Below are 72,089 nucleotides of genomic sequence, written 5' to 3'. Positions count from 1 at the left end.
GATTACTTCAGATCAGGGAGAATGAAGGTAATTGCTACTGTCCACAGGGATATGCCCAGCTCTTGTGTAGCTCAGGGGAGTTACGGCATGGCCCCATTAGCTGCAGATTTGCTCCGGTTTCCCTTCAAATGGCAAGCACCCTTTTCCTTGTGGTGTTTGTCGCAGTGTTGTTGTTAAAGTGCATTATTTGATTCTAAGTTGTAAATGGAAAGGAAGCCGATGGCATCGGTATCCTTAAAGTCCATAGACACTCTGCATGTGTGCATGTGTGTGAATTTTAAGCAAGCTTCTGGCTCAAAAATGGAGCAAAAACTGTTCGTTGGCTAAAAAATAAACCGTGAATTGTTATTAACAGGAGGTGATGATGTCAGTCATTACTTCCTGGGGACTAAAACACAGGGACATTATTACCAGTTTTGAATAATGCGGCAAGGTTATGTGTAGTACTTCGATGGATATTTCTTATTTTGCCCAAGATACGCCACCTTCCAGTTGGGCAGAAGTTGTTTTAGCAACGTTTTCTATCGTCGTTTTTATTCTCATTCCACCTCCATCCCCCAACGAGCCCCCACCCTCATCTAGTATCAAAATGTCTCTGGAAATCTGATTCTCTTCCTTTTTTTTTTTTTTTTTTTTTCTTCAACGTTTTTATTTGTTTTTGGGACAGAGAGAGACAGAGCATGAACGGGGGAGGGGCAGAGAGAGAGGGAGACACAGAATCGGAAACAGGCTCCAGGCTCCGAGCCATCAGCCCAGAGCCTGACGCGGGGCTCGAACTCACGGACCGCGAGATCGTGACCTGGCTGAAGTCGGACGCTTAACCGACTGCGCCACCCAGGCGCCCCTCTCTTCCTTTTTTGAATCACACTCATACAGAACTGCAAATGATTATGGTGTTTTGACTTCTGGATGCCATGAAAAGTCTACATGTAAATTTGAAGAGAGAGCACTTATCCATAAAGTGTCTAGGGATCCATTGGCGTGGCAGACCATCTTGTTTTGATGGCTCAAAGGAGGAACTCTGAACGGTGTTTCGATCCCAGCTTCCTGCCCAAGCAGAGGCTGTACTCTGTGCAATTCAAACCCTGAAAGTAGTACCGGGCCCCTAATTTAGGAAAACCCACAATCCCCATATGGTATCTCTCCCTTCCCTCCCCACCGCTCAGCACACACCACGGGTGGGAATCATTCATTGTCAGTAAGAGCCGACTTCGGCACTCGCCTGTTCCTAGAGGTGTTTCCAGCTTGCCAAACTTCAGATCCTTTTAATGACTCCGGGTGGCTGCGGGGCATTGATCGTGATCCCTCCAGGTTTGGTAGGAGTCATTAGGACCCCAGGCTTGACTTGGCAGTTGTTTTGCTGTGGGCAAAAATTTTGTGTGGGGAACGTTGTTGTTGCTAATGGTGGTCTCCCTGCTCCATTCTGTGAGCTGGACCTCTGGCCTTGTTTAGAATTCGACTTTTCATATTCTTGGCCTTGGATGAGAAAAGTTGACAATCCTTCAGGACACTGGATGAACTCCATTCACATCTGTTCTTAGCTTCAAACCTTGTTCGGTGAATCTCCCTCACCCTAGATTCCACTACTGATTTTTTTTTCATGGTTATTTAGATCCTGAAGTCTCTGGTAAGATAAACTATCTGGTAAGATAAATTCAATCTCATTTCTCTAATTTTCTGGTTGCGGATTTGTGCAAGTTACTTAATTTTTCTAAATCTCTGTTTCCTCAACTAAAAAATAGGTATGATAATGGCAGTTGTATCATAATATCACTGTGAGTGTTGAGTAACTTGATCTATGTGAAGATCTTTATCAAGCTAGTACTCCATAACTGCCAACTATCATTATTAGTTACTTAATAATAACCTAACCTGCATTACAGTTTGCCTTTTGCTTAAGATCTGGTCAGTAGTTTCTGATCCTGGATCATCCCCACTCAGTTCTGATCGTTTTCATGGTAACACAAGACGATGTACCTGAATACCATTTATCCACAAAAAGACAATAGCTAACATTTACCATGCAGCTCCCGTTGCCAAATACAGAGCCAAGTGCACTATAGGCAAATCACATTTAATCCTTACAAAAATGTTAAAGTATGAATTATTATTGCTACCATTTTACAAAAGAGGAAACTGAAGCTGTAAAAGTTAAGTAATATGCCCAAGTATATGGGAAGCAGATGGCAAGGTTGAGACTTAAACCTACCTTTGTCTGTGTCATAGATTGACATAGATGTACCAACACCCATGTCCTCATGTCCTGGCCCCACAGACTGTATTTCCCAGCCGCTTACGGTAAAGCATCTCCCCGTAACTGGGTTTTAGCCAATGGAATGCGATTGAAAGTGATGTGCACAGCTTCAGAGCCTGACTCCTTAAAACCTCCATTTAAAATCTTCTATCGGCTGGATGTCAGTACCACATGGTAAAGCTGGCTGAGTCTGCATCAACCTAGATCCTTGAATAACTGCGTGGAGCACAGTCCTTCCTGCTATCCCCTTGTTTTGCCAACTGAGCTGGAGCAAACTTGGTTTGAGCTGGAGACATATGCTTTGTAGCCTTTTGTTGTGTTTTAATCGCATCTGATGTTACTGTAACTAATACTGTATCCAACGCCAAAGTATTCTATCTCTGCTGTTATATTACGCGGGCCTAACAACTAGCCAGAAAAGTGTCACAACTTGCTGAGTCCCATAGAAACTGTTGAAATGCCTCATAAGTATGTTGCCTCAACTTTGGAATAAAGGTGTCCAAGCTTTTAACTCATTATTTCAAAGTATTATAAAATGCAGACCTTGACTTAGGGGCTGGTACATTTCAAAATTTTGTTATTTTGAATATTCCCCAATTACCCAAAAGTGGTATGAAAAGGAAATAGGCCATTTTAAATCATGGGAATCGATCCTTTAAAATTAATCTTTTAAAAGGTTCTTGGGACGCCTGGGTGGCTCAGTCCGTTGAGCGTCCGACTTCAGCTCAGGTCATGATCTCATGGTTCGTGGGTTTGAGCCCCGTGTTGGGCTCTGTGCTGACAACTCAAAGCCTGGAGCCTGCTTCAGATTCTGTGTCTCCCTCTCTCTCTGTACCTCCCCTGCTCACGCTCTGTCGCTCTCAAAAATTTTTTAAAAAAAGTTAAAGAAAATTTAAAAGCTCTTAAAAATTAGCCATAGTAACCACGATTTTGTACCTCTATACGTAATTGACACACCTTTGAACTGAAATAAATCTTGGTTTCCCACACAAAGAGTCATTACATGTTTAAAGAGTAGTGTTCTGCCCAAATCCTCTGCATGTTGGGACCCATTAAGCATGAAAATGTCTTACATACTGCTTTTTCATAACACATTGATTAGCAACAGCAATCGTGACAAGGAACTACTGCTTTTCTTCCACAATTTATTCAGAACTTCTCGAAATATATTTTTTACTTTCCACTCGTGTGCCATCGAAGGAAGGTAATATACTGTGTAGTGAAGATAGAAAAGTTCTGAAATCAGGCAGTTCTGTCTTTATATCTTGTATCCTCCATTTACAAGCTCTGTGACTTTGAGAGATTTACTTAAAATCTTTTGGTTTCATTTGTCTCCTTTCTTAAAAGAGGGACAATGATTATACCTCCTTTAAACATTGGATCTGAGGAGAAAAAGGTCACTTAAGCATATCAACTCACACATAACAAGTGCTCAATAAATGCTAGCTTTTGCAAGACTACTATTAGGTCCAAAATTTTTCAGAAATGTTGTATTTCAAATAATCTGTACATTTTAAGCGCTATGCTGTCGGACATTTCAGATGGAAAAAGTCTGGACTGTATTGTATCCACTACATTTTCATAAGAAGACACACTGTGAATGAAAATGGTGTGTTTCATAGATATTTCCAAGAGATTTGGAGTTTTTATTTCAGATTCCAGGAAGCAGAGATTTAATGGCTAATATTTAAATGACAGGAAAGAAATTTTTCATTTGGGGTCAAAAGCTTTCTCCTTTTGTTAATGTAATGATGTCAAAGGATGGCAGAACCCCATTCCCCAAGTTTAGTCTGATCCCAAATGATGATGAAATAGAATATTCATCAGTTCTCTCTTCTCCTGAGAATAGGAAATAATGAGTCTCTACCTTTTATTTGGTGATTTGTGGAGGGGTGAGGGAGGGTAGGGGGAGGTTGGTCCTTTTCTTTCTTTTCTTTTAAGAGCTAGAACATTTCAGCACTCAGTCTTCTACCCAATACCTACTTGTCTTGCTTTCAGATGCATTATCTACGGAATTACTCCTTCTTCAGCATGACTGGAGGCACGTCTTGAATTCTGCACACACACACACACACACACACACACACATATATATATATATATATATATATATATATATATATCTCCAAGTTACAGACATCGAGAGTTGAGTCAGGAAGATATCAACAGGACTTGTGTACCAACTGCGGGCATTTTCTGACCACAACGACCTATCTTCCTGGGTCACTCCACTGCCACATGAAGAAAGTTCTGTAAAGAAAGTAGTTCCATATGATTCAGCAGTACTTTTCATTGGGTAATTCTGAACCTCCACTTTAACCTCTGCCCATTCAATTGTTTCCTTACAGGCAACTAAACTCTGCTTTTCCCCCACAAACCTCATTCTCTTGCCCTCAAAATGGCCCTATTTTCTCTGTCTCTATTTCTGTGGATGGCATCATCATCTTTTCATTAGCTCCAAATAGAATCTTTAGTCATCTTTGACTCCTTCCTCCCCTTCAAGTTCTAAAATCAGACGCATGTTGCTGAAATTTCACTCATATTCAGCTTCCTACTCTATCTTCATAGTTTCTATAGTCCAGGTTACCCACCTGTCACAGAGGCTGGCTTATTACCCTATATCTGACCCCTCTGTCTTTATTCACTTTCAACTAACCCCCTCCCCACCAGGTCCCAATTTATTCTCTATCCCATTGGTATAATTCTCTGTCTAAAGCATGAATGTGGTACTGATATTCCCTTTCTTAAAACCCTATGTCACTAATATGTATCACTATATAAATATGTCACTGTATTTTCCTTTCTGCTGCACTAAATCTTTCCAAGTTGTTAGACCTGGGTTTTCTTGAACAGGAGAAATTGCAAGAGAGAAAATAAGAATTTCTTGCAGAAAACTGCTTTTGCCAACTTTTGTTTCCCACAGTGTGAGCACATTGAAAGGATTATCCTCTTGGGCATGTGGGAGGAGAGCTCCTTTGAGGACTCAAGGTGTCATGAACAACACCAAACACTAGAGGATTCTTCTCTTGCAAAAAGCTTTATTTCTTGGGTGAATTGAAAAAGATCTGTCATAGACGATGCTGGCAATGGAATCAGTGGTGGGCCTGGTGTCAGAAGGAGCAGGCAGTAGCCACTTTAGGGCAGAACCGCCATCAAAGGTACGGTTCTCTGGAAACAGATTTGAGACAGAATTTGGTGTGCAAAATGTTTATTAGGGATCAACACTGTTAAAGAAAGGAAGGAAGAGTAAGCAGGATTGGGTAGTGGGAGCAACTTATTTGTGGTGCAGGCTAGACAAAACCTTGGTCAACCCGACAGTGAGCTCTGTGGTAAAAACTGCCCATCAGAGATGTCTTGCAAGACAAGCTGCCCTGGGAAGAGTATGACCTGGGTGTGAGAGGTTCTCTGTGGCTGAAGCAGAGCCTGTAGGAACTGAGCTCGGGAGGCTCCCTGCTGACCATACCCTTCACTGTTGCACAGCAGGCCCCTCCATGAAGACAGACTGGGGCGAGCAACCCGCTGTCCACCATGATCACGCCAGGGCCATTGGGATCTGGCCTGAGGGAGAGCCTTATCACTGTAAACTGTAAACTTGTGGGAGGAGAGCGACTTTGCTGTAAGACTGTTTCTCACTCTCAAATAAGTGTCAAGTATAATTAAGAGTAAAGTTCTATTGCTGGTAAAAGCAATGCCTCTCCAGTCTCATTGACTTTGAGCATTACAGATGGAGACGGTCAAGGCAAAACCCACAGGAGCTAAAGTCCACCCTCAGAGTACCTGGCAGCTTGGCAAAACGTGTAGACTCATCACCAGCCAAGGTGAGTGCCAACAGCAACAATTCATGTTCACAGATAAGTGCTTCTAAAATTTTTCAAAATTGTTAAAAATAGATAAACCTGAAGGTTGATGGGGGTGGGGGAAAGGGGAAAGCGGGTGATGGGCATTGAGGAGGGCACTTGTTGGGATGAGCACTGGGTGTTATATGGAACCAATCTGACAGTAAATTATATTGAAAATTAAAAAATAAAAATTTTCAAAATTATCAGCAATACCAGGAAAACAAACAAACAAACAAAAAAAAACAAACCAGGCATTCTGAAGCCAAGAGGTTGGAAGTTAGGTCCAAAGATTTAAATATTATTTATGGACAATTCTGTGCTATTTGGGTTATAGGAGTTATATATTTGGAAGTTTGCTTTCCTTTCCAGATTATGTTTCACAAGATAGAAATTATCTCTTATTTATTCACAAGACATTAAGTACCCAAGTCAGTGAGATGAAAAAATTTAATTTGTACTTTTATATGTAGGGTCCCAAATTCTCATAATGTACTAATATATTTATTAATTTATTAATTTTAATTTACTTTTTTTATTCTCTATAGAAATAGTTTTCTTTTCTTTTTTATTAAAGATTTTTTTTTAATGTTTATTTCTGAGACAGAGAGAGAGCATGAGTCAGGGAGGGGTGGAGAGAGAGGGAGACACAGAATCAGAAGCAGGCTCCAGGCTCTGAGCTGTCAGCACAGAGCCCGACGCGGGGCTCCAACTCACAGATTGCAAGATCATGACCTGAGCTGAAGTCGGATGCTCAACCGACTAAGCCACCCAGGCGCCCCTTATTAAAGATTTTTAAATGTTCCTTTATTTTTGAGAAAGAGCACACACATGCAAACAGGGGAGGGGCAGAGAGAGAGAGAGAGAGAGGGAGAGAGAATCCCAAACAGACTCTGAGCTGTCAGCACAGAGCCCAAAGAGAGGTTGGAACCCACAAACCATGAGATCATGACCTGAGCTTAAATCAAGAGTTTGGTGCTTAACTGGCTGAGCCACTCAGGCACCCCCCAGAGTTGGTTATTTTAAAGGAATCATATTTTTAAATAAACATATGTATACATTTAAAATATATGTTATCTAAAATGTGAAGAAATGTTAATGGAATTGCAAATTACCTCAAACAGTCTTCATCTCCCGAATGTGTATAAGAGGAGGAGAAGGGGGGATTCCATGGGCTTGTGTAATGCATGTGTGAAAAAGAAGGGAAAAGATAGAGTAACAGTTATATAGGGACCTCTGGGTGGCTCAGTTGGTTATGCATCTGACTCTTGATTTCAGCTGAGGTCACGATCTCATGATACTTGGGTTCGAGCCCCTCATCGGGCTCTTTGCTGAGAGTGCAGGACCCGCTTGGGATTCTCTTTCTCCCTCTCTCTCTGCCCTTCCCCTGCTTATGCTATCTCTTTCTCTCTCTCAAAAAAAATGAATAAATATTAAAAAAAGAATAACAGTTATATAAATAGGAAACCTGCCTGAGAAACCCACTCTTGAAATAAAAATGCTTAGAAAACCTTTGATCAGATTCTACAAAATAAAGAGATTAAAAAGTTGGAAGTTGAAAATGAATTGTTACTGTATGTCAGGCATTGAGCATACAAAATGATTAAGACAAGGGAGAATTAAATGAACTCCTTGTCATATATAATAACTTATTTTTGTATAGTGTTTTCATTTATCTTTTCCCATTTGAACAGCCAAATGATGAACATAATAATCCTCACTTTACATATGAGGAAACGGATGTCAGATGCTTAGTTTAGAACATAAAGATGACTTTGAATCTATGAGAATTGATGGGACATCCTTCCTCCTATGTCAGGGTAACTAGCTACTGATTTTGAGTTTAAAATATTCTTAAATCGGTATATATGAAATGGTATTCACGCATCTTTTAATTTATTCCGTCCACAAGAATTTAGTGAGCTCAAGGATCAAGGGCACCCAGTGATGCGAATATACAGACAAAATAGATCAGATTCCTGTCCTGAGATTGACTACAGTGTGAAGCATAGGACTGTGAAGATGGAGCTGTGGAACGTTGTAGAATGTGGTCTTTAGTTAAACCTAGGAAGAAGGTAAGTAAGAAAGGTCCATGAAGATGACCCCAGGAGAGAAGCATCTAGAGTAAAGCGACAAATTGATTTCTCCTCATGGAGTATCTGATATCAAATCTTTATGTGGATGAACTTGGAGTAAAAGGTTGGAAAGGTAAGAAGCCATACCTCAAAGGATGCTGTCTGAACTATGGGAAAATTAATTCTGTGCACAAGGAGGGCCAGTAAATCGGGATTTTAAAGCCAACACCCTCACTGTGCAGAATCAGTTTAAAGCCAACACCCTCACTGTGCAGGAATGAAGAAAGTGCTTCCATTTGGGACCGCGGGTGGCACTGAGGAAAATTAAGCCCTAGCAAGAATCAATGGGGAGATGCTGTAGTCCAAACCAGCAGTGCATGAGTGTAGAGGGAGTCTGGGGGTACAAGTTAGGAGCTATTTAGGAGACAGACTCCACTGGTATGATAGAGGTAGAAAGGGTATTAGAGGCCATTTATTCGACTGGATTCCGTGATAGATTTCAAATAAGAAGGCTTAGTGAGGGGCACCTGGGTGGGTCAGTTGGGTAAGCACCCAGTCTCGATTTCAGCTCAGATCACGATCTCATGGTGGCGAGAGTAAGCCCCCCTTCAGGCTCCATGCTGGCTGTGGAGCCTGCTTGAGATTCTCTCCCTTCCTCCTCCTCTGCCTCTCCCCTGCATGCACGCATGCTCTTGTTCTCTCTTTCTCTCTCTCAATAATTTTGTAAAAGAAATTGAAAAAGTTAAGAAGACCTAGTGAACAGGAGGTGAGATGCCTTTTCTCTGCAACGAAAGGAACACAAGGATGGGTTTATTGGTGGGAAACTGTGTTGGACTGATCTGTGAATGAGGAGGCCAGATCACCTGCTACAAGGAACACAATGGCCCGGGGTGACGGAGGTTTGGCATAACCTCTGTGTGAGGTGAAGAGCAGGGTGTAAAAAGATCTCTATTTGGTATCGTGGGCCCATCTTAGGGTCCTTGTCACACCCTTGCAGCATTACACAAATCAAGGTAACTCGTCTCTCAGGGCCCTCAGCACCTCAGTGCCTGAGCCAAATGTGCAAGGCTGTGCAGATCCAAGTCTCAGCTGTCAAGGGACAGATTCACAGAAGGATGGGAGTGGAAATGTAATTCTAAAACCTCTGAGCTGGGTACAACAAGAATCACGGAGGATTAGAGCTGAGACCGGAGGACTTGATGAGACAGAAGATTGGATGCCGAGGGGGTACAGATGAAAAGAACCAGAAAAAGGAATGTCACGTCAAAGAGAGCATACTATAAGTTACATTGTCAGAATGGGTACGGTATTGTTGCGCGTGGTGCAGTAGTCTTGGACGGCATTTTATTATGCAGAATGCATTATAGAGGTAGAAAGGACGTTAGAGGCCATTTATTCTTGTCCCCTCTTTTTACAGATGACGTAAGTGAGCTTTAGAAACCAGGCAGCGAGCTAGTGAGGAGCTGAGGAGTGAAACACTGACTTCGCCAGGTCGTCTGCCTGCCCCAAATATAGCTAAAGTTCTAACAAAGAATTGTTAAACACTTACTAAATGCAAGGCACAGCAATTGGCACTGAGTGATACATAGTCCCTATTCTTAAGGAATTTACTATCCAGTGTCTTATTGAGAATTCACATGATGTATTGATTAAATCAAACAATTATTAAAGTGATATTCAAAAAATTAGGAATCCAAAATCCCTCCAATAATTAAGTGAGGTTTGCCGTCAGTGTGTTGAATAGTTGCCTTTTTTTTATGAAATCACAATTTTGTATCACTAAATGAATAGATAGTGGCACAATTTTTATGTTCTCGGTCCTTGAACCATAGTTTCCATGAATAATGCCTGCTGAAATCAACATAAATCAACTAGAAAGTGATTTCACGTTTTTACTTTCCTGTCTACAATACTAAACTGTGTTCATTGTTTCCTTAGATTTCCCTTCTAACTTTCTGGTCATGCTGCAATTGAAACTGTGTGCAAAATGCTTCATTTTTTTCTTCTCGACAATTATTTTTTATGTTCTTCACTGCTGGTGAAATGACCTCTACCAATTGTATCATTTTACAAGAGGCAATCAGGAGCTTTACCGGAAAAAAACCAAATATTTTATTAAATTAATTTAAAAAGAAATATTTGAACATGAAAATCTGCATAGTATAAATATTTTATATGGGAAATAGCAATAAAAATTAATATTCAGTTATATTATTCATATGTAAGGGGGGGGTGGAATCTACTAATTTGGAAGCCATGGTTCTCCTCCTAGAATATTCCAAATAGTGTACGTAGAATGATTTTGCTGCACCATATTTTAAAACTTGCTTATATTAACTCTGGTTTACTGTTTTTAAACTATACTAATGATTATATTTCTCACATATTTTCTTGAATGCTCGTATACCACAGAGATATAACAGGTAAATAAATTAATGTAAAATTCTCATAACCGCAAACAACCAAACTGGACAGAATGCAATATAATACATATTAAATCTTCTCTGTAAAATGTGAGACAAAGATATTTATCAGCACTTCTTTTTCATGTGCGTGCTGCAGCATCTAAATGGGCCTGGGCAGCTCCTGGCTACATTGGCTACTCCATGGGAATGACTTCAGTCCTCAGGAGTAGAAGTGCCCTTTGGGTTTGACTCTCAGAGCACTATTTAGAACTGTCCAAGCTGCCTTAATGGCTTGACCAATTTAGTTCAGATTCTCCGAGTTCTTTACTTCCACAAAATAGTCTCCTCTGGGAGGATCATCAGATTGAAATGATTCCTGAGCCCATCTTTCTTTCAACTTTTATTTTTTGCTACCAACTTTTTGTGCAGAACACAGAATGATTAAAAGTAAGATTCTACAACAGAGTTTCAAAGATCTTACCACCCTTACCTATGTGTTTTAATGGTGCAATCAATCAGCACTGAGCAAGCCCTGCAAAATGTTTAACCCATGAAATAACTGTTAAATAAGCTTGACTCTCTCTTTCTCAGAGAACATACAAAATATTGTCGACACTGGTGTTAGGCCATCCTTGCTGTTCGCTCAAGAATGAATTCATGCAATCGATTAAAATAACATGTGACACATAGAGACTTGTGTCCTTTCTAATCATAGCATATTTCCAGCTAAAGGAGTAATTATTTAAGCTACAAGTAGTCAGTGGCTTAGAGCAGTGGTCTCAAGATGTTGTCACTAAACTAGCAACATCAGCATCACTGGGAATTTGTTTAAAAGGCAAATTCTTGGGCCATACCCTTTTGGAATAAAAAAAAAATCTCAGGGGTGGGGCCCAACAATGATCTATTTTTAACAAGTCTTCTAGATTATTTTAATGCAAATTAAAGTTACATAACTACTTTAGAATTCACCTTGCCAAAATAGGCCCATTTCTTAGGTCAGTAAGCGTTGCTGTATGCAATAAAACATTGCTAAAGGAGTCACAGGCTGGAGAGTCTTTTTTTTTTTTTTTAACGTTTATTTATTTTTGAAACAGAGAGAGACAGAGCATGAATGAGGGAGGGCCAGAGAGAGAGGGAGACACAGAATCTGAAACAGGCTCCAGGCTCTGAGCCATCAGCACAGAGCCTGACGCGGGGCTTGAACTCACAAATCGCGAGACCATGACCTGAGCCGAAGTCGGACGCTTAACCGACTGAGCCACCCAAGCACCCCGAGAGAGTCTTTGATAAGTCTTAGATTCCTACCTAGCAATGAGTAGGAACACCCAAACTGAGTATCACTAGAAAAAGTTCAGGCAAAATATTCTTTTATTACTAGTCACACTATCTTTCTATTACTCTTAATCCTCAACTTGCAGATGAATTTCACACCCCAATTTCAGGATTAGTGTATAGAGCTCTAGGTCTCAGTTCCTGATCACTTCAAGGGGCCCAAGATGTTGCTCAGAGATAGACCTAGCAAAACAGAACCCACAGCATTCTAACCTGCTCGTTATGGGAAGGCAGAAAATGTTATCTGACATTTAGGTCCCTGTTCTGTGAAAAGAAAAACAAGTATGGGAAATACCATATCTACAGATCATGAAATTAACTCAAACTACAAAACAAAACCTAGTGTAACTATTGAAAATCCTTCACAGTGGATAAGTAAGGGTAGTTTAAAAAAAAAGTGAAGACAATTTATCTTTAGTTTCTGTGACATTCAAAATGTGTAAAAATTTGTAGGTAATTGCTTGAACGTGCTTCTACTCACGTGTGCCATTTCTCCTGGACGAAAAATTCAGGGACGTGGGGAAGAAAGTAATTCTCCTAGTGAATCACTCCTTTATTGCCCCTTTTTGGGGGGACTAGATTGCCAAATTCAAAGTCAGGCAGAGAAGTCAAATTTATTGATCTTTCACTTGAAATTTATTGTTAGTAACATGGCTACAAAAATTATAGCAAATAATGAGCTAGGCTGATGATCTTACTGCTTTTATAAATCCCTTCCATCTCTAAAATAATTCCTAGGGCTCTCAAAAGGTGGTGAGGACAGTGTCGTAATTGTTTTTATTTGGCTTCATTTTCCTGATTCTTGTTCATATCTGAGGTAATTGAGAAAATTATAATGTAAAAATTACACACACACACACACACACACACACACACACACACACACTGTAATATATACCAGAAAAAGAATCTCACTAAAAGTACTGCTTGCAAAATATACTGGAAAACCAGTGGGATTTTTATTTTGTCAAAACCTTGTTAGTCATGTTTTGGTTTTGGATTTGCAGTCTGTGGAGTATTTTATACTTCTCAAATTTCTTCCTTTCACTTGTGACTCTCAAACCTAATAGAAATCTCCTTTTCCCCTTCAAGTAATACTTGTCTGCTTCGAGGGCTATCAGGGGAATACTTTCTAAAAAATTGTTCAAACCAGCTAGAGCAGTGCACAAATACATACCGAATAAGAACATACTGAAAAGCAGCCGTCAAAATAGGCAAAATAATCTAAAGGCTCATTGTAAAAAATACAGAGAACAAAGTAGAAAGAGTGCCTTAAGGGCTTAGTTTCAATTTCTGCAATAATCCACCATTTCAGATAGAGTTAATTCCCTAGACTGTGTACACATGGCTAATTTAATTCCATGGATAATCTCTAATATTTGTTTGGGGATAAAATGTCAAACTTCTCCCACTAAACCTTTTCACCTCACCTTTGGACAAGTGGTCAAATGGGGAGATTTGTGGTTGCCTCTCGTTTGCCTGACTCCACACGCCAAGAGTAGTGCAAACAAAGTGTGAAATGGATCTCCCCACTTCACTCCCATCATAACCTCAGCCTCATTTTGCCTGGTTTGGGGGAGGGAAGTGAACAGTGGGGTAGTGAAATATAGAAGTCAGAGCATTTTTTTAAAACCTTGAATTAATTTCAGGAAGTACAGGGATTGTTATAATATCTAAAAGTGATAGATAAAAGTGATAGATGAAATCCTCTACATAGAAAATGGATATCTAGTTGTTTTGTTTGGGAAGGCAATATTGGAAAAAGCTTAAGATTTTGACCCAAAAGACATGGGTCTAGTTGGTGGCTCTGGCATGTGCTAGCTGAGTGACCTTCAGAAAGTTATAAAACACAATGAGTCTTAGTTTTGCCATCTATAAGCTGGGAATAACAATAACTTTCTCAGACTGTTACAGGGATGAAATAAGGCCATGCATATGAAAAGCACCTTTAAACCACAACAGCTGCATAGTTGTTGCTTCTTAAGAGGTAAAGTATAGAATATGGAGAACTGCAATATTGGTCACATACAAGACCCGGATGTTTCAGAGCGGCTGAACTTCAAAACATCATTGGCGGCAACATTCAGTGGAGTTCTCCCTGGGCTTTTATTTTTATATCCCCCATTATCATCCATGTGTTCTGCATAGACTAGCTGCTTACTGTGTATTTGCTAACAACTCACAAAGTCTTTTCTAACAGACAGATTGAAAGCCAGGGCAGTAACCAAGAGTTTTCAACATATCCTTTTCTCTGGCTGGCTAGAGATGGATGGCTGGACAGGTAACAGCAACTTAAGTCTCTGAATCTGGAACACATCTGTTTTCTTAGGCAGTCTACAGAATTGCTTTATGTGATACGGAAAAATATGAGGAATGTTTATTTTAAGAAATTACAAGTAGTTTGGTTTTCATTTGATTTTTTGCATATTCAAGTCAAGGACTTATGTTTCAGCTGCAGTCAGCATCACCGGAGTGAATCTCCTCCAAAGAGAGTTGTTAGACAAAAAATTCAACACCTGGCCCAAATATCAAAGAATCAAGTCATTCTTAGTCCTTAGTGTGGTCCTCAGATTGTTTTCAGCCAAAGGTGTTAGAATCTCAACTTCAATGAGCTTAAGGAACAAAAGCAAAACACATTGATTTTCTCTGCCTCTGTCTCTCTTCTCCTTGCACACTATCCTTATTCTCTCCTGCTGTCATAGTTCTCTTGTCTTGTGGAGGAACCTTAGCCAGCAGCAGCCATATACCGATAACTGCACTACCAGAAAAAAATAGAATGCTCTCTTTTCCAAGCTCCAATTATATTTTCTATCCTGGAAAAGTCTCTTGAGTGGCTTGACTTCAGGTATTCCTTGGGCCAATCTTGAGTCACGTATGTGTGGCAGTAAGGGGGAGGTCTAAGACCAGAAGAGTGGAAAGGAAAAGAATTCTAGGTAGGCAGAATTAATGGCCTCAATATTTGGTTTAAGGACAAATGATTTTCACTGGTAAAGAATGTTTTAGAAGTGCCATTAACTTCTGTAATAATTTGAATGAGTAGATTTTGCTAAGCAATGTATGTAGAAGATATGCTTTGAGTAATTATTGAAACATTTATAACTCCCTTGTAGAGGACTTCACAGCCTTAGATGTTACTTTAGATGAAGGAAAAATCTTAAATAATTGCCAAAATTGAACAAATTCTCCACATAACAGCGAAATCAATGTGTGATGTTGAGGGCTTTATAGCACTGTGACATTTTAGAAGACAAAACTTTCCATTCCTCATTCTGAGAAAATTAACTCGCTAAAGACTTTTGGCATCCTATTCCTCAAATATAAAATTTCACACCAGCAGAGCTGGGAAGGTCACATGATGAACTCCAAAGAACACTTCACAGTAAATCGCCAGTCCTCCAATCTAAATCGTCAAAATATTAAGGGGATGAATATATATTAAATAAAGGATCAAAGAGAGTAGAGTCCTAACAGTCTTCTCTATTTTGACTGTGGCCAGTCACGGATCTCTTCCACATATTAAGCAAATTGAATTAGCCTCATCTCTGCAGCACTTCTCAGAGCCTTCAATGGGTGACCGTGTAACACCTGCAGAATACTCTTAAAAATTGCCCTCAACCCCAGAATAGTTATTACCTTCTTCCATAAGAGTAATACTATTTGGTAACAACTTTTCTTATATTTATGACCTAGAGCTTGCCAGTCCTTATATATAATACAGTTCTCTTTTTAGTGAGGCCAAATTTTCAATAAAATATTATAATTAAGAAAGTCCTTTTAAATCTTCTAAAAAGAAAAAAAAAACTTCCCGTGACATGTAATTTTTTACAGTTTAATTTTAATTTCACAGTAGCATAGTAGAATATTTAAAATTAGGACTTGAGGGGCGCCTGGGTGGCGCAGTCGGTTAAGCGTCCGACTTCAGCCAGGTCACGATCTCGCGGTCCCTGAGTTCGAGCCCCGCGTCAGGCTCTGGGCTGATGGCTCAGAGCCTGGAGCCTGTTTCCGATTCTGTGTCTCCCTCTCTCTCTGCCCCTCCCCCGTTCATGCTCTGTCTCTCTCTGTCCCAAAAATAAATAAAAAACGTTGAAAAAAAAATTAAAAAAAAATAAAATTAGGACTTGAATAATCTCTACTACCTAAACGTCATAGCCTCTGAGAGGACCTTTGTACCTCTAGCCTCTCCATTCTTCAGTCATCCTACACTCTGGGGAAGAAACACTTTGTAAATTGGATGACTTCTCTACTGAGAAGGCCTTTTGGATTTATTCTATTTCCCCTCCAGATTTCCTATCCCCCCTTTTCTGCTCTGCCCTGTCCCAGAGTCTGACCTGTATTAACCACATCAACTATGTCCCTTATCCCCTGGCTTCTGTCTGGGCTTGGCAGTGAAGAATACCAATAGGAGATGAGAGATGGAGAAAAGGCTAAGTTCCAGATATTAATCCTCTTATCCTATCTGTCACAGCCTGGCTTCCCACCTTCCAGTTCCTTATAGGAACCGGTGTCAAAAGTACCCTCTCTGTCTGCTGGTTGCATTATCTGCTCATTCCTCATGCCTTGTCAACCTACAGGTGGTAAGAGTCAACTAAAGTGCCATTCTTAGATGGAGGCATAAGGGCTTCTGCCTTGAGCTTAATGCTTTCAAGAGCCCCACTCTGATTCTCCACATCGAGAAGAGTCTTCAGTGTCAGAAAGATGTGCTCACCCAGAGCCTGCTGTCTTCCCATTTAGACCATAATCAGGACCTCCGAATTTCCTGTCCAGGCTGGTCTGCAACTGCTCCCAGGGCTCAGCTGTCCTGTTCTCCAAATCAGCCCTCCAAACCTTAGACTATGCTGTAGGCAAGTGAACCCTAGGGCCAGAGAAATGGCCAAAGGTTTATAATAGAAGGAGTGTGGGTAGAGGTGACATAAAAGGTAGAGGATCCACCCAGAAATATATCTTTTTCTAATTCATTAAGGTGTTACCCTCTTGCCAAGCCATCCACCTAATAAGAATGCCTTCTTCACATTTGCAGAAAGGTATCATACAAACTAGTGGTATCCCTGGAACTATTAAAATCCAAGTTTTTAGGGGTGCCTGGGTGGCTCATTCAGTTAAGTGTCTGACTTCAGCTCGGGTCATGATCTCATGGTCTGTGCATTCGGGCCCTGAGTCAGGCTCTGTGCTGACAGCTCAGAGCCTGGAGCCTGCTTTGGATTCTGTGTCTCCCTCTCTCTCTGACTCTCCCCCAACTTGTGTTCTCTTTCTCTCAGTAATAAGTAAATAAACTTAAAAATTATAAAAAAAAAAACCCACAAAGTTTTTAAAACGTGCTACCCTGTTTTCTAGGGTTTTCTTGAAGTTGCTTTGTTGGCTACCATCAAGGCATGATGGGGGGGCTACCATCAAGGCATTAATCAGAGCTGTGAGGCTCTGATCTGTTTCATATGTTACTTGTAAAGTTTTATTTGAATAGATGGTTCTATAGAAAAATAACGTTGAATATCACTGGAATATATGATCTAAAAATTTCCATTAAGCTCAACCATTAGGAGGCCCTATGATTCTCTATCTTGAACCTAATGCAAACTTCTAGACTTTTGGTTTTAGAGCCTTCATCTAAAGTATGAAATTTCTCACTGTCCTACATACTTCGTTTACTGATCTCTGTTCACATATGCTTCTCTAACTTAGTTGGAGTGGTTTTTTCCCCTTTTCTTCATTCTGTCTTTTGAAGAACTGCACCTTAACCATCCTCTTTGTGGGGTCTTCCACGTTAATTTGCATACTGATGAAATTTTTAGGCTCTCCATCAGGTGCTCCGAAGCAGAAGGAACGCAAGCTTGTTATTTGAATTTTGTTGTTGTTACTGCTGTTTCTTGTTTTTCTTTTGCCTGAGCTCTAGATATTACCCACCTTCTCTAGACTCTATGTAATAGGAAAAAAGGTAGCTCCAAGTGACATAGGTGTCCTCGAATATGTTGAAATTATAATAGATTTCAGTCTAAAAGGGGAACATAAAGACAAGCAGAAGGATTCAAATGAATGCTAAGATTTCATACGAAGCAATGGAGAGAAGGAGCATTGGCTGAATATCAAGCGTTTTGATAAGAATATTTGTAATAATAAGAGCATCTAACGTTTATTAAACACTTACTATGTACCAGAAACATAATTTCACTCAAGCCGCCCAACCTGTAAGGTAGGAAATATTACCAGCCCTATTTATAGCTTTGCATATTTTAAGTGTGCTTCTTTTAAAGATATTATCCTTTACAATAAATTTCATCTGAAGATCATTCATAACCTGATTGTTCAATCTTTTGTCTGTCTTTCTTGGTTTTTAATTTAGTCATTTGTTTGGAATTTTATTTTATTTTATTTTATTTTATTTTATTTTATAGTTGACTTATTTTGAGAGAGAGAGCACAAGCAAGAGAGAAGCAGAGAGAGAATCCTAAGCAGGCTCCATGCTGTAGGCACAGACCCTGACACAGGGTTCAATCCCATGAACTGTGAGATCACTACCTGAGCTTAGATCAAGAGTCAGACACTGAATGGACTGAGCCCCCAGGAACCCCTGTTTAGAATTTTAATGTTTAGACTCAATTTTAATACTTTTGGTTTGTTTGTATTCTTCATTTTCCATTTTACTCTCCCGTGGTTCTCTGTCTCCATCTCTGTCTCTATGTGCCTTCATTCTTTTTAAAAAAAGATTGATGTTTATTTATTATTGAGAGATAGAGACAGAGCACGAGCATGGGAGGGGTAGAGAGAGTTGGAGACACAGATTCTGGAGCAGGCTCTAGGCTCTGAGCTGTCAGCACAGAGCCTGACATGGGGCTCGAACTCACAAACCGTGAGATCGTTACCTGAGCCGAAACAGATGCTTAACCGACTGAGCCACCCATGTGCTCCTAGGTGGCCTCATTCTATCAATGTGTTCAGAAATTTTATTTGTGAGCTTATTTTAAGAGATTTTTTTTCCATTGTTGTTGTTGTTCTCTTTGTTCTCCTTCTCTCCTACTGTGCACAACCTTGGTGATCTGTCTCCATTTGGTTCCCTGACCTGAGCCAAGTCTTACAATTGTATTTGGCTACTTTTGTTCTGTGGTGGTTTGGGAATATTGGGGACACAGTTACAGAAGAAATGGGGAGCTAGTTACAGATCCCAGTTGTGTGGCTGTATCTGTGTTCTCTTGCCTTGTTGAACCTGCAGTTCGCAAAAAACAGAAACCTTGACCATATAGTTATTATAAATATACATCCTCCTTTATTTCAAATCCTTTTTGCAAATGAGAGCATCTGATCTAATCTCTGGTTTTAAATACGAAACTTGACTCGATTGCTCCATCTTGTGTGGACACTTTTCGTCATTTTTACCCAGAGAAATCCTAACTACGTCAAGAGCCTTTGCCTACTTCCAGAGTCAATGCTCAGCTGGCCTGTGGTATCTACAAACAGAATATTTGCATGGAAACTTTGAAAACAGAAGACAGTTAAGGCAATTTGGTAAATTCAGAAAAGCCCCAAATCACTAACAATTGTGACAATTGTTTCTTAATGACTCCAAATGAACTTACCATTGAGTAAGGTACGTCAGTAGCCTAATCACAAGGGATGTAAATAGTAGCAGCCCGTCTAAACACTGTCACTATACTAATATGCATATTCAAAATATAGGGCTTAGATTTAACGTGCCCATAAACCTCGATGTGTCTCGTTTCATAAACTCTTGCATAATAATCACAGAACATAGTTATATTTCCAAAAACACGACAGATCTTTTGGCAAGGTTTTAAAATTACCAGACTTTTTTCAGTCAAAAGTAAAAGAGTCCTGACTAGGCACCAGACAATAAAAAGCACAGTCGAACAAGTAAATAAATAACCAAAAAAAATATGTTATCTTTCCACTAAGGTTAGCTCCAGAGTAAACTTTTGAGGCAATAAAATCTGTTGATCTTAGGCATTCTAGATATGTTCAAATTTGTTTTGTGTCAAAAAAAAAAAAAAGGACCCTAATCAGACTAAATACTCAAAGGAAAGGTAATATCTGTATGTTTAGAAGCTATGCTTAACAATTGTTTGAAAATTACCATTAACCCCTTCTTTACTTCATCTTTGAAAGCTCGGATATTAATACATTGGTGTTTTGCTTAGTCTACTGTATTTATTACGATGACATTTAACAAAATACGTTAATTCACAAGATGATTGATAAGATATTTGGTAGTGGAATATATTCATTTTACAGATAAGGATATTAGGTCTCAAAGGTTTTCAGAATATTTCCTGAGGCCATACAATTCAGTATAAATAACAACGCCAATTTCAGAACTCATGTTTTCTGGCCATGAATCCATTAGATTCAGATCTCAGCTTCAATGTCCAAAAAACAAGACAAATCTAGCTATTTTTCTTATCTTAGAATCAGTCATGATATTTTACAGGTGGCAATTTATATTTTAATATTTTCAGGGCTATCTTATTTTTTGCCACAATGCCATAATAAATATGCCACATATTCTTTAAGCAACTTTATAGAACTATAATACCAATGAATGACTTTACAGAAAGAATTATTGAATAGAATTTCCACTTAGTGTAGATGAAATGCCTTGGATCGGCAACATCCAGTAAGTGAGCACATAAATAATTGCTTATTAAAGACTTTATATATAGAATACTACAACCTCTGAGTATTAGCAATTCGATAATGAAAACATTATGATTTACTTGCCCCTACCATTAGTAACTGACACCATGGATTATATAATATTACTTCCTGCCAGTAATTTTGATTGAAGCAAAGGAGAAGTGGCCATGAAATATACATTTATAACTCTATATGAATACAGTACAATTACTATGAATGGTTGATGAACTCTTTAACTTTCTTTTACTCATTGACAAGCTGTATTAAATTTCATTCTATGGCATCTGTCAAGGAAAATACAAAAGTCTATTTACTGGGCCAATTAGAAGGAGAAGGAATGTTCAATCAAATTTATGTAAGGTCTGAATAAGTGATATCACATTTATCCTTGGATAGGGTAACAAAATGTTCTTAGACTTTTGCACTTTTGATACAGGAAAGAAATTGACAAGTTGATTAGGAATTCATGGCAAAAGGAATTTTTGCAAGGTCATAGCATAGGAGGGTCCCTGTGGTGTAGACAACTGAAGATCTGAGCTTCAGCAAAAGAAGGATGGCAAAGACCTCCATAAGGACCATGGGCGCATACAACAGTGTCACAAAGACTACATTATAAAAGCCCATTCCTTTCATGTTCACATGAAGACGTAGCTATCTAGAGAAACATACCCATTTAGGGATTCTTGTTTATGAATAATTTCTGAAAGCAGCAAATCTGTCTCCAATCTAGAATTTGTCTAGGTTACAGGGGTGAGTCTCTACCCTTGAGTTAAGAGGGGAAAAACTCACGACAAAACCAATAATCCATATGCAATTGCTGAAACTTCTGCTAACTCTAATGGAAACGCAAGTGCCTGGCCTATGTATGATCTCTTCTTTTTGTCTCAGCACACACAAAAAACCATGGCCTCTAAGTGTCAACAGAGGTAGAATTCGAGGTGTCTCTGAAGATGACCTAAGAAACAAATATGGGTGCCAAAGAATTAAAGAAAATCTGGCCCATGGCCCCTTTAAATTTTTCCTCCAGCTAAATAGACATCTAGTCATTTAGAAAAGAACCCACCCCCTTGTTAGACTAGCTGAGGGACAATCCCCTGTTGTCATTTTTATTGTCTGCCCTGGAGAAGGAGGCAGCTTGGGATGCCTAATGGAATCTTGATTCTATTTCACAGCTACAGAGCACAGCCAGAGGCCCGTGGTGCTTTTGTGAGCCAGAATCCACGGAGGCTAATTTTGGCTGAATAGAGGCTAAAGAGAATTCATTTTTCCTTGTTACATTTATTTCACTAAAATTGTTCAAACTCGCAAGATATTGCTGGAAGGACACCAGCAAGCACTTCTTAATTGGGGCCCCATTCAGTAGCAAAACTGACTTTGCAGGTACCAGCGCAGAGGTGATGAGGATTTCAGGAGCCCTAAATGCATGGAAATTAACCTTAACACAGGAGACATAAACGTTATCTCTACTTAGATGTGGAATGTAATCTCGAGGCTTCTGTTTCACATACTTGCTGGAAACTGTAACCGTGGCTCTCATCTTTCAGTTGCTACATATGAAAGGTTTCATGTCTGGACATCACCAGTAGATTCTGAGCATGCTCAGGGAGATAATTGCTATTCCCCCCCAAACACTAAGAGTCTCTAGAGATAACTAGTAGCAATTGAGTTTTAACCAGTATTCAGGAAGCCAAATGGACAACAGAGATACAGGAAGAAACATTTGGCCTTTCCCTCCTCCTGAAAATTTTAATGAGTAAGAAAAATTTTATACTTTTGTTTTTAAACGTGTGCAACGTTCCAGTGCTGCAAATTATCTCAATGTTAATCGTACAGAATCTTACTCTGAATTTTAATCTTGCACATATTCTGATTACTACTCATAGTTCTGACTTCTTACATATTTTTAACTCAATAATTAATTAGGACAGCCATCAAATTGCTAAAATCTTGCAGAAAAAAAAACTATGAAAACTTGCCAAGTGTTGATGTCGCTTTTATAATTTTCTATTGGCTCTTCAATCTTTGTTTAAAGGAAGCATCATCTTCAGACAATTGCAGGGGGAGGTATAATCATCCCCATTTTACAGATGGAAAAATTAAAGCTTGTGAGACAGTGATAGGAGTGCCTGAGGGAAGAATTTCTGTCTTCCGTTCCAAAACTCACTCTTTTGCAATCAGTGATATAAAACAAACCTAGTGAATTTAAAACATGGTTCTGATATGGAAAATGGTGTTTCACAAAGGAAACTTGGGGAGAAAATGAATTTCCCTGTAACAGGTACTCCACATTGTTTGTTGTCCAGAGGGTTCTGAGGGTAGTTAACCTAAGCTCACCTGCATTAAATATTGACCCTGAGGGGCAATTTGAGGCCTTGCTAATGGGGCAATTTGGGGCCTTAATGATGCAGACAAAAAGGTCCACAATCCTACTTGATGAAGTGAAGAGGCTCATTAGCATGATTTTCAAGGGTGGTGCTCAAAGAATTAGCTTGCCAACCAAAACCATGTCTAAACTGGTCAAATAATGAGCTCTTCATTTAGCTAGAGTGCCGTATTTGACCAGTGTCTCCATGCTCTTATGCATTTGATTTTCTTATCTTCTAGAACATTAAGGTGTTTTTTGTTTTTGTTTTTGTTTTTGTTTTTTACCACAACCTAAATGGACAGCTGACTTTTTTGTAACACTTTGAGAACACACCAACTATGTTGTATTTTTTTAAAGCAATATGAAATAAAAGGGGGGTTAATGTAAGCTTACACCAAATCACCAATTTTCCCTACTAGAGGAAAGTTCTGTGGTGAAAACAATGGTATATTGTTTAAGCTACTGGATTTGTGGAACACATGCCAATTTCTAACATACAGTGAAGGCAAATTTAGGAAATAAGGCATGCCATATCACCTTCAAATATAAAACCACTGAGGAACAAATACTATCACATGCATAATTTCAGTGACATGCATGGAGCTTTTGCAAGTGCTCAGTGAATTTAACTCCATAATGCCTTCAGCAGACAAATGTACACTCAAATACATGTCACACACACACACACACACACACACACACACACTATGCAAACCCACATGTCACTGTTAACTCAGTCAAGTAGAAAAGGCAGCTGTACATATATTTAGTGCTTCATTACTAGAAATTCACATTCATTGAACAAAAACACAGTAAGAATTATCCACAAGGGTGGAGTATTTTCCTTGTGTTTTTTGTAGAAATGTGTTTAAGAACTCTAAGAATTATAATATCTCATCAATAATTGAAACTATCTTACTTTATCAAATAAACACGTAAGCTTTTTTGTTAATTTTATGCAATATACTAGCCCACCGTCTAATTCGATTATGAAATACAACGATACTCTGTTCTTTCACTTATTCCTAAGCGCTACACTAGATAGACTGAAGTGCCCTCAGCTTTGCCCTAGGCTCTTAATGCCTCAAGCTACTGCTTTAGTGACTGATTCAAGGGAGAAAATAAAGAATGAGAATTCAAAATGTGACATGTTTAACTAATCAACTGCAAGATCATTCCCTTTCAGCACTGGTCCAGGGATCTTCTTCCTCCATATACACTCCAGAGTTGACCACAGTCTTTGGAATGACCATGTTTTAAAAACGGAATAATGTCATTATTATCAAAGCTAATTTGTATCGCAAATGGCCCAAATTTAAATTCAATAAGCACAGTAGAAATTACAGTGCTTTAACTTCTGATGTTTCACCCTACTAAATTTTTAATTGTGGCAGATACGTTCTGCTTCTGGGATGTAGGATAAGAAGGGAGGCAGAGAGGCCCGACATTCCTCCATATAAAAATGTTTTTGTAATCACTCTATTTAAATAGTAACATTTTATTTTTTTAAGCACTTAGTTTCTTGATCAGGATCCATATTCATGGGGTCTCGCTGTAATCCACTTTACCACTTAATGTTGCAATTCAAATGTTCAGTCAGAAGCAAAGCCCTCCAGAATAAAGCATGAATATTACCGTGTGGGGCTGTAAAGAGAAGACTATTAGAATATATCACCAACACACTAGGGGACCATTTAGTCCACTGCTCTAAATACATCATTTAATTACAATGGAGACATTACTTCATGTTTCTACTGATGTAAGTATTATTAGAATTCATGATATTCGCAGGCTACTGTGGGCCATTACATTGGCCATAAGCTATTCCATAAGATTTACTACTAAAGGCCCGCAAGGGTATTTGAGCATTCATGGATTCTGTGGCAGTAGGCTTTTATCTAAGACACATAAGTGAGGGACAACCGAGTTATTATCTCTAAGAAACATAGCTTAATATTTTGGATTCTAAAGGTTAAGGTACCATAAATCCTGAATTACTCTGAGATATCACATAAAGAGACATTTTTATTTTATTTTACTCTATTCTGCCTCTTAAAATATTTTATGATGGCAGTTTCTAGAGTTGTACCATGTTGTTTACATTCAATCCCTGGATGCATCAAAACACTGACACAGCATTTCTTTTAAACCATAGTAATGAAAGCAAAAGACATACTATTATATATATATATATATATATATATATATATATATATAGTGTGTGTGTGTGTGTGTGTGTGTGTGTAGTAATGAAAGCAAAAGACATATATGTATATATATATATATATATATATATATATATATAGTTGTGTGTGTGTGTGTGTGTGTGGTGTTGTCTGTGGTATAGAAGGAAGGGAGAGGGAGGGGTTAACCAAATGCCTTATATTTTTAAGTGCATACCCAATTTCCATTTTAGGAGTCTTGCTCAGTGCTTTGATTGGCCTTTTTCATGATGGGTGTCCTTGTGTTGGTATAAGCTGAGCTGATTTGCCCTTAGATGCAAAGCCAGGATCCCCTTGGGAAGGAGATTCTAAGGGACGGCACAGCCAAGAACAGAGTCAGCTACAAGAAGCAGCTTCCAAAGACTGCCTGCTTTTCTAGACAGTGAGAATTACAACCAGAAGTCGAAGCAAAGGCTAATGAAGAAGATTCATAAATTGGTCACAAAAGGAGGCAGACAAGAAAAACTTTTCTTTATGATGAAATGAAAACTAGATAACATCTCAACAAAGGAAAAGCTTGGGAAAGCAAACCTTAGAAAAAGCAGCTAGAACATGAAATCCGGCCAAATGATCCAACTCCCCCATGCCATGGCAATGCCAGTTGTACATTTCTCTCCGCGTCTCTTTCTTGGTGTTGGCACCCCTTAGGCTGCTGAGTTTGACACATGAAGTAGAGAACGCTTTTGCCTTCTCCAGGAAAACTATCAGATTCGCCAGCATTGGCTGTCTCATCTAGAGAGGGACGTAAAACGGCAGATAGCAGCAAACAGCTAGAAAGGGATAAGAGGGTACAGAAGTAGCGTTTACTGGGAGACAGGAAGAGCTGTTGGTTTGAACACGGAAAATCAACTGAAAAGTGCGGCAGACGAGTTAGATATTTGGTCTCTGAATTTGAAATATGGATGCCTCACTTCTGTGGCAAGATTTTTCTGTCATCTACCTTCTTCCCTTCTCTCCTCTTTACCCCAAACCAGTCGACTCCCAGAAGGTACTATTCTGGGCCCTTAAAACTTCTCCTAGCAGAAAAAGTTCCCAGCACTGCTACATAAACGGTCATCAGAAGGGTTATAGCTTTGTACGAGGTACACGTACACTGAGATGTTATCTTTTAAGACAGAGAAGTAAAGTAAGCATTAACTGCCGTGGACAAATTTAGCGAGTCTTCATTAAAATCTAAAACACTGAATTACTTCAAAGATATTTAAAAATCATCCAATATATGCCCTAATAATAGTTATGATAAAGTCACATCATCTTCTATCTTTTTCATCCAATTAGAATGTGCTAAAACTTGCCCTTTGGGGCCAAACTTCAAGATTTAGCCACTTTGCGTTTTACATAAAAAGTATAGCGCCTATGTTTTGACCTCAAACACACTAAATCTGACTAATATTTTAAAAGTTGAGTATTTTGAATTAGTATTTCAGGTTGACAACAATAAATAAACTTAAAAAAATAATGCTATTGGTTTATGAAATCACCATGCTGTGAAAACCATGTAAAATTTCTAAATCTAATTTCTGATTCCTAAATATTAGCCTTTACCACACACAAACGCAGAGACATTTTTTTACAAAGGCAGGAAGCACACAATACTGGGGTACTAGAAACTTTTCTACACATGCTGCACTTTTTTCAGTCAGATCATTACCATGCCTGAAACTGTTAATGCTCCCTAGTGTTGAAGCCATGTTTTTCTCAATCATAGATTCTTCCAACCACACATATCCACCAACTGTGTGTTATTTTTTGATTACCCACAAATAAATTTGTTCCATTCCCCCACCTTTAAAAGCCAGTGAAATTCACCATAATTATTACTTTATCCAGATACGCTTCTTGTAAAAACATTATTGTCTTGAGAGGTGCTGCCCTCCTTCCTAATTCTAAACCAAGTACCTCTTCCTCTTCAGAACTGAGCAGTACCTGTTGAGCGGGAGCTTGAGCTCAGGGGATTCTAGAATTCTAATTGAGACAGCCAGCACAGGATTTGGGCCAAACTACTCTAGCCAAACTACTCTAGGCAAAAAGACCAGGGCTGAGGGTCAGGGCTCCATGATTTCTGCCTGGAAGAAACTTCACCCTGGAGACCCAGAGACATCCAACATGAGCAGGCTGGGAAGATTTGGGGTTGACCTGGTTCCCAAAGAATGGGCTGAATAGGTAGACTGATGCTTAGAATGGGTTAGAATTCCATTAATTTATTCATCGTGTTTATTGAGCAACTGCTATGTACAAACGCTTATTGCAAATGCCAAGGATATAAGAATGAAAGAAAAGAAAAGACAGAAATCCCTTGCCTTTTGGATCTACCATTATGGTGGGAGTAGTAGTTAAAACCAAGGTCCGCATCAACTACCCAGAAAACATGTGCCACTGTCCTTGAGAATGTCCACACCCAACTCAGCCTTCCTACCTGGTTCTTCCACCAAGTAGAGCAGCTCCAGGTTTAGCCTTACACTCTTAGGGATAATCCCAGTGGGTTCAGACATTATATCTTGAGTCCCCATGTTCATCTCACCGGCTTGTCCCTCCGAAGCCAGTCTCACTTTGCTTGAGGTGAGGAGAAAACCTCTCCCATCCTCACCCTCGGGTGGGGACCAAACTTCCACATATGGACAACTGTCTCCCGAGAAACTTTCCTTCTCGCTTCTAAAGTATCCATGCTTCCTTGGTGGAGGTAGATGATCCCTGCTACTGGGAGGATTGGTTTTACAATGTCTTTGCATAGCAAGATGTGTTTATGTGGCCTAAAACGATGCCTTTTTTCTTTGATGTATCCCTAAAATTTTAAATCAGGTAACCTCATGCATATTTTTAGGTTGATAACTACAAGTTTTATCCTATATTTAAGTAGTTGCAAGGGATTAATTACTGACATTAGAACAAAATCTGTTTTTGTTATTCTTTTAACCTACCCAGTGAAATCTATCACAGCAATTTGGTACCCATAACTATCCTTTTAAAACACATGAACAAGTTATTCTCTCATGGTCACAAATTTTACATCACCCTCTTACTCCTTGAATTTAAAGTCTCATCCTAATTTCCTTCTCAAGAGTTTTGCCTAACATATTATACTGTTATGCTTAAAATTACTTTCCTGACCCCCTGTCATAGTTCTCTGGGACTAAAATATGGATATAAGTCAAAATAGAATTAAAAACTTTTTGTAACCACAGATTTCTAGGTGTTTTAAAAAGTATTTTGCATTGAGCCCTTATTACAATTATTATTACTATGTGATTGATTAAAATAACTTGGATGTGTTAAACTTTTGATAAATAATTTTCAAAGATAAAATTATAATTCTATTGGAAAGAAATACTTTAATGAGAAGGATGGGTTTTTAGTTTTAGGTGGTTCATGTTTCCCTGGATGAATTTTATTTTTTCTGGAATAACACAGAATTCAGCATCAAATCTATTGCTATATTTTGTAGATATAAGCGTAATAAAAGCTGTTCACATAAATAAGACAGTAGTGATCCAGAACTTTCATTACGGCCCTGTTTTTCAGTTCTTGCAGCTCTTCAATTATAAGCCAAAAAGTCTCATAGTGATTATAAGAAATCTATTTTTAATTACAATTTGGTTAGTTCCTATTTCAATTTTATTAAAAAATAAATAAAAGGTAATCATCAGTTTTCAAAAGTATGCATTATTCCTTCATTTGAGTAATTCATTTCCTTACTTCTGGCAAGGAGACCAAATGGTCAAACGATAGCCATGCCATTATTCCTTCACTTAGAGGGATCTGGCTTGATTTCAGATGCTCAGAAATGGTTAGGAAAAATTTAAAAAAATATGGATAATTTCAGTACTCTTTCCAAAAAATAATTGTTTCTGGTGACAAAAGTTTTTATATTTTTGTATTTATATATAGTTTTATATTTTTATCAAAACAATGAGCCTATTGATTTGGCTTATTCTACTTTTGGAAAATATTTGTTATAAACCTAATGGCAGAGCAAGTTCTTACTTTTAAATTACATAAAACTGACTTTCTATAAAAAATCTGACTTCATTTTTTATGTCAAATAAATGTGATAATTTGTGACCCCATGAAATCTTTCTTTTGAATTCTAATTCTAAAATGATAGACAGAAAGATAGATAGATAGATAGATAGATAGATGCACAGATACAAACAGTACATAGGTCAAGGAATTTGCAGCATGGATGAAAAAAAGCATTTCCACCTTTCTTTGTTTTGTCATTATTGGGCTCTTCAGAGTCTTTCTATTCCTCATCAATAATCAGTGGATGCAAGAGGCCACGAATCCAAATGAAAATAATTATCTCAATTTGGAGTCTTTCAACATGTCCCAAATATTCCACTTCTGATGTCTTTAACAGACACTAAGTCAGATAATGACTTTTAAAAATGGCTGAATTAGAAGAGTCTTCTTCAAACACAATATTTTATAGAATCTTTTTGTTTGGAACCTGAATATTTTTAAACCCAGAGGGGAAAAGAAGTCACCATATTAAGATTCAGGACAAATGCAAGTTATGAGCTTCTTTTGTAAAGTAGGAGAAAGAGGATTATAAAGGGGAAAATGGGGAAGAAAAACCAGCATGACACTTGGATCACAGGCATATTTTTAGATAAATCAATTCAGTGAAAAATACACACAGAAGTTGAAGATGTAAAAGACTGATACTCTTAGATATATCTATGCTGCACACTCCTTGGTAAGCATTGGCCGCCTGGAAGTACACTTATCCCAATGTCGAAGCCCCTAGTCAGCATTAGAAGATTCAGTTTTTGCTGTGCCTAAAGCTTAAACAATTCTAGGATCCTTCCTGAAGAAAAAGAATGCAAAAATTTAGCGCCTGTTTGAATACAGGGCCTTGGGATGGGCTCATGCACTTGAGGGACCCCGAAGCTGAGATTTCATTCATTTCATGGTAATTCTGCCTCTGGGCTTCTTAGTACTAATTATATAGTTGGCCTTCGAGACCTCAGCTCAGACGCAAAGCATCTTATTTTAACGTCCGTTAAAATGATGTTTCTTTGTCATTTATGGTATTTCTTTACACAGACTTGCCTCTCTCCTCTTTTAGACTCTACGCCATTGGGAATCATTTTTCTGTTCCTGAACACTCTCCACAGTCCTGAATAGTGGACAGGCTGAAATACTGGCGACCAACTAACTGACTCAAGTCTTCAACCCTGTAGCCAGGAACAGCACATCTGGAAAAAGTCCCCTCACTGTATTTTACAGAGACCGCTTGGTATTATGAGAGTTCAAACATGTTGGAGCACACTGCTTCCTCTTATCACATGTGTTCTAGAGATGCATCGTTTCTGAAAGAAACCTCAAAGGGAGCATGAGTGGCTGGGTGAAACGGAGTCTGGACCAGAGTCACTGACAGTCCAGAAGCAGGATGAAGCTTTGAACTCAGGTAGTGACCAGCATCTCCTGGGGGGGCCCTTAGAGAAAGTTGCTGGAAGTCTGGTGGATTCTGAATTAGAAGTTGGGTTCAGAACATGGTAGCAGGCAGCATTCTCTATTTTAGACAGTCACTTCTGTCCCCTGGGGCTTCCAGTCTGGATCCAGAATCCTTCTGTGAGTGCAGGCTGGGCTGCTTCTCCCTTTAGAACCACACCAAACAGTTCTGATTATATTCTCCTTGCTTGACAATAGAGGATCCATACTAACGAGGAATAAACTGTCCTTATTCACAGGGGTCCTGATGATGGCACTCTTTGGAGAGATGTTATCTTCACGTCCTCGAAGTTGATCTGCTTTCCTGAAAGACAATTTCTCCGCGATTCTGAAATGCTCAAACCTGTACTTCTAGGGGGCTACCTTCAGGTGTCCTATGAGGCTTTCTTATGTGAATGCATGCCATAAAACACGATATTATTCTGCAAGAAGGCATAACGCTTTATTGGCATTTTATCATCTATCTACTCTTTCACATGTATATTTATGTCCAAATTGTCTCTTTTTCCTTTTAACTTCCTTAAGGGCATAAATTGTACCGTGGTGTTTCTCTGTGTACATATCGTGCTTAAACAATTACAAACAGGCAGAAGTCTAATGGTCTCCAGGGTAGAACTTAGTTACAAGTAACAATTCCCCAGCTAATCGTACCTTACTTCTTATAGCTTAGAAAACACGTTTCTCTATGGGGTACATACTAAGAAAGGCAGAATGAACGTTAGTTCTCTAAGACGTTGGCAGCCTTTCCCCTGGCTTATGTCATATTCCTTCCCGTACTTGCTAATATAAACTCTTAAGTACCACAGGGTAGGTACCTCAGCGTTAGCGCTCTTATGAATTATGTGTTTTTGAAGTAGATATGGAATTAACAGTTATCCCCACTTCATCATTTTTGGTGGCCCCAAAAGAATTACTGCGTCTTTCACCTTGTGGTTCAAATGAGTTCAAAAGAGGAAGACAGCGTTACATGATGGAAAGGGCCTCACGATCTCAATTAGATTAATAGACACTCGCCCTAATCCCGTTCCATAGTCTCTAACAAGGACTAAGTCTTGCTGTCTAAGTAATGAAATGGTAAACATAGACCGTGTGATAGTCAGAATACATTTGTGTTTGACATGTAAATTATCAACTAAACCTGGGTAAAGAAAGTAATAGCCATTGATATTTCTTGAATATTGAATGTATATCAGATTATTTAAATGGATTATTTCATGCTGACATCAATCCGATGAGATAGGTGCTGTTAGCTTCATTCTACAAAATAAAGAATTGGAATGTAGAGAAAATAAATTGTATTGACTCAACTTATACAGATAGATAGTAAGGGAAGGGAAACAGGATTTATGCCCAAAACTTGCCTTATTTGTCGCTAGTACCGATACAGCGAGGTTTGATAAGTATTCCCAGTACTATTTACTCAAAGTTGATTTCTATGACAGATGATGAAGTGACATATAAGAGGAAAATCCAGAGGTTCTCATTATCTTCTTGTGTAAGGCACTAACTTCTACGAAATTCTTAACAATACATTCCATAAACTTCATTGAGGATTAACGGCGAATTTTGCATAGGAAACAACATCATGCAGTGATCCTTTTGTGGAAGTGCCACGTCTGGGCTGTACCTGTAGCTGCAGATGAAGCAGAGTGCTTTATGAAAGGGATTCCACCAAAATGCAGACATTTCTCCTTCTGTGGGCCTGCAAACATCAATATCCATGATATATGCAGGCTTTTCGACCATTTCCACGGAAAAGTGGGTGCCTTTGGCAGATGATGCATAGTAAACTTACGGTCTTTTCAATATCCAAATCAATTCAAGGTCACTAGACACAACTCTTAGCAACCATCTCCATGAAAACGATTCCAAAATCCATTGCACAAAGCTTAGCCAAGATAACAGGATGGCTGTCTTTTGAAAGAGCAATATAATTTCCACAGAAAAAAATATCATTTGTGTCAGATAACTTATGTTCCTATTTTGTAAAATGGTCAAATTCCTCAGGAAGCTCCCTTACTTCCATTTACACTTTAAAACAAGGTAGGCTAAACTTACCTAAGAAGTCAACTAACATGTTCCTTCAGCATCAACATTTTTCATAGTGGTGGCACATCCGTTCTGAGATCTGTGATGGACTACCATTCAGGACATTATATAATATTTAAGCCAAAATGAAGACAAATAGTCATAAACACTTGACAAAAATATTCAGATGACATACAGCTTGCATTATTAACAGAAATGGAGTGGCAGCCAAATTATCTAAGAATAGTAGAAGTAGTTTCTGTTTTCTCTTGAAAAATTTGTAATGTTTTACTGTGGCAGGACAAGCACAATTATATGTTCGTTGGATTTCAAATTTTACGGTTATTTTTATGTTTCTTTAAAAATTTGATATTTCTGAGACTTACAAATATTAAACTGTGCTTACGTGATATATTCATTTCCTATTGCTGTTGTAAAAAATTACCACAAACTTGATGGCTTGAAATAACACAAATTTATTATCTTCCCATTCTGGAGGTCAGGAATGTGAGATGGGTCATAAACGTGGCTAAAATCAAGTGTCAGCAGAGCTGAGTTCATTCTAGAGCCTCTAGGGGAGAATCTGTGTCTGGCAGAAACTTCCACAACTACTCCCAGAGGACAACTGCGTGCCTTGGTCATTGCTGCATCATTTTGATCGGCTTCCATCATCTTACTCTGACCTGATTCCTGCCTCTTATCAAGAGTTCTGTTGAGCCCACTTGGATAATCCAGGATAATCTCCCATCTCAAGATCTTTCACTCAGTCACATTTGCAAATACATTAATACATATCTTGGTCCTATTAGGTAACGTATTTACAGGTTCTGGGGATTAGGATGTATACATCTTTGGGGGAGAAGAACAGAATACTGACTAGTAATCTACTACTACGTGTGGTGACAAAAATAAGGATGCAGTTGAGGGTTGTCGTGAAAGGAGACTGGGCTTTGTAGCAGCTAGACAGCTTTGGGACCCAATCCCAACTCCTCACAACCAGGCTGTGTCATCTGTGAAGTGATTACTCCTTGGAGCCCTCCTGGAAGAGTTAGGTGGTACTTGTAAAGAATTCACCATAAACCTTCTCTTTATTCTCATTGGCTGCAATTGTGTATCATGTCAAACCCAGAACCAATCAGAAATCTAAGCAAGGGGATAGAATTAGTCTGCATAAAATGAATCAGAGCTCACTTCTGGAGCTGGAGAAAATTGATCGATGAGCCTAGCGAGAGGGATGGATAGCTAAAAATAAGAAATAAAAATGGGAAAAAAACAGGGTTTTTTTTAAGGAGGAAGGGAGAACGAATGCTGAATAGGCAACCAACAATAGCCATTGCTGAGCTTTCAAAATTTAACCTAAGCAATAATTACAACAAAGAATAACTCTAAACACACAATTGCCTTCATTTTGTAACATGATGTAATGTGTTTAAAATCCCTAGAATATTGCCTAGCACACAATAATATTCAATACATATCAGCTATAGTGCTATTTTATGAGTATTACTTGATGCTTTATTAGAAAGTTTCTTTTTTTTATTAATGCTTTGGACAAGCATAAAATAGTAAACCTTAAGAAACAGGGATTTAAATGATGCCAAAAAACGGACTGAAACCTGGGTTTTCTGTCTGGCAGACAGAACTGGCCACTGGTCACATTTACCACCTGTTGCTTCTCACTCCCAAACGCCACATGCAGTCTTAGACGTTGGTTCCTATTTGAGTCACCATCCATCCAGTCATTTACATTAGCGTCCAAACTCTGTCTGGCATTTCTTTTACGTGACTACAGACTCTTATTCACAATTCCTTCTCCTTTCGAGCTGTTTCCGCCCTCCATCCTCTCTGCTTGATGCATGTGATTCTCCTAGTTCTCTGCTGTTATTTCGCACCGCTTGGGGATAACCATCTCAGCCAGAAATCTTTGTGGTCCACCTGCTAGCGGGATGTTGCTCTTTGCTACCTTCACTGGCTACTACCCATCACCGCCGGCTACTGCAAGGTCCATGCAGCTTCCCACGGGACAGCACACCCAAGGGGAGCCAAGCTCCTAGGTGCTGGCTACTTCGCTCGTGAAACTGGAATTCCCAAACATGAACTGGCGGTGCAGGGAAGAAGAGCCCTCTTCACAACGTGATAATGTCACCAAACGGCAGGTCTTGGTAAAGCAAGGATGGTGAGAGACCCTAATGTGACCTGTTTGCAACCAGCAGTCAGGATCAAAATACTCTCCTGTGCAGGGATTTTTGTATTGTTTGCTTTCAATCAGAACTATTGAATACTATTTATTCTGAGTATTCTTATTATACTCAGAATAAAATCTCAAAATCAAAATTATTAACATCGATTCTTTAATATGGGAGCATTTGGGGTATTTTAACAAAAGCAGAATATTCTCAAAGTGTAGAGACTGAATTTGATTTCACGCAAACCTTTGTGAATGTTCTCCACTAATGTCAAACTGTTTTTTTGTTTTGTTTTGTTTTTTTGTTTTTTAAATATACTGAATTGCCACATATGCTGAGTTTAGGGTAGAAGCAAGTAGTCAGAGTTTAAGCATTAACTTTATTGTCTCTGCAAATCTCATAAAAACTCCCTTCCATTTCCTATAGCATATGAAGAGCTGGGCCCATACACAAAACTGAAATCAGTTTCCCAGTCCATGGATGTCACCCATTAGCTCTGCAGACAAATGAGCACTTGCTAAATATGCTTGGGGGATGATGATTGGGCACTTTGTGTTACATAACTTTGAAAGAATTCAAAGTCTTTGCAAATTTGTGCAACTTGAAAGAGTCCATGCGTCTTCTGATTATGCTTAACCTGTAAGGGGATCTCTGTATTGTATCCTCTGTGTTGTTTCACCATGTAATAGCCCTGTCTGTTTTCCACCTGGAATTTGTATAATTTTTTTTGTAAGTAGATAAAGTTTCCTCTCATGATCCTCCTGTCTCGCCTTAGGGACAGGCGTCTTAGGGACGTCTTAGGTCGTCCCACTCTGGTAATTCAAAACTCCTCAGGGAGTTGGTGCCTTGACTTTCCACCATCCAGTCTAAGTTCACTTTCTCAATATGTCTCCTGACTTCCCCACTGTTTCCACCCTCCAACCCTCACCACAATCAAAAAGCCTGTTCCTTTAAGGCATTAATTTCAGATTTTCAAAAAATAAATCGAATGATATCTTACGTTTATAACATTTCCACCTAAAAACATTCATGCATACACTTTTCTTATCCGATGCTCGTTACAAGTTTTTAATATTGGTAAGCTGGACATTCTATCTCCTTATATAGATGAGAAAATAGGTTTGTAGGAAAGAAATGAATTAAGCTAGGCCACCTAAGGAGTAAAGGAGGAAGTGTGACCCCCCCCCCCACACACACACGTAAGTTTCATGCTTCTTACTTTATGACTCCTTTACTGATCATTCTAAATCTTACTAAAACACTTAATTTGCTTGGGCATTAATCAAAACAATAGTGCCTGTAATCAACGGCGAAAAATTGGATTTTCCCCCCAAACATGCACATCAGTTTTCCTTATGTGGACCGGTACAGCAGCCAGTCCTTCTACTGACGTGATTCCAACCGCTGGGATGCATTGTCAAAACAGACGTTTTTGGCTCTGAATGTTCCGATCGTCCTCCGTATTTGTACCTGTCTCTCCCCGCTCCTCCTACCTCTATAGGTAAAAAGGAGCAGAAAGAGAAAATGCAGTATACGCTTTCAACCAAAGGGCCAAAATTTGAGGTGTGGTAATTTTGGGAAATCTCCTCTCAAGTCTCAAGGGTCTCAGAGAAGTGATGGGGTTTGGTGACCTCCGGGTGCCGTGTATATCATCCTTGGAGGATTGAAATTGATTTTCTCCGCGTTCCCGTAGGAGAACCCAGAGCCTGCGCCCCCTGAGCGGCCCATCGCCTGGGAGTGCGCGTGGCGTTAAAGCAGACGGATGTGAGCGCCGGGCTTTGAGGGAATCATAAATGGTAGCAGCGGGGCTCTCATCCTGCTGCATTGTTTTGAAGTTATTCTTCCAGATTGTGCTTTCATTTCAGTTCATTCTTCTTCTCCGTGTGCTGCCGCCTGGGCTGGCTCGATTCTAAACTTGGCTTTTTTTAGCTCCTGAAAAACAAAAATTGGTGATCTACTCACTGATTTTAGTTTTACTATAAAAGCCCCAGGACTGAATTTTGCAAACAAAGCTGGAATAGGTCTGGTCTACACTGTATTCACTATCCTGTATAAAGCTATCCAAGCCATCAAACGTTAAGGTTGCCCTTCCACCCCTCCTCCCCCTCCCCACCCCAGTTGTTGGCCCAGCTTTCAGAGCCATCAATAGTGACAGCAAAGCGACGTTATACAGGAAGCAGGGAGGAATCGCTGTAAGGAACCGGGCTCTTCGTTTGCACAGGTGCTTTTCAAGACCCCCAGGGAAGGGTTTAGGGTGTGTTTCTGCGGTCACGTGTTTCTATAAAATTTGCAGAGCAGAGGCACTGAACTGCAGTTCTTTAAAGTTTCTCTCCCTTCCCTGGGCCCCTTGGGTGTCTGTCTGGTGGCATTGAAGGCCTGGGCTTTTGGGGGATCTGGATGAAGAGAGGCTGACTTGGAGGGACATTTAGTTTGGGCTTACTGCAATAAATATATTCATGTCATTCTCAGGCACGTGTGTGTGGAGTTCAGCATCACCAGCCATTCATTGCAGGATCGGCTCCCAGATGAGCTCCTGTGGCCCACCGGGCCACACACCTAGCATCGCGACAGCAAAAGCCACACCGAGGTCGGCTCATGACAGGCAAGTGTCTGTGGAAAACTTGTTATTATTATAAGACTTGGACATTTGTCAGCAGAGAATTAGAATCTCATCAACACCCAGTAAATATAAAAGTTATCTCCTGTCAGGAATATACTTAAAAAATGCAGCATATTGGGTTTTAAACACACCATCGATGTAGCTCTCCCAATTTCTTTTTTTTTTTTTTTTTAATTTTTTTTTCAACGTTTATTTTATTTTTGGGACAGAGAGAGACAGAGCATGAACGGGGGAGGGGCAGAGAGAGAGGGAGACACAGAATCAGAAACAGGCTCCAGGCTCTGAGCCATCAGCCCAGAGCCCGACGCGGGGCTCGAACTCACGGACCGCAAGATCGTGACCTGGCTGAAGTCGGACGCTTAACCGACTGCGCCACCCAGGCGCCCCTCTCCCAATTTCTTTTTAATGGGAATTGCACAGACTAGAATTTATCAGAATTCCCATGTTTATCGGGAACAAACTATAGCAGTGACAACAGGAAGATTACTTGTTGTTGGTGTTGTTTTTGTTTTAAGTTTATTTATTTATTGAGAAAGAGAAGAGCAGGGGAGGGGCAGACGTAGAGATAAAGGTACAGAATCCCAAGCAGGTTCTGCCCGATTCAGGGCTTGAACTTACCAACCTCGAGATCATGACCTGAGCCGAAATCGAGAGATGGCCATTTAACCGACTGAGCCACCCAGGCGCTTTCAGGAAGGTTATTTGTAACAGTGCACATATGAAGGAAACTTGATAAAGTTTTTCTCAAATTTAATAACAATCTTCATGTTTTCAACACATTACCAATAATGATTTTGAAGATGAGAAACTCCTCTGAACTATTACTATTATGGAAATATTTTGAATTATCATGCATAAGAAACACAGAATTATATTAATAGTCTCTTTATTAAAATACAAAAGTTTTGGGGCGCCTGGGTGGCTCAGTGGGTCATGACTTCAGCTCAGGTCATGACCTCACAGTTAGTGAGTTCAGGCCCTGCGACGGGCTCTGTGCTGACAGCTCAGAGCCTGGAGCCTGCTTCGGATTCTGTGTCTCCCTCTCTCTGCCCCCTGCCCCCGTTCATGCTCTGTCTCTCTCTCTCTCTCTCTCAAAAATAAACAAACATTAAAAAAATTTTTTTTAAGTGCAAAAGTTTTTGTCACATGAAAAGCTGAAGAGTATTCATCCAAACAATAAAGACAAAAATATATAATTGTCAGGCAATTAGTTAAAAAAAGAAAATTGCGACTTTTTCTTGAAATTGTGTATGTAGTACATTTGACCACTCTTTTGAATTTGTAAATTGTCCTGGGTTCTTTTTTCTCATCTTAAGCAAATTTTTACATATGAACAGGTCAATCGCCCCTGACAGTTTGGGGGCCTAGGAAAGAGTACAAAAATATGCACCCACACCACATATCTAAATATCTGTCTTAAATATGCTAATAAGTAAATAAAGTATGTTCCATAATCTTCACAACTATATGTCCATAATTAGGGGAAAATTTTTTTATTTTGTTTTTAGGTAACTGGAAGTTAGGCAAAATTCAAAGACGACAGAAATTAATTATTCTACGTAGGTGAGTATTCTATTAATGGAATGATGATTGCGGGTGATAATGTATGGATTTATGTTCATGGATTAAAGATATTTATTCCCATATTTTTCCTTTTATAAAAAGAATTATGTATATTATAAAAATCAAGGCCTTTAGTTAATTTTTATTTTATTGGTAATGACACCACATTATCAACTCTTTTTGAGAATTTCATAATTTTTTATCTATTTCAAGTTGGAGAAAATTGGCTTTGTTGGGTCAGTAAAACCGAAATTGTCAGTAAACTCCTTAAAAAACTACCTAGAACCTTGAGTTTGAATATCATGTTCAAACATTACAAGGGGTCATATATGATAGATTATTATTATTGCAGAAAACATTACAAACATTCTAGTTTTATCCTATAAATAGTCCCTACTTATACTGTAACTTCATCATATTTTTACTTTTTTTTTTTAATGTTTATTTAGTTTTTGAGAGAGAGAGACAGAACACAAGTGAGGGAAGGCAGAGAGAAAGAAAGACACAGAATCCGAAGCAGGTTCTAGGCTCTGAGCTGCCAGCACAGAGCCCGACGCGGGGCTCAAACTCATGGACCGCGAGACCATGACCTGAGCTGAAGTTGGACACTTAACCCACTGAGCTACACAGGTGCCCCAACAATTTAATCATATCTCAAGGCAATATCTAGACCCATACAATAGGTAAAGAATCTGTATTTACTTCAAGCACTTATTCATATCTTTATCTATATCTGTCTCTATATTTGTATCTATCTTTTTTTCATATTTGTATCTATCTATATACCCACAAATTTAATAATAATATGAATTGTTTGCTGTTAAAAATGTTTCTCAGGGGTCATTATTGCAAGTATTGTGAACAGTACGCTGATATGATGAGCCCCTCTGCAATCACACATTAGAACATGAGGAGAAGCATAAGCAAAGGAGTGAATGCATGAGTGAGTGACTGAATCCGTGGCACCACTGGAAAATGAAACTTGAAGAAACCAAGCACTTGTTGTCATGCTTACTCAGAGAAAGGAGTTGACAAGAGAATCAACTTTTCTGCCACCCAAAATACTTTTGCTGCTGAAATCCACTTCAAACTCCAAAGCAATGTCCACCTCAGATGCAGAAACCTCAGATCTTCAGTGTTCAGACAATCTCTTATTTATTTATTTATTTATTTATGACATACCACGTGAAATGTGGAAAAACTTTTCCCTGTGGACTAAAGGTGTTTGTCATGAAGCCACATGTGCTTGAGTTTACAGGTTGCTCTGTGTGGGGCTGAGTGTCAAATCCCAACTTCTAGAGGAGCTGAGGTTCTTCAATAAACTCTGTGTGTGTGTGTGTGTGTGTGTGTGTGTGTGTGTCCAGAACAGGCCCCTCTTGTCCAAATTCAAGAGCAATACTGCTATTGTATCTAATTTTGTAGTTGTAATTATTTTCTTAGAGCAGGCTTTGAAAATGTCTAATATTAAGTCCCACAAAACTTAGATTTACCCCCAGAGAGAACTTCTAGGTAAACATTGGAGAAAATACACACATGTGTTTGCTACAGCTCCTTTCCAAACCCCACTAAAATGCCTAAGTAGTGATATTTTGTTAAGTTATAAACCCCCAAGAGAAAATACTGGAAAGGATCCAACAACAACAAAATTTAGTAAGCTAAAAAAACAGATGTGTGAGTGGTAACTGAATTAACAGAAAAGGAAAGACGAAAACTTAAGGTGTCAGTCAGTCTTGGAGTCTTTTTCTTTCACATCCAACATCCATCCTCTCAGAAAATTCTGCTGGCTCTACCTTTAAAATATACCCAGAATCTCATCACTTCCCACCATCTTTACTAGGACTACCTACGATTATGGGTTAAATTGTGTTCACCCAAAAGATATGTTGAAGTCTTCAACTCTGGTACCTAAAATGTGACTTTATTTGGAAATAGAGTCTTTGTAGATATAATAAAGTTAAGACAAGGTCATGCTAGATTGGGGTGGGCTCTAAATCCAATAACTCATACAATAGAGAGATTTGGAGACACACACACATTAGGGGGTAAAATGGCCAAAAAAAGATGATGGCAGAGATTGGAATTATGCTACCACAAAATGAGGAATTCTGAGGATTCCTGACAAACACCAGAAGCTGGAAGAGGCAAGAAGTCATTCTTCCCTAGAGCCTTCGGAGGGGAGGTTTTCCAGAGTGGGAGAGAATACATTTTTGTTGTTTAAGACACCCAGTTTGTGGTACTTTGTTACAGCAGCTCCAAAAAGCAAACACGGCTGCCATTATTTCTTGCCTGGACTAATGAAGTGATTCCTAACTGATTATTCGGCTTCTACTCTGGCCAATCAGTCTCTTCTCAACACAGCACCAGTTATCTTCCTAAAATATAAATCAGATCACGTCATTTCTGTGCTTAACACCTTGTTTGGGCATGCTGTTTCTTCTGGAGTAAAAGCCAGTCTTTGCACAATGGCACACAAGGCCCTATATATCTGAGCCTACTTCTACTGCACAACTCTGTCACTTCTCCACCTTCCTCATCACCTCCCACAGTATTTTTTCCTTCATCCGTTCCACTCCAGACACACTGGCCTCCTTGCTGTTCATCAAACACATAAGGCAGGCTTTTTACCTCAGACTGTGGCACAAGAGGTTCCCTCTTCCTGCAACACTCTTGCCCCAGATATTCCCTGGAATAACTCTCTCACTTCCATCAAGGCTTAGTCAGAATTCACACTCTCAGAAAGACCTTTTCAAAAATGCCACCTGCCCTTCATCTTCTGGCATTCTCAATCCCCTATCCTACCATTATATTTTTTTCATGACATTTACCTGTTTCTAAAATATTAAATAATTTATTTAATTATTGTGTATCTTGTTTATTGACTATCTCTTACATTCTATAAACCCCTTGAGGAGAGGGGATTTTTTTTTTGTTTACTGTTATATCCCAAGTGCGTGATCCCTGCCTGGCACATGATAATAAATATTTGTTGGATGAATTTGTTGTATTGATTGAAGAATCTTAATCTCTATCAGAGAACCCCAGAAATAGTAAAGAAGTCCTGACTGCCAGAAATTCTAGAAATAGAATAGAATTTGGGACTGAGATGGGAAAATATTTGAAAAGTTATATAAATAATTATTGGGTACCCATCTGTCTTCCATCCCCCAGAAAAAGGGAATAGGTTTACTCTTTGGAAAGAGTCTCTGGGAGACTCTTAAGGGTCAGGCAATGATTTCAGGCTTATCACTTAAAATTTGTTCACTGCACAGGGAGATCCAAAATTTTATTGTGTTATTTGACTCCAAGAAGATTGACATTCAAGCTCATGAATCATGGGTGGGAACTTGCAAGATTTCTTTCTAGAGAAAGTGACAAGCCCAAAAGAAAATATTTACTGATACAAAGAGTTGAGGGTCCTTCCAAAAAACCAACCCAGTCAAATCACCTCTTTCGAGACAGTGTGAAGCTGCCTGTTTACACTGGACAGCTAATAAGCTTTTAGAGCCTAATCCTAAAACCTGAAGGGATCATCTTCATGAAAGCATCTAATGTGAAAACTCTACCCACCAGCAATGGAGTAAAAGAGGTTTATGTATTTCATTAAGAGAATAATATAACTTTGTAAGAACTCTAAGAAAAGTGAAATCTTGTGTTATGAGAAGTATTTCCAACTAAATATATCTGTTTTAAGCCTTAAAATATCAACAGCTTATGATGATTATATTCTGGTATTTTTTTTTCAAAAATCAGACCAATGATGTTTACCAGACATTTGAAATCATAATGTCAGGCAAAGTAAAACACCTCTATGTAGATTTGCTGCATTGATCCAATCGTTTTGATTAGACTCTTTTTATCCAGATTTTAAATTCAAACTACTTTGGTCCAATTTACAAATATTTATTGAGTGCTTACTGTGTGCAAGGTATTTTTGAGTGCTGAGAAATATATAATATCATTACTATTGCTACACTGTGAGATATCCAGCAACAGGAATTAGTACTTTTGTTTGGTAACCAGAGTGAATTGAAACAAAGAGATTATGTGATTTAGGCAAAATCAAATCATTAGCCAGAAAATCCCACTGTGGCAAGTCTTCCCAACTGACAAAACCCAAATTCCTCCGGGAATTTGGCTTTGATGAAGTTTCTTGTCTTTTGTCTAATCAAGCACCTACCTAGAAATTCCCATGGTTTATTACATCAAACCAGACAGATTACATGTGACGCTTTCTCAAAGCATTTTGAAGTCCCCCTCCCTGCCTCCAACCATGCATTTTATTTTCACCTAGTGAAAGGGAGCCGTTAGTTCAAGATAACTCCAAAAAGCTCATTGGCTCAGGTAATTACTTGATTTCCTCCCTTTGAAAATGTCATGCACATTTTAAGCACATTGACAAGCAGGTTTGAAATGCTTGTCACATTCCGAGATGCTACAAAATGTAGTCTGCAAGGATAAGTGGATCTTTGGATTAAAAGCTGTTATTAGGTCCAATCTTTGTGATTTTTTTTTCAATCTTCAATGGAGAAACAACACTCTCTTGTCTGATTCTCATCTCCCAAAGTTTTCTGAGATCCATCTAACAGTGAAGATTCTTTCAAGGACAAACAGTAGAAACCCCAATTAAAATTGGTGTAAACATTATGGAAATTAATATTTCACTTGCTAGAAACCCAGTGGATTTCAAGAAAGTTAAGTCACACTCAAAGACTTCATTGTGTCTCTGTTTTTCCATTTTTGGAGGTATCACCTTCATCTTATTAGTGGTAAGATGGCTGCAGTGAGGCCAGGAGGTATATCTAGACATGATAAGAATCAGAAGAGAGATGCTTTCTTCTTATGCACCCCTAGAAGCCAAAGAAAATTTCCCAGAAGTCTCTCTGGACAACTTCTCCTCACATTGTATCACCGTATCACATGCTCCTTTCTGAATCAATCACAGACAAGTATGATTACATGATATTAAAAATTGGGGATGAAATGGATGGCGAGGAGTTAACCATACTGTTCTTTTCTTTGTCTTTCACTTGTTTCTGACTGGGCACTTAGTTTGGTTTTTTTTTGTTGTTTTTTTTTTTTTTTTAATTTCTTCGCCAAGTTTGGCATTCCTGTGTTATTATTTCAATAAATTAGTTTAAAATTAGAATTAGGTTAAAATTAATGTAATGGATTAGAATGCACCTGTTTCAGGCCACAGTTAGCACCAAATGCAAGGATTTATTAAGTTTTATGTTAATTAATTTAAATGCAACGATAATTTGGAACTACTTATGATCACCTTTTGCTTTCTACCCCAATGTCTCTTCATTAATAGATAATTCAGGATATGTAGAGTAAAAAATTTTGAGTTTCAGTCTTCTCTCTTCCACGTACAAAGTGTATAACCTTTGACCAATTACTGTCTGTGAATCTTAAGTTTTGATTACTGATCATCGAGTCCTATATTATTGAGGCCTATAGGTTTTATTAAATAAGATAATATAAAAATATATAAAATGTCAAAGGCTATACAGAATTACAATATTGAGAATTTTAGATAAGATTTTATGTTAATAACTTTAAAAAACATCTCATTTGACCATTACAATAATTTTATGGGGACAGTATTATATTATTATTATTATTATTATTATTATTATTATTATTATTCCTGTCTTAGAGATGAAGAAATTGATACTCTGAATTTAAGTGACTTGTCTCAGTAAGTGGCAGATCTGGGATTGAACTAAACCCATGCCTGTATGACCCTAAAACTCATGTGTTCAACCACCACGCCCAATATTCAAAATTGCTGTTACTATTTCTGAAAATTCACTCACATACAGTTCCCTTGTTATTCCTATGTAATGGTCTATAATGTATAAATCAATGAATATTCATTGAGCATATACTATGTGTTGGATATTAGGCCATATGTTGAGACAGATTTGAATAATTATGATGTGTTCTCTGTTCTCAAGGCAATTACCATCTTGCCAGGGAAACTAAAATAATTGCTCAGTCAAGGCAATACGCCTTATTAACAGACTAGCACAGGCAGTAGCTACTTCAGAATGTGTGTACTTTCAGAGAAGGGGTAGTGGGTAGTCACGAGGCTTCAATGTTTACAGCAGCACTACTAACAATAGCCAAATTATGGAAAGAGCCCAATGTCCACTGACTGACGAATGGATTAAGAGGATGTGATATATATACATACATACAACGGAATACTAGTGGGCGATGAAAAAGAATGAAATCTTGACATTTGCAACAACATGGATGGAACTTCCATATTATGCTTACGCTAAGCAAAATAAGTTAGAGAAAGACAGATATCACATGATTTCACTCATATGTAGAATTTGAGAAGCTTAACAGATGATCATAGTGGAAGGTTAGGAAAATAAGATAAAAACAGAGAGGGAGGCAAACCATAAGGGACTCTTAAATACAGAGAACAAACTGAGGGTTGATGGGGGTGGGGGGTGGGAAAAATAGGTAATGGGCATTAGGGACGGTACTTGTTGGGATGAGCACTGGGTGTTGTATGTAAGTTATGAATCATTGGATTCTACTCTTTAAGCCAAGACTACACAGTCTGTTAACTAACTTGACAATAAAACAAACAAACAAAAAAACCAGGAAAAAAAAATAAGGGGGCTTTAGCTGGTCAGGTATCATTAACACAGGGAATGAAGATGAGGAAAGATGTTTCACATTGCTCAGTACGGATCATCATACCACGTGGTCTGGTGAGTAAGAATTTGTGGGGAGAAGTAAACTAAAGTGCCCAGGATAGAAGGTCTGTGTAAGGAAATCTGAAGATTGATGCTGATGAGGAACTTCTGCAATAATTCTGCCTCAGGAAGGCACTATAATCTCAAGAGAGCTGAGTTGGGAGAGACCGGAACAGGTAAGAACTTTCCAGACAAGGAAATGGCAGAGTCAGATTTTATCATTTTCAGATTTGATGAGAGTGCTCTCCAAGCTTATTCTCTGTCTATAAATGCCTCTTTGTGCTCACATATTTTATTATTTGCCAAAGGAATCGTCACAGAAAACATCTGGGCTTTCTTGGGGCGCCTGGGTGGCTCACTCTGTTAAAAGCATCTGACTTCAGCTCAGGTCACGATCTCGCGGTTCGTGAGTTCCAGCCCCATGTCAGTCTCTGTGCTGACGGCTGGGAGTCTGGAGTCTGCTTTAGGTCCTGTGTCTCCCTCTCTCTCTGCCCCTTCCCCCACTCATGCTCACTTGCTCTTTCTCTGTCTCTCTCAAAATAAATAAACATTAAAGAAAACATTAGGGCTTTCTTAAAAAACTAAATTTTAGGAATTAAAAAAATCTTCTAAGACTATTTCTCCAAAGAGAGCTATGGGATCTCTCCTCTTTTCCACACTCTCTCCCACCTTGTTGTGTGTAGAGCTTTGTCTCAGTGTCCCTGAACTTTCTTGGATTAAATTAATTTTTTTTTTTCACTAGAAGCTTTAACTTCTAGAAGCTCGGTTAGTACCCTTCTAAATATTTAAAATTCTCCTCTTCCCTCTTCCATTCCCAAACACACACACACAAAACACCAATGTGCAAGCATAGAAAACATTAAGTCCCACTTCATCTTTTGTCTTGGAAATCCCATTTTTAACCAGGTATATTACAATAGTAATTTCTGTGAGCCATAAAAATAATTGAATAAAAGGTTAAACTTTTTAGAATTAATTTTTAATTTTTAGCAACTTTGTGGAGCTATCATGTATATACAATAACTAGTATGTAACGTAAGTGTCCAACTGGACAGGTTGGACCCATGAAATTACCGCGGCAACAATACAGAACGTCTCCATAAACATCACAAAGTTTCCTTGTGGTTCCTCTGCAACCCATCTCTCTCTACATCCCTGACCAACCCCCTCCCCACCAAAAAACAAACAAAAAAAAAACCCACTGATGTGCTTTCTATCACTTTAGATTGGTTTGTAAGTACCTTTTATGTCTAACTTTCTTTCACTCAGTATAATTATTTTGAGGCTCATCCACGGTGATGCATACATCAGCAATTCGCTCCTTTTTACTTGTGAAGAATATTCCATTGTATTGCTATGCCTTCATTTGCTTATCCATTTACCTATTGCCATATGTTTGAGTTGTTTCCAGTTGGGGCTTTTACATGTAGGGCTTCTATGAACATTTGTGACAAGTTTTTGCATGAGTATACATCTTTTAATCCTTTGCATAAATGCCTAGGAATGAAATGACTGGATTAAATGGTAAGGGTCTGGAAATCTGCCAAATTATTCACCAGTATCGTTTTATCATCTTATATTTCCACCAGCAGTGTATGACAATTTCAGGTTTCCCACATCCTTACCATGGTCAGTCTTTATTGATCAACATTCCTGAAAGCATAGATTGGTTGCAGTTGTAATTTGCATTATCTGGTCAGCATCTCCTCCGTACTTCTTTTCCATCGCATACCTTTAGTAAAACTTGTGATCACATTTCTTACCCATCGATTTTTATTGTGTTGTCTTATTATTGAGTTGTAAGAGTATTTTTTATATTCTGGACACAAATTCTTTCCTTGACTTCTTGTTACGAGTATTTTCTCCCAGTTTGGGTTTCTTTTTCGTTTTTCTTTGTGGAGAAATAAAAGTTTTTAAACACTGATAAAATCTAATTTATTGATTTCCTCTTTTTGTGCCCTAAACAAATCCTTGCCTAATCCAAGGTTGCAAGGTTCTTCTCTTACATTTTCTTCCAGAAAATTTTATGGTTTTCTCTTTTATTTTTAGGTATATTATCCATAACAAATTAATTTTTGTGTATAATTTGAGGTAAGAATTTGTTCTTTTTCCTTATGAATATCCAGTTTAGAAGAACCATGACTTTTCTTTCCCCAAGAAATTTGCTGGGTAACTTTACTGACAATAAATTAAATATATATGTGTGTGGGGGTTAATTTTTAGACTCCTGAGTTCCATTGATCTATATGCTGATCTGTTAGATAATAAGAAACGACCTTGATTATTACAGCTTTAAAAGTCTTGAAATCAAGTAGTGTTAGTCCTCCAATCTTGTTCTTCTTTCAAACATTATTGGCTGCTTTAGATCATTTGCATTTCCATGTAACTTTTAAAATCATTTGTGAATTTGTCATTTTACATTTTTGATTAGGATTTTGTTGAATCAATCCCCATGTTTAAAATATTCAGTCGTCTTGGGGTGCCTGGGTGGCTCAGTCAGCTGAGCATCCGACTTTAGCTCAGGTCATGATCTCACAGCTTGTGAGTTTGAGCCCCGCATCCAGCTCTGTGCTGACAGCTTGGAGCCTGGAGCCTGCTTCAGATTCTGTGTCTCCCTCTCTCTCTGCCCATCCCTCTCTTGTGCATGCTCTCTCTCTCTCTCTTTCTCTTTCAAAATAAATAAACATTAAATTAAAAAAAATTTAATATTTAGTCCTCCAATCCATTAACATGTTCTATATCTCCATTTCCTTGGTCTTTTTTAATCTCTGTCTGCAGTAATTTTAAAGTCTTCCTCATAGTGGTTTTATGCATCTTTTGTTAGATTGATTTCAACGTATTTTGTGTAGTTTGGCACTATTTAAAATTAAATCTTATCTTAAAATTCATTTCTTAATAGTTTGTTGCTAATATTAAAAAAATAAGTAGTTGACTTTTGTTCTTTCTACTTTAAGTGCTATAGCCAAGTAAAGTGAATAAGCAACTAGAAGCTCACCTAGAAACACAGTCTATGGATAAGGTGAATTTTTGACTCAAATGAGTACATTTCTAACTTGTGATCAAATATGATTCTTGACTCAAATTAATTTATCTCATTTTATTTTTATTCAATTATTTCTTTATTTCTTTATTTAGAGAGTGAGAGAGAGAGTGGGAGAGGGGCAAAGGGAGAGAGAGAGAGAGAATCTCCACCTTTAGCATGGAGCCCAATATGGGCTCAGTCCCTTGACCCTGGGATCAAGACCTGAGCCGAAACCAAAAGTCAGATGCTCAACTGGCTGAGCCACCCAGGCACCCCTAATTTACCTCATTTTAAATTATGCTAGGTGAAAACAGTAAAAGTTAGACCACCAGGGACTGTTAAAGTACTTTATATACAAATTTTTCTTAGTCTTGCAACAACTTCTTTTTAGGTACGTTGTAATTACCATTTTGCAGAAGCTGAAGACTGTAATTAAGTAACTAGATCACATTTACTAATCAAATCATCTTCAGAGACCATACTCACCCAGTTTTATACAATGCTTTTGAAAAGCTTGTTAAGACTCTACTCTTGAGTTGAAACTAGAAGAACTTTTGGTGTGCTTTTGTGAAATTTCCAATAGTGACACATAAAATCCACTCTAATGAGAATAGCACTTCAAGAGTTCATTCTTGGGGCACCTAGGTGGCTCAGTCGGTTATGCACCCGACTTTGGCTCAGGACGTGATCTCACAGTTCACAAGTTGGAGCCCTGTGTTGGCTCTGTGCTGACAGTTCAGAGCCTGGAGCTTGCTTCAGTTTTTATGTCTCCCTCTCTCTCTCTCTGCCCCTCCCCCACTTGTGCTCTCTTTCTCTCTTTCAAAAATAAACATTTTTTTAAAAGTTAAAAAAAAAAAAGAGCTCATTCTTACAGCATCCTTTCTAAGAGGAAAACAAAACAATGTAGGAAATAAAATGTTGGAAAGGATGATGTTGGGCTAAGACTTGATGGGGGTAAAATTTAAATGAATTCTGAGGCAAAATGAGGGAAGGTGAGGGAGAAAGGACCTCAGTGTTATTAGAGATGAAATAGAAAAGACAGAAGCCTAAGATTTTACTTCTACTGTTCCCTCCTCACCTCCTCTGGGAGAAGCAATGAGATCATTATTAGTTTCATTTAACCGTCCAGAGAATTGAGACCTTCAGAGAATAAGTAATTTGTCCAAAGTCTCCCAGCTAAGTAGTGTTTTAGGAGCAGGGATTCAAATCCAGGACCTTTGATTCCAGATCTCAGACTCTTTCTCCACAGCATACCCCTTCTTCTATCCGCTCTCACCAACTCCTATCCCCACTCTTCCCAAAGATTTGCTTTGGAAGCCAACTGAATATGGTGAAAGGAAGGATGGGTACAGAAAGTAAAAGCCCAGCATAGAAATGCAAAATGGACTGAACAATAAAGTCTGGGACATGCCTCTGCAAGGTTAGCCTAAATACAGGGAAAAGAATAATACTGTTCCCAGAGTTGAGAAGGAGAGAGCCAACAGTACCTATTCCCTAGATGTTTGGAGGTGGTTGGGACTTTCGATGAAAGGAAGGGAGGAAATATCATGGTAGGTCTCAGTGACACCAAGTTTTCAGAACTTGAAAGAAAAAGGAAAAATTGTCAGAAAAAGACTAAAGAGAGCCTCCAGTCCTTTCATAAATGCTTTACGCTGGTTTCTTTTCTTTATCCAATTCCTCAAATTAAGTAGGGAAATGGAAATTCATGGCTCCCTACCCACCCCCAACTTTGATCCTATCTACTAATTTACAATGAAAGGTTAGCTTCTCTGAAACTGTAACATTTAAAACCTATTTGTATTTTTTTTTAAGTAAATGATTTGCCTACTATTAAATTTCAAACATTCTTAAAGAGCTGCAAGGAGAATTTTGGGTTTGTTTCCCCTTAGGAACCAATGTGGAAGGTCAAATTTCTTTGAGTAAAGCTGCTGTAAACCTGAGGGAGATTAAATGTATTCACTCCTTGGCGGTTAAAAGAGACATTTAATAGAGTTCTTCCTATCTAGTCAGAGAGCACGGTGTAGTTCTAAGTTAGAATTAAAGGGGCTGTTTGCATTTCCACTTCGTGGTCTTATTAGCTTTATCCTATTAGGAACAATTTCTATTAATGAACTAAGAAGCAGATGGACCTTGGCAGCAGAGAAAAGCTTTGTTTTCAAGATGTCAGAAAAAAAAATTGGCTAAAAATATCATTCAAAATTTGAATTACACACTAGCCTTCTTTTTAGCCACTTACCATTCTAAGTGTATATTTTAATGACACAAGTTTTGTGTACTTGAAAGTTCCAACTTTCAAAAGCAAGGAAAAGGAGATCATGCATTATATATATATATATATATATATATATATATATATTGCAATGAGAGCATTTTGTTGGCTAGTTTTTGGTCTTCTTTGTTTCTGTGTCTATGCAACACGATTAAGGAAATTAGGATACTATGAAGCTTTCTCATAAACTCGTGTAGTTCACATTAATTCAGCAATAGAGGTTAAGAATGAGGGGAAAAAACAATTGTTAAATATGTAGGGAATTTCACATGCTATTTCACGCCAGGGGTTTATGTCCCTTATTCTTGAGAGCCTTTAAAATAATGCTGACATATACATATAATCCATAGAAATTATCCCCAAACCACAACTATGTTATATACAATACACGCAAAGCCATGTACACTCAATTTAATAGGTAAATAAAGGTATTTTCAAAGCAACTTCAACTCATTTTTCCTTAAGAGCTAACTTTTAAAATCCCTGAAACAAAAGCTGTCAAAGACATATTGTTCAAGCCAGAATATTTTTAAGTTTTTATTTAAATTCCAGTTAGTCGACATACGGTGTCATTTTAGTTTCATGTGCACAATATAGCGATTCAACATTTCCACACAACACCCGCTGCTCATCACAACAAGTGCCCTCCTTAATCCCCATCACCTATCTAATCCACCTCCCCCCCATCTCACTTCTGGTAACTATCACTTTGTTTTCTATAACCGAGTCTGTTTCTTGGTGTGCCTCTCTCTCTCCCTTTTTGTCCCTTTGCTCATTTGTTTTGTTTCTTAAATTCCATATGAGTGAAATGATATGGTATTTGTCTTTCTCTGACTGACCTGCTTCACCTAGCATAATACTCTCTAGCTCCATCCAGGTTTGCAAGTGGCAAGACTTCATTCTTTCTTATGGCTGAATAATGTTCTTTTGTATAAGTATACCACATCTTTATCCCTTGATCAGTCAGTGGACATTTGGGCTCTTTCCATATTTTGGCTATTGTACATATTACTGCAATAAGCATCGGAATGCACATATCCCTTCAAATTAATATTTTTGTATTCTTTGAATAAATACCTAGCAGTGCAATGGCTGGATCACATGGTACTTCTATTTTTAACTTTTGGAGAAAGCTCCATGCTTTTTTTCTATAGAGGCTCCACCAGCTTGCATTCCCACCAACATTGCAAGAGGGTCCCCCATTCTCCACATCCTGTTGCATCTTGTGTTGCTGGTTTTATCCACTCCGAGTCAGAATTTTTTTAAGCTTTCCGTTAAATTAAAAGTCTACTCTGTTGGGTTTCTGAACTTATCTGTTGGTAATTTATATTAAAAGCAAAGAAATTACAAACCCAAATAAATAAAAAACAAAAGAGTACTTTATCGTTAACGACTATAACATATGTATTCAAATACATAAAGGTATGTAAATTTCCATGAATATATAAAAGTGATTCACCAATGTACATTATTTTAATGTGTTCTCACCTGAATTTCTTCCAGTGACAGAGAAGTGACATGTCCCATCATTAGTTCATAATATCTATGCTAATGCTGGTTAGCACTAGCAAAAGGAACAGTGTCAGATTCAGTTTTTCTTGTTCTAATAGCAAAAGTCAGAGAGAAAGAGAAAGACAGAGAGAGAGAGAAAGCGAGATTGAGCACAGTTAAGAGTAGAGGACTAGCAAACTGACTTAGCTGATACATTTCCCTTTTGCTTGATTATAAGCTCACTGGTTTGTGATTCCTGTATTCCCCACTGTACCAAGGAACACTGCTTTGTTCCCACACCTGGCTAAAAGGAATGTTAATTATTTTTTTTTTTTTTTTGGCAAAACTTATCCTTACACAAGCAAGCCCTTTTATATTTGAGTTTTCAAGTCTTTCATATTACACATACTTACTTCTAAAAGCAGAATATTCTTCATCTGACTTTCAACTTAGGTACATATTAGAATCACCCAAGAAACTTCTAAACATGCAATGCATAGGGCTACTTCCCGGAGATTCTGATTTAATTTGGTTTGAGATGGTCCCTGGACATTGGGGGAAAAAATGCCACATGATTTTAATGTACAGCCAGGTGGAAAACTACTGAAGTATTTTAGTATTAGTTTGAAGACTTATAGAGGTTGCATATGAAATTAAGTGTGAGGAGAATCCTAATATAGATTTAGTAATGATTGCTGTGAGTTTAACTTTATGATTATAAGTGTTGGACATCACGCTATATGACAATTGAAAGATGGTTTTAAAAAACACATAAAGTGGTTAAATTATAGAGATCATAACTGTGATCTGATGAGACAATAATAACATTAACAATATTAATTGAGCACCTAAGATGGACAAAGAACACAAAAACAGAATTATACTAAAATGATACAAATGAGCGGGGGATGCTTGGTAAAAAACTTCCAGGGAAATCATTATCCAAGAATGCTAAAAAGCTGATTAATAACAGTAACAGGAAACATGGCTTAGACTTTATTTGTAACCTCCTTAACAGTTTTCAGTACCGCCCTAAGAACTTACATACCTATATGAATGACATACCTAGATGTAATACACATTATATTACAGTAACAATTTGGCTTAATATTAGATATCACAAGATTACTTAATATGCTTTCTCATGGTAACTGACCAAAATGCAAAAGTATCATTTCAAAATTACTATCAATTAAAAATATCAATATTTTATCTTTCAGCTTTCTGAAACATTTATCTCAAACGAATGTTTTATGCTACTAGATTTTTTTGTTTATTATAACTTTTCGTGATTCACTAAGAAACAGTTGTAGAAAGTTGACAACGCTAAACATTTCATTTGTCAACTGTGTGTTGAATGAATAAATAGAAAGCATAAAAGCTCTACTTTTTATTTTTCACATATGAATGTTGAGATTTTTTTCAACATTGCATTATCTCAGAAAGAATCCGAGGTGGCTATTGGAGCACCTGAAAATGAATTCATTAAGGTGGCAGGAGCTCAGAGCAAACCTTGTTCTATTTTATTTGCCCTATGAGAGCTTAATAGTCACATGATAATACTAGCCAACACTTATGTATTACTGCCATGTGCCAGGCACTATTCTAAGCATGTTACGTGTATTAGGTCATTTAAGAACCCCATTAATAATGAGGCTTCAGTTTACATTATATGGATCACCGTTACTTATAAATTCTAAAAAATGTTTTTAGGCAGAGTTGATTAGATCCAACTGTCTTCCAGGAAATGTATATTAGAAAACTAAATCACTAATTGCATTTTAAATATTCAGAAGTGGTTTGTTGAACAAAAGTAGATTCAAAGATGTTATTCATAATGTGCTAACCTTCTTGATGAATTCAAGAATGACTCTGCATTCTAATCTTTGATCTCTCACTTTCCCTCTCTCCTTATGTTTTTTGCCCCCCCCCCCGTAATGATTAGTCTTCAATAATGAGGCCAAAGTTGACTTCTTGCACCTGTTGCTTTAGCCATACTACCTACTTTCTATAATCTCAATGGCATTTTGGATCAGAACCAACCACCAAGCTGATCCAAAGTTTTTTAAAAGGTGGTTCTGGCTACTTCAACATGTTTTTGCTACCTTCCACCCACTTTCCCACACTCGGGCCCTTTTCAAGCTCACTTACTATCTCTTTCTCTCCTCATTGCATTTAATTTTCCTAACTTTCTCCAGACTTCCCATTGAGGCTAGATTTCAAATTACTTGCCTCTTTACCTTAAATAAAAGGGCCAATGAAAGTCTTTAGTGGAAAGGCTATGTCAGTTTCTGTTAGTTTTTTTTTTTTCTCATTAGAGAAGTTGTCATGGTCGAGTAGAACCCCCTCCCCTCACCAATTCCCCTCACCTTACCTCAGAATGTCAGAGTGTGACAGTTTTAGAAGTAGGGTTGTGGCAGTTGTACGTGATTACGTTGAAGCCATGTTGGAATAGGATGGACTCCAATGCAATTAGCCTCCAATGCATTTAGACTTATGTGCTTATAAAAAGGGTAAACTGGGGTGCATACACACACACACACACACACACACACACACAAAATACCATGTAAACATAAAAGCAGAGATCAGGGCAATGCATCTATAAGCCCAGGAATGCCAAAGACTGATGACAAACCATCAGAAGTAGGAAAGAGGCATCGAAAACATTCTCCCTTGCAGCCTTCAGAAGAAAACAACCCTGCTAACACCTTGAGTTCAGACTTCCAGCATCCAGAACTACAAGACAATAAATTTCTGTTGTTTAGGACACCCACTTTGTGGTACCTTGTTATAATAACCCTAGCAAATTGATGCCGAAACTAAATACAGAGATGACTTTACTGCTATGTCTTTGTACCTCCCTACCTCTTCACATGGTGGGGGTATTTGAACCAACTCTCCTTAGAAATAAGTATATGTTGGGGGCGCCTGGGTGGCTCAGTTGGTTAAGCGTCCAACTTCGGCTCAGGTCATGATTTAACGGTTCGCGAGTTTGAGCCCTGTGTCGGGCTCTGCGCTGACAGCTCTGAGCCTGGAGCCTGCTTCGGATTCTGTGTCTCCCTCTCTCTCTGCTCCTCCCCCGCTCATGCTCTGTCTCTCTCTCTCTCTCCTTCAAAAATAAATACAAACATTTTAAAAAATTAAAAAAAAAGAAATAAGTATATGTTCTAATGAAACATTTAAATGAAAAAAAAAAGAAAGAAGTATAATGATAACACTCCATCACCAACTACAAGGAAGCTGCATAGTACAGTGAACAATAACTGGGTCGAAGATGGAGAGACCTAGTGTCAAGTTTTCTTTCTCCATATTTCTTGCCAGACTTTCGGAGATGTTTTGACTTCACCATATGGACTTTCTCATCTGTGAAATGAGATAGCAACACACACTATTACTGTAAAATAGTATAGGTAGCGCAAGAGTCTGGACTCTGGAATCAGACAGCCTCCTTATTCACTGCAGGTATAATCTCAGGGAAATTCTGAAGCGGCCATGTCTTTCTGTAGCAGAATCAAATCCCCCGCCACAGGTATGGGCACTAGACTTCGGCCGAACCATTTGGATAACATCTTCCAAGCCATGGCAGTTGGTTCACTGATGGGCACAAGACCCCAGCCAGGCCCATAGGCAACAGTGTCGATGAAGGAGTCATTCTGGGTACAATCTTCTGTCACTCTACCTTAACTGGGAAAGCCAGCATGAATACTTTCTGACTGTTGGAGGTTGGGCAAATCCCCTGGCCTCTCTAAGCCTGTTTTCTTTCTTTACTAAAAAATGACAACAATGAATAACTAGCTCTTAAGAATTTCGTGGGGTGTAAGGATTTTAACATGATGCCTGAAATGCACTATTGTCAGTTGTGTCCGTCTCTGGTTGGCCACGTTCAACATCTCAAGGAAAAGCCTCTTCTTACTCTCGGGTTGCGGAACTATTCGTATGTGACTCTAGGGATGCCAGGGATCACTATGCCAGTACCTAGAAAGAAGCAGAAACAAAACGAACAGGAGAGATTTGAAGAGAGGTTCTGGTCACGCCCAGTCCTCCGTTCTAGTCCCTCAGGTCTTTTTGTTTCCATCTGTGAGCTGTTCTGTTGTCTGCCAATAACTCTCCTTTTCCCACTTAAGCTAATAGCAGCTGAATTTCTGTGATTCACACATAACTTAATCTCTCTCAGACTGTTTCCCCATCAATAAAATATGGTCACGAATAGTGGGCACCTCCCTGGGTTATGATGAAAATAAGAAATGAAGTTCTTAGCACAATCTCTGGCACACAACAGGCAACTGGTAATAATAATGATTAATCATACTGCTGCTTAGAGTTACTCAGAAAGAAGTAAATATGTGTAAAAATATTTGGGGAAAACAAAGCGTGAAATATATAAAGGCAAGATGGTTTCACAATAATAAAAGTTATTTTTGATGATCTCACATAAGGGGATCGGCCATCAAATGGTCACTATCCCTGGGCCAGGCTTCTGTTGGCTCTGCCCTATACTGATTTGGTGAAAATTGTGCTAATGAAAAATGTTATTTAGCTATACGCCAAGAATAGGAAAAACAGGTTTATACATATGCATATAATCAGCCCATAACACTGACCCCCATATACCAACGTCACACAGGAGTTGAAATTCAGAATACACTACTTCTGGGAGGGTGAGTTTGAAAGGTTATTCTATGACTCCAAATCTCAGTTTTTCATCTCGGGCAGCATATTTATTCTCTGTTTTCATGTGGCCATGAGTAGGAAATATAAAAAGCAAAATATAAGCTTTATCTTGAGAAATACTATCCTATTAATAGCCAGCATCCACCCACCATTCCCAGAAAGTGTCCAGAGAATCTAAGCTTAGGAGCATTGAGTGAGGAGCTTTGAATGGAGGTCGGGGGGGGGGGGTGGTGGAAATCAATGAATAATGAAAAAACTTCACTGAGTGGAAAAGTAAAAAATCCCACTCCATATTTTGGGTTGAAATAGAATGAATGGTGGCAATAATAAGCTTTCATTTTTTCTTATAAAACCTACTTTTTCCCACATTTCTTTGATGATATCTAAATGGTTACCATCTAAGTGTACAACTCAGTGCTTGTCAAAGAAAACGTTATTTTAAGAATGAAATATTGCTAACATTTTCTGAAGAAAACGCCATTGGGCAAAGAGCTAACGTCATCATTTCACTCTGAACTTCGAAAGATTAATGTGAACATAAATTCAAAAAAAGTTTCAGAGGTGCCTGGGTGGCTCAGTCGGTTAAGCATCCGACTTTGACTCAGGTCATGATCTGGTGGTTCCCGAGCTCAAGTCCTGCATCAGACTCTGTGCTGATGGCTCAGAGCCTGGAGACTGATTCAGGTTCTGTGTCTCCCTCTCTCGTTCTGCCTCTCCCACATTCACAAACACTCTCTGTCTCTCTCAAGAATAAATAAACATTAATTTTTTTTATTTTAAATCTTAGAGAATTTAATACATTAGCATACCTTTGTTATTATTTTTTCTTTTGAATATAAAAATATTTTTTACTTTTTGAATTCAGTTTAATGGCAACAAAAGAAGTGAAGTCAGGTAATTCTTGTTATTTTTAAAAGTTAGAATTGTAAAACCTGTATGCCCCTATACATTTAAAGTATATGGATAACCAGAAAAGCTGAAAATAAAACTTTATATTGACCTTTATGTTCCTAAAATTACTCAAGGTGGTTAAGGGGAGCCTGGGTGGCTCAGTCAGTTAAGTGTCTGTCTCTTAATTTCAGCTGGGGTTGTGATCTCAGGGTTGTGGGATTGAGCCCCACACCGGGCTCTGTGCTAAGAGCCCAAGTAGGCTCTGGGCTTCTCTCTCTCCCTCTGCCCCTCCCTTGATAGGGGCACTTGCGCGCACGCTCTCTCTCTCTCTCAAATAAATAAAGTACTCAGAAAAGCGACGTAATCATTGATATCATCAATACCGTTGATATCGTTAATCATTATTTGACATACCTACCGTTTTAAGTTTTCTTTCATTGTGAAAATATGGGTAAGAATCTAAAAGTCTGTAGCATTCTTCTGGTGGTGTTTAATTTTCACAGACTGTTTTGTTTCTATCTCACCTGTTAACACTGATTTTTCTATTAGCAAACAATACATTTGCTTTGTTTCTTCCTCTGTTCTCTTATTTATATTGTTGTTTTACAATATTATTGCCATGAATACTATAATTTTAAATCCTCAAAACAAAGAAATGCTGCTTCCAAAACTGATTTAATTTAGGGTGGAGTTGTGTAAATCTTGAACAGAAAGACTTAGCTCTCTTACTATAACTTTTACTTTGCAGCTAGAGCACTGGAAGAGTTAATATATATTTTAAATTTGATGAAACAACAAATGTATTGCAAGTTATATATCAGATGTATAAAGAGCATTATTTTAGCCACACAGAACAAAAGTCAGAATAATTAGCACAATGAAGACGGAGAGTACCTGTAGAAATAATTAAATGAGGCCAGAGAATAGCAAAATATTAGGATATCTTCTCCAATCCTTTTTCAGTCAACTTGTCTTCTACATCATGTGTCTGAAATAAACTCAGTTGTTCACATTCAAGTGTTTTAGAGACAGACATGAAACTGACAGGCATATTTTATAAAAATAAAAACGTAGGAAAACCCTTTTTTTCCAGCTTCTCAACATTATAAAAAGGCAGAGATAGACAGTTTAATTAACACTCTTTATAAGAGTTAAAAAATAAACCTCTACTTCCTCTAGTCTAGAACCACAGAAATCCCAAAGGTAAAAAAACTAACAAGAACTGAAAAACCTTAAGTAAATGTGAGCAAAATGAAGAGAATAATAAATGCTTTTTAAAACAATAATGGTTTTCTGGGGTGGGGGTGGGGCTCGAGTTCTATAAAATGGAAGGTCTTCTGATCCTGCAGAGCATATTAATGGATTGGGTTATGCAATGGTCAGACTGGGAATAGCCACTGGAAATTGTCTAGTTGCCGTGCAGAAGTGAGATGAATTTGATGCTCAGAGGGAAGCAGATGAGGAGGAGAGACGAGAGGGAGAGTGGAGACAGATCAGCCAGCCATTTCTCATGAGTGCCAGTCAATGTGAACTATCACAGGAGAAACTTCAGTCATGAAATAGCCTGAAGAACATAAAAGCCTAACGCAATTGGAATTTCTTTACTTTCTGTGATGCAAATTCTCATTCTCCCCATGACATTAGTAAAGTCTAATGTCACATAAATACCCTGTGGGTGTGACTTTATGAAAATAAAATAAAAGGTCTGGTTTAACAAAGTGAGGAACAACATTCTTGATGACAAGATGACCTATAGAGTGAAAGGGGTTGTTAGAAAGCCTTGGGTGCTTACCAGATGGGCCTCCTCACCAGAGTGCCTTGAGAAATTGTTGTTAGCCATATAGATGAGTTAGGAAGCAGATGCCTCGCTGGTCCTGCGCTCAGACCACAGGCTCGGTTAACAGACTGTAGATTCATTAGAGAGCTTGAGCCAGAAGCACCCAGCTAAGCTCTGTCCTCGGACATGACAAAAAAAATTTCTCATTTTAAGTTACTAAGTTTTAGAGTAATTTATTGCACCATGCACGTATCAACATGCTTATAAGTAACTTATACTCTGATAGTAAAAACAGAGATGACATATATATATATATATATACTCAAGGTGTTAAATCCTACATAAAAACATAAAACAATATATCTTATCACTGCTCTTAAACTTATCTCTTTCAGGTTTCCAGGGTGATGCGACGTGACCCATACAAATGATTAACTTCTTCAAAAACTTCGGAAGCTGCTCCCTTCTAAAATTATTTGGAGTAGTTAGAAGGGTGAGGCCAAGCCAAAGAAGAAAGGGCAGAAGTAGTGAGCAAAATAGAGATCAGTATATACCAGACATTGTTCTTAGCGCTTTACCTATTGATACATTTAATCCCCCCGACAACCATAGAGTAGGTGCTATTATAATCTTCATTTAACAGATGAGAAAACTGAGGCACAAAAAAATCAAGTAACTTGCCAAGATTATGTAGTTAGTTAACTGGTGGAGCTAAAACGGAGATCAGGCTGGTTAGCTTAACACACTTCATGATGGGGTGCCTGGTTGGCTCAGCAGGTTAAGCGTCTTGACTTCATTTTGGCTCAGGTCATGATCTCACAATTTGTGGGATTGAGCCCATTGGGCTCTGTGCTGAGAGCTCTGTGCTGAGTGTGGAGACTGCTTGGAATTTTCCCTCTCCCTCTCCCTCTGCCCCTGCACCGCTGGTGCTGTCTCTCTCTCTCTTAAAAATAAACTTAAAAAAATGCTTTATTACCATATTATACAATTTTCTTTTTAGCAAGTATTTGCATCCCTTTCCAGAATGTAATGAAATGGGTAAGAGCTCCCTTCTCAGTGAAGTTCATACTTAGAAGGAGGAGGGGTGTGGTATCACCTTTGCTGCACTTTGCCTTTTCTGCTTTGATATCGTCTTAGAAAAGAAGCAAGGATACAGAAACCATATCATTCTCCCCAGTGACAGAGTGGTCACTCGTAGGGGTAGAAGTCTCACGGAGGTATCAGTGAGGGTTTCTTCATTCAATACGCACATGAGGAGTTATATTTTCCTCAGAGAGACAAAAGGAATGGGAGGCTCCTGTTTAATCTTTTTTTTTCCATGATTATATTTAGGAATATTTTGCAGTTTGTGCTACTACTTACCTACTTACTAAAAATAGATCCTTAATTAAATTCTTTCGTGTGGGATGGCAGTGTCCTTGGTTTTGTGTAAGTGATCGCCTAGTCCATCCGTGTAGCATGTGTATGAACAGTTGTTTCCGCTACTATTAAAGAGAAGAATCATGCACATTAGAGATGGGAGTAGTAGAGAGAGAGAGTCATGATATTTTGCTAATTAGTACAGACAAGTATAGGGATTTAAAAAAAAAACAAATGGGAGTAACAGTATTTCTCACTCTATCCAAGGAGCACACTACTTCAAGGGCTCACAGTTAGTAAGAAACCTGACTTGTTGACAGCTGGAAATATCCGTGAATGTCATTCCTATATTCTTTTTACTGTTTAGATAGTGGTTTTTTTTTTAACACTTAAATGTCAACAAGTTTGATTCAGTGTAAATAGGTTACCTCCGCATCAGTAAGTGACAGCAAAATCTCAAGACATTAGAAGAAAGAGACACAAGTTGGAAAGTTTTTCATGTTATTTGTCAAAAGCTCATTTATTCATTGTCCGTTGCTAATAACTCATAAACAATGTCTCATAAAGGTTGGAAGGATTAGTAAGATGCCTCGTAATTACTTTTACTCTAGTGATGAATGATTTACTAAACTAAATAAATAAATAAATACCTCCCCTGTAACACAGCCTTTGGACTCCATGATGTGAGTTTATCTTGTAAATGAGACCAGTATATAATGAAGTCCTTCTGTTTGTCAGTAATAAAATCTTATTGAAAAAAGCAAAGCCACGTACATATCTCAGGCTGAATTCTGACTTTGACCAAATCACACTGTAAGGACACGTCACCTCCTACAGCAGCAGCACCTGTACAATTATTAGCACTGTTACTAAAAACAGCAGTAGCACTGTGATATTTGAGTTTACATGGAAGGGTGGTTGTGAAAACATTTTAACTCCATTGTGTTCTTAAGAGAAGTCTGAAACCTAATTGGAATAGTGTCTCCAGGATGAATAGAAGAGCTGGAAGCAGAATCAGGGTCTGCTGTGAACTACTGCAGTCTTTGGCCCTTGGAGAATATTCCTTTCCATGCCACAGCACAAGAAAATGTAAATAGAAGAGAAAGCATGGATTGTACAGAGATCTGAAAAGGGGATGAGAGGAAAGAAGAGCTAAAGCATTGCCGTAGGTCAAGGCCATTAAGCTTTTACCGAAGTCTTAAAAGGAGAGCATGCTCACACAACTCTCTACACCAAACCTTCCTCTCTTTGTTCATCATATTTACTTTTCTTCACCTGTCGACTTCACACGTGCTCCAGTGGTTTATCAGTGGATTCAGAGTAGTACGCTATTGTCTTAAAAGTTTACTAATGTTTTTTCAACTTATTTCTATTTATCTTCCTGATGTGTCTAAAATAAGTGTTTTAGATGATACAATTTTTCAACACAGAACATCTATTGATGCATAATTCTTTCTTTCATGGCTGGCTGGAGGAGTGACTATCCACAAGCCAGAGCTCTATCAGTCAACTGGTACACCAAGGTAAACAGTTGACACAAATACAAAGAAACATTTCCATTATTTTATCAATCAGAAGAATAACTAGTTGGGTATCTACATTTTTTGACAGAGCTAGTCAAGAGAGATCAGTAGACACTCCAGGTTCGGTTTACTCTAGAGTATGCTTTTTTCAGCTTTATACTGAGGTAAAATTGACAAGTAGAATTGTAATATATTTAAAGTGTACTTGGGGTGCCGGGGTGACTCGGGTGGTCGAGCATCTGACTCTTGATTTTGGCTGAGGTCATAATCTCACGGTTTGTGGGATCGAGCCCCACGTCAGTCTCTGCAGTGACAGCACTAAACCTGCTTGAGATTCTCTCTCTGCCCCTGCCCCCTACTCTCTCTCTCTCTCAAAATTAAATAAATAAACTTTAATTGTACAATGTGAGGGCTTGGTATACATGCACATGTGAAAGATTTCCATTATCAAATTAATTAACACATCTATCACCTCACATATTTATCTGTTTTGTGTGAGAACATTGAAATTCATCTTTCATCAAATGTCAATTATACAAGACACTGTTACCAATGATAATCATCATGTGATACATTAGATCCCCAGACCTTGTTCATCTTATAACTAAAAGTTTGTACCCTTTTACCTATTGTTTCCCATTTCCTCCACCCTACCAGCCCCCGGCAACCATCATTCTTTTTGTTGTAGTTGAGTTTGCCTTTCTCTTGCTTGGTTGCTTGCTTGCTTTTCAGATTCCTCATATAAATGATAGCATAAAATATTTGTCTTTCTCTTCCTGTCTTATTTAACTGTCCTCTAGCTTCATCCATGTTGTCACAAATGGCAAGGTTTCCTTTTTTTAAGGCTGGATAATATTCTATTGTATGTGTGAGTGTGTGCGTGTGTCTGTGTGTGTGTGTGTGTCTGTGTGTGTGTGGTGTATCTCACATTTCCTTTACCCATCTATTTGTCAATGGGTACTTAGGTTGTTTCCATACCTTGGCTATTGAAAATAATGCTGCAATGAACATGGGAGTTCAGATGTCCCTTTAAGAGAGTGATTTCATTTCCTTTTGATATATACCCAGAAGTGGGATTGCTGGATCACATGGTAGTTCTGGTTTTAATTTCTTGAAGAGCCTTTCCATGCTGTTTTTTACAGTGGCTCTACCAATTTTCATCCCTATAACAGTGCACAAGTGCACAAGGGCTCCCTTTTCTCCACATCCTTGTGGGCATTTGTTATCTCTCGTCTTTTTTATCTTGGACATCATAACAAATATGAGGTAGTATCTCCTTGTAGTTTTGATTTGCATTTCCATGATGATTAATTGAGAAACTTCTCATGTATCTTTTGGTCATTTGCGTGGTTGTTTGTTTGTCTGTTTGTTTGGATCAGACCATTTTACTGAAGGGTTTGGAGGAGGGGTAAAAGACCAGGAGGACAATGAGATCCTATGCCATCAGCCTTGGCCTGGCCAGCATCACCCCAACTTCATAGTCACCAAAATCTCTGTTGGCCATTTGTATGTTTTCCTTGAGAAAATTACTTTGCCCATTTTAAACTGAGTTATTTGTTTTTTTACTATCGAATTATATGTATTTCTTGTATATTTTGAATATTAACCCTTCTCAGATATGAGGTTTGCAAATATTTTCTCCGATTCTGTAAGTTGACTTTTCATTTTATTGATGGTTGCCTTTGCTGAACAGAAGGTTTTAGTGTGATAGAGTCCATCTTGTTTATTTTTTTTCTGGTGCCTTTGCTTTTGGTGTCAGATCAAAATAATCATTGCCAAGACCAATGTCAAGGAACTTTTTCTCAGGTTTTCTTCTAAGGGTTTTATGGGTTATGTCTTACATTCAAGTCTTTATTCCATTTAGATTTGATTTTTGTATATGTTGCAAGATGGGGTTCTAGTGTTATTCTTTTGCATGTGGATATCTAGTTTTCCCAGCACCATTTACTGAAGAGACAATCCTTTTTCTACTATATATTCTTGATTTCCTTATTGGAAATTAATTGACTATGTAAGCATTGGCTTATTTCTGGGATTTTTATTCCATTGCATTTATCTATCTGCTTTTATGCCAATACCATACTGTTTTGATTACGATAGCTCTGTAGTATAGTTTGAAATCAGGAAGTATGATGCCTCCAGCTTTGTTGTTTATTCTTAAGATTGCATTGGCTATTTGAATTTTTTTTTGATGCCATAGGACTTTTCTATTCTGTAGTATTTGATGATGCCTCATGATCCAGGAAAGTAGGCTTCTCATGTGAGGAATCCACACATCACTGTGTGATGTATTTAGTGCATTTTTCTAACCAAGATTGCCAAATACTTACACGTGCCTGAGCTTACTAAAAAACAAGAACCCCATATCATAACCACATTCTCACTACGTCTTGGTTTTCCCTTTCTTGTTAGAGTTGACTGCAGAACTACCCTTTCAAAACACTCTTTACTAGACATAGTCGTAGGGAGAAATGTCAGAGTTCCTCCAATTTTGGGTGTTGCCTCCCACATCACAACTCCCCAACTCTGTTAGTACCTCTACCCTGTCTGAACACAGCAAGAATAGATAGAATAACTATTTAGCTTCACAGACTATGTGGCTGATTCAAATCTTCTGCCTTAGAATATTTCCAGACAGTGAGACGCACTTAGACCAAAGAAAAGTGAGAAAGAACTACATCCTTTCACATTTGATTAATATATGGTTTCTTTTATCATATGATCTAGGAATTCCAGTGTTGGTTTTTTACCCCCCAAAATGAAAACATTGAATTGGAAAGATATGTGCACCCTATCTTTATTGAACCATTATTTATAAGAGCCAAGATATGGAAGCAGCCCAAGTGTCTACTGATAGATGAATAGATAAAGGATATGTGGTAGACGCACATACACACACACACACACACATACACACACACACACACACACACACACACACAGTGGAGTATTATTTAGCCACAAAAAAGGATGAGATCTTGCAATTTATGATAAGATGGATGGACCTAAAGGGGATTATGCTGAGTGCAATAAGTCAGACAGAGATAGACAAGCACCATATGAGTTCACTTATTTGTGGAATCTAAAAAGCAAAACAAAACAAACAAAAACAGACTCATAAATACAGAGAACAAACTGTGGTGGGTAGCAGGATGGGTGAAATAGGTGAAAGAGATTAAGAGGTAAAATCCTCCAGGTATAAAATAACTCAGTCATGGAGATGACAAGTACAGCACAAGGTCAGTTGTCAATAATTCTGTAATAACATTGTAGGCAGATGGTAACTCCACTTACATGGCAAGCACTGCGTAATGATAGAATTATCTAACACTCCATTGTGCACCTGAAACGAATATAACATTGTATGTCAACAATAGTTCAATAATAAAAACTAAAAACAAATTGAAAAAGAAACTTGCATTCCCGAAATGAATACCATTTAGTCACGAAAAAAAAAATTAGTTCTTAATGGTAGAGCCAGATAAAAACTATGTAGAAATAAATATACTTTCGAATTTGCCTTCACCATTAAAATTGTTTTGGTGAACAGCACAAGACAGACAGATTGGAGGTTCCTGGTGTTCCGATGACCAATGAATTTTGGAGCTGACCTATCTGTGGATGTTCTGTTATGTGAAACGTCTTTCTTCATTGGGCCACTTTCAGTTTTATTTTCTGTTACTTTACACTGGAAACATCTTAGAAAATGCAGAGATATTATCTCATTCATGCCTTTATTAGCGTGCTCGAGTAAACCGAATAAATGCGGATGACACTGGTGGGAAGCTAGGGAAGACATCAGGAATCTTTGTGAAAGAACCACTTTGGGGAATTCGGAGGGCTGCTGATTGTGGCGGCTGAGCTTCACAATTTGGCTGAGGATTAGTCTTAATACACATTTCTGATTCTGCAGTGAATAAATGGATGTTAATGGATTGCAAACATCTGTTCCTCCAACAAGGTGTTATTTTACCCACCCCCCACTTTTTTCACCGCTAAAAGATAGGATCACTGCCCCTGTCACTGTCCTCAAAGTCATATCACAGAGAATGATAGTTAACATTTTGTTACTGCCAAAAAGCTGGAAATTTAAGGCATTAATTTAATTGATTTTCTTCAAGATGTTTCATATAATAGGTAAATCTAGAACTAAAATACAACATAAAATTTTAATATGTATACATGTATCTGGATATTTGAGTACATGCATGCTTATGTCTGTGTGTGTATATACATATATATGAAAATATATAAATAGATCTAAAAAAAACATACAAATACATCTTAAATTACACTTACTTGAAAATCAACCCTAGGGGCGCCTGGGTGGCTCAGTCAGTTAAGCGCCTGACTCTTGATTTTGGCTCAAGTCATGATCTCATAGTTCATGAGTTCGAGTCCCACGTTGGGCTCTACACTGACAGTACGGAGCCTGCTTGGGATTCTCTCTCTCTCTCTCTCTCTCTCTCTCTCTCTGTTCCTCTCCCATTTGCCCTCTCTCTCTCTTTTTTTCTCTCTCTCTCTCAAAATAAATAAATAAACTAAAAAAAAAAGAAAAACTCTAGTACAAATTTTCCACATGTATATCTGAAATAACATTCCTTTAAAAATGAATACATACTTAGCACTGATCTTCTCCCCAGTTAATACAAATAATCAAGTTTACATAACATGACTGGCAAATGAAACGATTTTAGGTTATAAGTAATCTGTTCGAAGATAGGGAGGATCTATCTGGGGATTCAGTGATCTGACCTGACCATCCACGAAGTTTACTTTTCCTTTCATTAGACTGAGTTTCCCTTTGTTTATCATGGCAGTCACAGTACTTTTTTTTTTTTTTTTTCTTGTTAGAGTGATTTCTTGGACCATTGTCCTGTCTCCTCTTTTCATAGAATTGTGCTACAATCTACTTTAGATCTTACAACAACAACAACAACAAAACTGAAGCTAAAGTGTTCTCTAGGCGAATGAAGCTCCTCAAGAGAGAGTCAATAATATGAAAGGCATGTCCATCCCTCTATAACTTGTTAATATGCATTGCACTCAAATGTTCACATTTGCCAGGTTGGTGCTCCGAATGCCGACTAGAAATCTCATCTAATGTGCATTGTATGCAGTAAAGTCACACCTCAATTTCAGCACAGGTTTTACATTTTAGTTCCTACTCATGATCTAAATAAACATAGTGCTTCTCAGCTTAAATTTATGTCAGGCGTGCTCTCTCCAAAGAATTTAAAAATTAAAATGCCTCCATGGCAGAATGGGAATGTTTATCCATTTAAGATGCTTAGAAATATAAGGAGTAATCATCTTTCTTTTCTGTGCAATCCAGTTTTTGAATAACAGTTTTTGAGAAGATCATTTTGAACTATATTTAACAAGTAGCTTGTTTCAGCTTCGATATTAGCTTGATTTACCATCTGCAGAATTACCAATAACACGATGCATTTATTACCCGTAAAAGCTATTAGCAGGTCATTTTGTTCAGTTCATCATATGTGTCTTGAGACACAATCTGGCGTCTAACAGATTTTCATACATTGATGTCGCAGAGAATCAGACTGTTCTTTAATTGATTGTTTCTTGCTAGACTCCTTTTGATTAAAACAGGTTATGCTATTTGCTTTTAGCCCTACATTTCTCCACTTCAAAGTCTGGCCACAGAAAGCAGAAATTATTCTCATTTCTCTGGATCCTTTTAATTCAAAGTGAATGTATATATTTAAAAGTCGGCCATAATCAAGGGCTTTCAAAATGGCTTCAGTTTTCCCAATCTATGACTCCCTCAACAAGAATACAATCCTCACCAGGCCTTTAAAAAATGAATTTATCTTTTCCTGCCAAGTCATCGAATTTTGAACCTCAGAACCTCAAGTGAGTACAGATCACAGGGACCAAAGGGAACAGGAAGGGCTCCCTCAAAGCTCTCTTTCCCTCACAATTTGCACAGACCCAGACAAGCAAAGCTGAATCGTGGTGATAGTGTTATATCCTTCTCCAGAGGGAAAAGAAAAAAGGGTCTTTTGCTAAACTGGTTTCAGAAGGCCTAAGTCATATTGTTCATTTAAGCAAAGAGATTGGTACGCTCCTGAGACACCCCGTTTCCTCCCCCTCCCCCCACCCCAAAAAAGAAAACTCCAAAAGCTGTGTGAACTCTGTGGGGATGAGGTCGGTGGGCCTGTCTCGGACCTTCTACCCACATTCCCCACACAGTTAATACCGTAAAAATGAAAGGGCTGCCATCAGATCAGTACTCATCAATAGGAATGAGTAGCAGCTCGCAGGCTCAAAACAAGAGCCAGCCTCAGCATTCAAAAGGTTTTTGTTTGCCTAATGTCAGAAACAAACATAAAACTTTCTATCATGTGACACCCGTGACACTAGGAGCGAGCAGTCACCCTTCCCTTAGGCTTCTGTCTGCCACAGACAAAAGCCATCAATAGATTCTTTGTATTCTACCTCAGCTTTCCGTCTTCACTGATGAGCCAGCCAGTCATTCCCAACTGTCATCCGCTCTTTCCAGGTGAAACTCCCAAGTTGCCGGTCAGACGCCCAGGTCCCAGGATGCCCTAGGCCACCTACTACTCTCCTGGCCAATGGTATTCTTAGCAGATCAAAAATGGTATCAGGAAACAGAAATATTTTTGAGACTCATTTGAAAATTTCCTAGTGCTTTACATGTTTACATAACACTTTGTGAAATACTTGCTATTTTCAATCATTTTGGGCAACCAGAAATATGTAAGTATACGAAACTTATTTTGTCATTTTAGCACACATTAAGTCCTTAAAATTTACGTTAGATTTATACAAAGTGTAGCTGCCTGGGGATTCTAAGGGATTTTTAATGATTTAAAGTTGAAAGCCACTATTTAGAACCAGTGGTGCATTCGGAAAATTATGTAAGTTATGTCTTTAGAAATTACTTTTACTCTAGAATTTATTTAAAATTGAGTTGTGCCGATCATTTAAAATATTGCACTAAATTTAATAGAAAAATCTCTTGGTGGATGTTTAGTGTAAATTGAAAAGCTTAAATGGCTTAAAAATAGCTTGGAAACATCATGTAGACACATGAGGCGGTTATCGTGTTTGAATGATGGGAGTTTAATGGTCTTCTCCTACATTAACCCTACACTCTGACGGTGAGGAATGCTTCCTCTTACTCTAGAAAGGGATAAAAATAAACATTTAGATTTAGTAAATCTGATGATTTATTTAGCATCTCCTTACCTATTTGTAATATTTTTGAAATTCGAAGAGGTGAATTTTTATGGCCCAGAGTTCATTAGCTACAATGGAACCTTCAAATATATAATAAATAGTGTGCACTTGGGGCGATTTACTGAAGTATAGTCCTGTCTCCTTTCATGAAAGGCCCCATTCTGTATGACTATGAAATTAACAAACAAAAACAAAACAACAACAAGAACAACAATGCTATTTTATCTGGCGGAATACTTTTAAAAATTAACACTGACAAATACTATTTGTTAGTCAACTTCTGAAGGAATAAGTATGTTCCATTCGTGATAATATACTGATGTCAAAAGCAATAAAAATGGCGAAAACGTACCATTATTTGATTTATAATGTGAAATAAGTCACATTTTTTCAATGAATCTTTAAGGAGAGTTATAGGCACGTTTGCTTCTAGCAAGAGTTGTATGAAAGAGTTTATATTTAATACCAATGTGGGCAGCTAACTGAATGGGTTTAAAGAGAATTTTTTTTAAATGGTAAGTTTCTCTACATGAAAATATGAACTTTTGCCAGAATTCCTTTGAGAGAGAGAGAGGGGGAAAAAAATGAAAGCAACATTCTTTGAAGTACTCTTCAATGTTATCTGGTCTAATCCGCGCTGCAAAGTTATAAAAATCTGTAGATTTCATTCACCAGCTCCATACCAGTCACTCATGTTGATAAAAAGGATTGAATAAATATATTAAAATAGCAGTTGTATCCTGAATTGTTCCCTCTGACATATGAAGTAATAGATTCTTCTATTATTATTAATAACATCTCAAACAGAATTTCTATGCAGCAATGCGTAGGTATGATATAAAAGGTAACACACTGTAATTTTGTTGTATTCTATGGCTCCCGTAGTATTGAAAAATAAGATCAAATAAGTTGTCTAAATCCTAACTTACTTTACGTTGGATAGGCTTCTCTCTCCAGCCTTGGTGGGATATTCTGTCATAAATAGTTTCTAGGAATGTTAACATTATTTGATAAAGCAAACATTATTATTCCCTTTTCTATATGAAGAAGCCGAGGATTTAGGATACAGTTATTTCTTTCTCTTCTTTTATTAAAACAAACAAACAAACAAACAAATAAACAAACTTCTACCTTCTTACACTAGTTTGCTTTATTCTCATAGGGGGAATCAAAGTTGATTTCATTTTATGAATACCTAGGATTGAGTAATGGCTGGATAAGACCTAGCATGATTTCTTCCGTTCTTTGGAAATGATGTTCTTTTGCAGGAAAACCAACACTACTCTTTCTCTTAACTCCCTGCTCACATTTCTTTTCCTTCGACTCTATATTCTACACTATGAAAGCATATTTTGGGAATACAAACCTCTCCATGCCAACCATTTTTATAGCATCTAGAAGCAAGTCAGCCCAATGGGTGCCTCAATGACCCTAGAATGGTACAATGGAAAAACACTAAGCAGGAGATAAGAGGATATGGATACTGGTTTCTCCCAGTGAGGTCCACTTACTCCTAATCACATTATTAATTGAATGCCTGAATATATGCCATACACTGTTCTACAGTTTTTGATTTCTTATCTTATTTAATTCTTACTACAAGCCTATGATACATATTATCCTCCCCATCTCACAGGTGATAAAATGAGATCCATAGAAATTAAGAGGGTGAAAACTGAGATTTGAATTAGGCTCCGGAGACTTACCTTTGACCATTATGCCCATTCCCATGTCCCCCATCTGCATAATGAAGAAGTTAGATAGGTATACTCAAAACTCCCTCTTTTTCTTCCTTCCTTCCTTCCTTCCTTCCTTCCTTTCTTTTTTCTCTTTCTTTCTTTCTCTCTTTCCTTCTTTCCTTCTTTCCATTATGTGATTACTTCAGAATATTTTTTCACTCTGAATTAAACTGTCACATGTTCATCTGATCATAATTTTATTTATTCACTTTAGTCATCCTCCAGATAAACAATCCACCCTTGATCAAGACAGAAGATAGTGTTCTTATTCTATATCTTTTCCCCTCTCTCTGCCTCTGTCTCCATATATACATATATAAGTACTGCAAATAATAAAAATAAGCAACTGTGTGCATACACACATATACATATGTGCACCCACACACTCTCAGTTGATTCTTATTATTCACAGTAGTTA

General features: G+C 38.1%; 1 long non-coding RNA gene across 1 annotated transcript; it reads left to right on the top strand.

The window, feature by feature from the left end:
• Positions 1-57,713: 57,713 nt before the first annotated feature.
• On the top strand, positions 57,714-65,938 carry LOC115520303. Its single transcript, XR_003970757.1, has 3 exons — positions 57,714-57,724; positions 61,358-61,360; positions 65,857-65,938. It is a non-coding gene; the product is annotated as an uncharacterized LOC115520303 (long non-coding RNA).
• The last annotated feature ends 6,151 nt before the right edge of the window (positions 65,939-72,089 follow it).

This window comes from Lynx canadensis, chromosome C1 (assembly GCF_007474595.2).
Source record: "Lynx canadensis isolate LIC74 chromosome C1, mLynCan4.pri.v2, whole genome shotgun sequence".
In the NCBI taxonomy this organism is placed as follows: Eukaryota; Metazoa; Chordata; class Mammalia; order Carnivora; family Felidae; genus Lynx; species Lynx canadensis.
Note: the sequence above shows the minus strand (reverse complement) of the source record. Positions and strands in the feature narration are given on the sequence as shown.